General features: G+C 35.0%; 1 protein-coding gene and 1 pseudogene across 2 annotated transcripts; one reads left to right on the forward strand and one right to left on the reverse strand.

The window, feature by feature from the left end:
- Positions 1 to 27,204: 27,204 nt before the first annotated feature.
- On the forward strand, positions 27,205 to 28,159 carry LOC306644726 (uncharacterized protein C3orf26 homolog; annotated as a pseudogene). Its single transcript has one exon. The product of its transcript is annotated as an uncharacterized protein C3orf26 homolog (transcript).
- Positions 28,160 to 31,306: 3,147 nt separating this feature from the next.
- Positions 31,307 to 49,719, reverse strand: ANXA1 (annexin A1). The gene is made up of 13 exons (XM_079113115.1): positions 49,544 to 49,719; positions 43,387 to 43,466; positions 43,193 to 43,301; positions 42,572 to 42,666; positions 41,659 to 41,772; positions 41,114 to 41,204; positions 39,506 to 39,585; positions 38,826 to 38,882; positions 36,938 to 37,031; positions 36,000 to 36,095; positions 34,855 to 34,913; positions 33,265 to 33,387; positions 31,307 to 31,668 (listed from the first exon to the last, which is right to left on the reverse strand). The coding sequence occupies exons 2-13, from the start codon at positions 43,450 to 43,452 to the stop codon at positions 31,612 to 31,614; spliced, it is 1,041 nt and encodes a 346-aa protein (XP_078969241.1). The 5' UTR covers positions 43,453 to 43,466; positions 49,544 to 49,719; the 3' UTR covers positions 31,307 to 31,611.
- Positions 49,720 to 72,089: the final 22,370 nt, after the last annotated feature.

Below are 72,089 nucleotides of genomic sequence, written 5' to 3' on the forward strand. Positions count from 1 at the left end.
CCTCAAATTGCAGCTAGAACCAAAACCTATATATACTATTTTTTTCTCCTATGCTGACCCACCTATGATAGTCTAATTTATAAATTAAGCACAATAAGAAATTAACAACAATAACTAATAACATAGAATAATTAAACAATATGCTGTAATAAAACTGCCAGGAATACTTCTCCTTCACCTTGGGGGGCTATTTTTAAAGTGAGACCATTAAAGGAGAGGAGGGAATCCGAGGCAGGGAGAAGAGGGTATGGGCCAATATGGGAGGGGGGTGAAATCGATCAAATTATGTTATATGCCTGTACAAATAGGCTACAAGGAGATCTACATTTTTTTATAGTTAATAGGCACCAATAAAAAAAGTTCAGATTTTTTTTTAAAAAATTACTTGAACATGGGCATTATGATACTGTCAATCTGATAACAGATACAGGTCATACAGGTGACTAATGGGTCATATACAGCATTGACCTGCTTGGCAAAGGGATGATTCATATCCAGGTAGGACAGAGCAGGACAGTGTGAAATTTCTTCATGTTACTGAATAACATGTGCAATTTAAAACTTGTACATTTTTTTATGTCTGAAATTTTTAATTTTTGGAACATAGTTGACCTTGGATAACTGAAACTGTGGAAACCACAGCTTCTGAAAAGGAGGCCCTTGTCACAGAACAGTTAACAGAAAAATTGATTAGATCCAGATAGAGGATATTAGGCTACTCATTATATGATAAGTTGGAATGTTATCCCAGGAAACACCAGTGAAGGGGAATAAGTATCAAGTTACTTTAATCCTCCTATACTTCCAGACTGCTATGATAAGGGTCCAAATCTGGACCCAGCTACTAGAAAGCCACTTAGCATAGAGAAGCAGAATTTGACAGCTAGATATTGTTATATGGCAAGAGCCTAGGGAATATTGCTGGAAACCAACATTTTCTGCTACAGGATAAGTACAAGCCAAATAGGATCATAACAGAAACTACATCATCAAAGTGCTTTGGAATGAAATAAACACATATAGATAGATAGATAGATAGATAGATAGATAGATAGATAGATAGATAGATCGATCGATCATATAGGGTCTGATGTGTGCTAAGTTTTCAATGGGTTTATTATGTTATGCCTATGAGTATTATGATTATGATCATGCTAATATGAGTTTTATTGGCTTGTCATATATTCATTTTTATTCAGTTAAGAATCATCTCTGTGGTTTTATTTTATTTTATTTTTGGTGTATTCCTTTCCTATTTCAGAAGTTTTTTAATAATTTACAATAACATATAAAATATATAAAAAATTAAAAGTGTAGGAAACGGAGACACACAAGAGACACACAATGGAGTCATAGCATGGTGCAATGACTAATGCTAAATATGAATTTCTCAACAATCTACACATTTGCCTTGACTCTGCAAATAGTAAGATTTCAACCAAGAATAGTTTCTAGCTTAATCTGACCAAAAAAAACACAATCAGAATTGGGAAGGTTTTCTGAAACCAAAGGGTTTAGATCACTTGAGGGCCAAAGATGATATAAAAACAACTTTGACCACATTTTTTTCATAAAAAGTGATAATCAATCACCAAAAAATATGAAGTACAGCAACCTATTGTAAGTGATCATCCTTTAAACAAAAATTCAGTTTGTGCATAGTCATGTGGGCTCCTGATTCTGAAACTTCAAATAACTTTAATCAGCAGACTATTAAATAGAGGTTTGTTCTTACAGATTCATACAATCCACAGACATTACTCATGGAGAGATAAATCTTATAAGTACATGCACAAAACTTAAAAGAAGTAAGTTAGAATTTCTCAAACCTTCTTGGTTCATTGCACTTTTAATGTTCAAGGATGTTTCGAGGTCACCTACAACAAAGTTAATACTTTACTTTTCCATTCATTAAGTAGTTAAGTCCAAACACTGAAAAAAGTATTTATGTTCTAACAATGTAGTAATCATTGAAAAAAAAAAAAATAGAACATAAATTTAAGAAAAAGATAATATTTTATTTATTTCTTAGATAATACTCATAACGGGAAGTGCTTGCTGTGGGATGCGACCCACTAATTCTATTGCCAACATTCAACACTTGCATTCCTTTGATTGAGATCTGTCTCTGGCTCTTGAACAAAATGTGTCAGGGAATTAACATCCCCAGGAATACTTCCATGTAACCGCTAATAAAGGTTGTGTATACTGTAGTCTAAATATGTCTGTTCTTCCAGAACTCTTAAGTTGAGAACCTAACAATCAAGGTGGTGGTATTTTAGAAGGCAGGACCTTATGGAGGTGATTAGCTCATGAGGGAAGAGCTCTCTTGAATGACATTAATGTCTTACAAAAGAGACCAAAAAGAGAATTCTAGGCCCTTCTACAAAGTGAGCTTACAGTGAAGGGCCATCTGTGAACAAGGAAGTCGGCCCTCCACCAGACACCAAATTTGCTAGTGAACTTCCCAGTCTCCAGAACTGTAAGAAATAAATTTCTGTGGTTGATAAGCTATCCAGTTTATGATCTTTTCTTATAGCATCCTAAATAGACTAAATTGATGTCTAAAGGCTCCTCCTACTCCCTTATCCATGAGGTGCCAGAACTTTGATATTTGTTCTAGTCTGTCTCTTAGAATTCCCCACTGAAATTAAGCTCCACTTGCCACTTATGGACTCTTGCTTGATAACATAGCCTTCTATTAGATGCCTTGCCTTTTCTGCTTAGCTTTTCCTACTCCCCTTCTAGTGTTCTGGAATCATGTCCTAAACAATATACCAATACAATGGAACCCTGTCCCAGGAGGAGATCAAACTAAGACAAAAGAATTAGTGACTCATTTGCCATACATGATGTCTTACCAATCTTTCTTTTTCACGCTTCTCTGCCTTGTTTTTAATCTCCAATACTAATTGAGAATGCATGCATCAAGCCTCCATTTTTAATTACATACACATATATATATATATATATATATAGAGAGAGAGAGAGAGAGAGCAAGAGCGCTTTATTTTATTTTTAATTGACATAATTTGTACACATTTATGGGATACATATTTTGATACATGTACACATTGTGTAATGATCCAATCATGTTATTTAACATATTCTTCACCTCATTTATCATTTCTGGAAGGTGAGAACTTTCAAGTCCCTTTCTTAGTTATTTTGAAATATGTAATACAATATCATCAATTATAGTCTGTCTACATGCAATAGAATACCAGAACTTATTATTCCTATCTAACTATAATTTTGTACCCATTGATCAATCTCTCTCTGTCTCCCTCCCCTTACCCACCCCATCCTCTAGTAACCACTGTTCTCTATACTTCCATGAGGTCAACTATTTTAGATTCCACAAATGAGAGTGAGTATGCTGAAGTTCTGATGCTTTATATGTACCATGCTAAAAATACCTAAATGAAGCACTTAATCTCTATTTTCAAAAACTCATGTCATAGTCTTCAAAGTGGAAAGACTTACAAACCAGTGACTGATGTTATATAATACATGCTTGAAAACCTGAAAATGCTTGATAAATAGTTCTGAAATACTCAAATAAATTGATATCCTGCTTGTCCCCATAACCATCTTTCCTTTTCCCTGCGTCCTTCTGTACCTCTTTACAGAGACTTGTTAGAACACGACAAATGTATTGGGTATAGGTCACAAAGTCGCATGTTGAAGAAATTCCCCTTTGTGATCTCTGCAGTGAGATTAGGGCTGTTCTGTCCATTATGAGACCGAGAATACACGTCTTCCCTTCAGCAGACATAAGAAAAGAAGCATGACAGAATTAGCACAAACCCATTACCCCTGCTCAGCAAACATCTGAAAATCGGTGCCGCACTCTTGGTGAAAGAATAGCATCACATTACCAGTAAAGGTGGTTGATTTATGAAAGGAACTATATGGGCCCATTCCCTTTTTACCTATTAATAATAAAGTCCCAAGGGAAAGTTCTCTTCAAAAATCAAAAATCAGAAAAATTCCATCTAATCTGTGAGCATTAAGGTAAATTGTCCCTTGTTAGATTAGCCAGGGTTGCTCTTGTGAACTTCAGTTAAATAACTAGATAGATTGATAGAAATACAGAGTGTGGGATATAGAATGAATTCATAGTCCCTTATCCACCATCGACAACAACAAAAAAATTAGAATTACTTTAAATTAATTAGGATTTATTTCCAGTTTAAATATACATGCACCAAGTTCTATGATTGCAATTGTCAAGAAAGTAGGAGGAAAATAATTCTATTGATACATATTATAAGGCTATTAATAATGTGACCATGATCACAGCTAGTGATAACAATTAGAGACATCAAATACCAAAAGATCCATGCCAAAGGGGCAGGCAAAGAGGCTGCTGCTCTGTTCGCTCAAAAGAAAAGTCAAATTCCCTGGAACAGTTTAGTAGTGAACTCTGTTGGTCAGATACAGCCTATAATTTGTGCCCCTGAGGTTGAGAGTAGGATGGGAGGAAATTTAGAACTCAAGTAGGGGTTGCCTCGAATGAGACATTGAGAAGGAAATCGTGTGTTTATATGGTTATGGTTACTGTGTTGCTATGGCAACTCTCTGTAAATAGTGACATGGATAACACCTAACTCATCCTTGTCTCAATTTGCCTTCAGACAGCAAGAAAATTGAGTTATCTGTACTCATGTACACATTGATGCAAGCACGCACACAAACAAGTGCACAGACACATATGAAACCAGGAAGTAACATTTTAAACACCTGCACGAAGTCAAATGCTCTACCTAATTTTCAAAGCAAGTCACTGGTTAAATATGGGGAATTGATGAATAGAGATGTGACATCACAATGCATTTTACCTCTACATACCATTGCCAAAGCAAATGGACAGGAATTACTTTGGAAAAGTATGTTTTAATACACTTTCATTATTTATAATAACCTTTTAGAAAGCAAAATAAAATAACCATCACATTCACCCATTTTTCAGATTCAATATACCAAATTAATAAACACTACATTTTTTTTTTTCATTTTGTAGAATTTTCTGGTAGTATTTCCAAAAGGAAAGAAATTCACAGTTTTGTTTGTATAATTTTGGGGACTTAGTTGTATGTGCTGAAGCAGAGGAAAATAAATAAGAGATTTAGAAACTCCCTTGTTTTGCACTAAGTAAAAGAGAAGTAGCCTGAATTAATGACTATGTTGAAGTCAATGCTATCTTTCTCCCTCCTGAGCGTGCTCAGTACCCCACACTAGGCTAATAAAATGTTGCCTAGAAGCAGTCATTAGAGAAACTACTTTACTAAATAAGAATGTAAATAAGAATGAATCACAATTTGTAGTGTATCGATTGTTTTAAGGGAATATTTCAAAGTAAAATTTACATAAACTAATTAAAGACAACCCCAACAAACTTGTTTACGTGATAAAATCAAGCCATGGGCTCCTATAACTAGCAAACTAATAGTCCAAAAGTTTGTAGATGTTTACATAGGAAGCTTAACACAAACGTTTCATCACAATAAACACTACACATGCACAATTCTGATACTCTGTCCATTTTACTATATCAGCCAGATAAGAAAGCACTTGGAATTCTCTACACACAGATAAACATATACAGTTAACCTTCATTAATATTTAGCACAGAAGAAATAATTTTGTTCCTGCTTTCTAGGGGCTGTAAGAATATTTTAAAGGGGCCTGGGTCTGTAGCTCTGTGGCAGAGTGCTTGCCTAGCATGTGTGAGATGCTGGGTTCGATCCTTAACACCACATAATAACAAGCAAATAAAGTAAAGGTATTCTGTACAACCATTAAAAAAATTTTTTTAAAAGAATATTATAAAGGATGAAAAATAGAACTTTAAAAAAACAACATGCTGATTACTAATAAATAACACTTCTGGATACAAAACGGAAAAAAAATAGTCTTGTAAATTTCAGGGAATAATTTTAAAACCTTTTTTTTGGGGGGGGGGTTGCTGGGGATCGAACCCAGGGCCTTGTGCTTGCAAGGCAAGAATTCTACCAACTGAGCTATCTCCCCAGCCCCTTTTTTGTTTTTAATATGCAAAAATCATGGCATCAGAGTCCAAAATAAATAAATGATAGGTCTCAATTATAGTTATGGTCAAATGCTGATGAACTGATTCAAGGAAGGGTAGAGATGAGAACAGAATTAAGACAGCATCTTTGAAGACACGATTCTACTAATGAAACTAGGAGACCAGACAGCAGGCAAATGCCAAGAAATAAGGGTACGATGTCTGCCCTTTCCAGGACATTTGTGTTAAAGAGCAAGATAATTTTTAAAATTTGGGAAACAACAGTGTCTACTCAAAGAAAACATTAAGGTATGTAATGAAGAGCTTTCCTTGACAGACAGGAACAGTAAGCATTGTTCTCAGACTGATATAGAATAAATTCTAATTCTATAAAAGTAATTTTTAAAAATCATACCAAAAAAAAAAAAAACCCTAGTTCTTTATTTCAGTTTTAGTCAACTTCAACTTATCAGTTTTTAGTTAGGGAAACCTACAAATGATTTTTTGTTATATGCTTTCAAAAAACATTTTAAAAATTCTCACTTTGATTCCTTTATCATTTTAATTTGACTTTCACAGCATGTGGGCCAATACCAAAGACAACGAAGTGAAATAAGCAGTTCAAATTCATAAGTATTTGGAAAATGGACCTCCAATAGAATGACTGTTTCTCTCAGAGAAGTTAGTCAAGTGGCTGTTTTTCTGGCACAGGAAACAAGAGCTGACAAACCCAGTAGCTCACATTTCTTTTTTCTCAGTGATGTTACAGAATCATCTACAATTAAATGTTCTGGTACAAACTATATTGCAATGAACAGCAATAAAGTGAAGAAAGTCTGCAGAGAGTGTATTTTGAGCCTGTAAGTGTCATTAGTCTTTGGCTTTGGCTTCTCTGCTAGGATGGTAAGGAGAGAGTCAGGCTACGTTAATGTCAACTCTGGTAAAATTGCCAGTGACACGGTCACTTCAATTGTTGAGAAGTGCACCCTGTCTACCAATTCTTTTAAACCAATATTTAATGAAGCTTTCTGAAAATATTACATATGGCATGTATCAACCTATGACATGTGGCCAAAAACAACAGATTTAAATTTAACTTGCAAAATTAGATATGAAGGGCATACTAAACCATTAGTAATTAGTGTCCTTTAACTCCAGCAAAAATACACAAAGAAGTCGGCATAGTACAGTTGGTGGACAATTTTGATCGTCACCACTGTCCTGGGCAGGGGTTCAGGGCCGGAATTTACAGTGGATGAGGTGGAGGTAAGCTTCTTGGAATTGTTGGGAAAGTGTTGAAGAGGGGCTTTAAAGGGACCTGATGTTGGAAAGAAGCCCTAGTACAAATGGGGTTACACAGGAATGAAGATGGGAGGGGAAATGGAAATCTCATGCTGCATTACTGATGTGAGATGTATTTTCACTAGAAAAGCACCACAGGGACTGGATGACATTGTTGAGGGACTGATGATGTCATCAACTACCAGAACTGGTTATCATGAGTAGGCAAGAGCCTAGCAGGGATAATATGAGAATGCACAGACATAGCAATTACAGGTCTGTCATCAAGAAAACCCCTACCCCACTTGAAACAACCACAGAAAAAAACAAAGAATGCACAGCAGAACACATAGACATAAGTTACAAAAATTGTGCTGCTGGTAATTATAATTTTTGTTTAGAAACTGAACTTAACTTTAGTAAGAGAAGAATCACAATAGTTGAACAATTGAACTGCAGAATGGAAAGCTTAAAGAGTTCACCCAAGTTGAGAGGTAAAAGTAGTTACAGGTAGGAATGATCTCAAACTATCAGAGGGATTTTGAGTCATTAGGTTGAATCAGACCGTGGTGCTGCCCAGTGGGATTTCTATAATGAAGTAAATGCTTCATATTCGTACTGCCCAATATTGTAGACACATGTGGCTACGGAGCATATGAAATGTGACTAGTGCAACAGAGAAAGTGAATTTTAATTTTACTTAATTTTAATTAATTAAAATTTAAATTTAAGTGGCCACATGAGGCTGGTGGTATCAGTATTAAATAGCATAGCTCTGGAGAGTAGGGAATCGTTATGAGTTTTAAGCAGGAAATGACAAGATAAAAACAGAATTTTAGGTAGATTAATTTGGCAGCAGTGTTAACAATAGTTTTGTGGGGCACTGGAAGTTCTCTTGAGATTGCACTGGATTTATAAATTGATCTGGGGGAACTGACCTCTTTAAAATAATACTCTCCCAAACATGAACATGATGGTTTGTTCTGTTTAATTAGATTTTTCAGTTTTTAAATATGTCTCAAAAGATACAATGAATCTATAGCCACATAGTTCATAAAAGTAAAAACATGGAAACAACTCAATGTTCATCAGAATGTGATGTGTATGGAAAATTCTATTGTAAGAAAAGTCAAAGAACCATTGCTATATGCAGCATTATGAATAATATTAAAGAAATGAAGTACACATAGTATGTTTTCATTCAAAAAAAGATATCATTGTAGACCCCCAAAAAAATGCTATTACTTGTTTCCATAGTAAAAATATACAGAAAAGCAGCAAAGAGATGCTTTACTATGGAAGTCAGGATGATAGTCTTTCCTGCTTCAAGGAATGAGGATGAAACATGAGGAAGTTCTAGGACTTTTATTAACCTATTTACTTCTTAGTGTGGGTGGTGGTACCAATCACATTACAATATTTATTAAACTTCAAGTATTCATTTTATGTACTTCCCAGAATTTGCATCACAATAAGTAAAGAAAGCAATTAAACAAAATATAAGGCAAAGTAAAAACGAAATTGAAATCATCAAAGTAGAGCAGAGGCCAGGTTGCAAAAGCATGGCCACAAATCCCATTCAAGAGGTAGAGCCAGTTTCCTTCCCCATTCATTGAATCTGGGCTGGATCTGTGGCTGACTTTGTCCATGCGGACGTTCGCAAACACGGTACAAGCAGAGGCTTGAAAAGTACTTGCACATTGGGGCCCTATTTTGCTACTTTGGGAACCCAGCTGCCATCTGAAGAGGCTCAAGCTGGTCTGCTAAATGCTGGAGACACATGGTTTGGTATTGCTCAGCTCAGCCAACCATCAGACTCTTGAGTGAAGCCATCTGGGACCAACCAACTCCAGGTGTCCCACTAGCTGACTGTCCTAGAGAGGGAAGAGGGAGCCAACATTTAAGACAAGAAACTTCCTGGCTAAACACAGCCCAAATGACCAAACCACAAAATCATGAGCTAAAAACAAGTCTTGTGAGCCAGAAAGTTTGGGATTATTTGTTTTCAGTAAAAGCTACTTATAAGTGCAATATTTAGACATTGCCAGTTACCAAAGCAGAGCATCTTAGTACCATCAGTAAGTGATTCTGAATCCAAGTGTTTTCACAGTAAAGAGAAAAGTGAAAGCACAATGAAGTGCATAGTTTTACTTTCTGATCAACAATAAAAGGGAAAGGATAACATGCTGCCGCTGACTAACCTCAAGCATAAATTTATCATATAAGATTTCTTTAAAAGGATATTTGGGTGAAAAATGGACAGTTTGATTAGTTTCAATTATGCAAGTCACAGAAAAGTTATCCAAGTCAACCACTTTTGAATTACTCCTCCATTAGGACAAAAAGATATCAGATAAATAAATACTCAGAGACCAATTTGGGAGAGGGACAGAGAAAACATGACCCAGATAATTTTCTTTCTATTGACATATCCATCATGAGGATATTACTTGCAAATATCCTAAGTCAGTCTTTTGAAGTAGCTGTGTTGTAGACTTGCAAGTAAATCTACAAAGAACCAGTATTTTGTATGGGATGACACTGTTCAATAAACTGAGAGGTATTTCCTTTAGGTACAAGAGTTGAGACAAATTCTTTCAATGAAATATCCTCAATGTTCTGTGCCTACTTTTCTTTATGTTTTTTTTCTGTTAGGGAATCTTTCTGTCCCTGCATTTTATTTTTACTTGTATGAAAATAAGTTTCGTATCAACTCTCGATCAAATCGACTTGCAGCTATCATTTTAGCGGCACTGCTAGCATACCCCATTAATATCTTAACCTAAATAATAAACTGAAAACAGAAAGACCCCTCAACATACATATCCACTAACCCAACAAGCAACTATTTATGTATTTGTGACATTTCTACATATGGACTGCATTCTTTCTCTTAGTTCTGGTTATTTTGCCTCTGGAAATATTTCCAATATTTCAAGACCCATCTTAAATAACAATACCTCCTTGAAGACGTACCTGCATGTGGTTCTTGCTCTGTTTTGCACAATTAATTGGTTGTGATATTTTCCTTTGCTCCAATTGAGCCATTTTTATTCCCCTTTGTTCATCCGAAGTACCCCAAAAGCAAAGATTATGACTTATTGTTTGGGTTCTCCACAATGTTATCACAATGCTTTACTTACACGAAGAAGTCCAATAGATATTTATTAATTTTGAAGTTTAAAACCCAAACTTACATTTTCACTCAGTCAGAAGATCAACTTATTCCAGCATAGGTAGGTAGGTAGAAGTGAAATCAACTGGCTAAAATGTTCAAAAGATTGTGGGCAATATGGGTTGCAAACTTTTCACTCAGACAGAAGATCAACTTATCCCAGCATAGGTAGGTAGGTAGAAGTGAAATCAACTGGCTAAAATGTTCTAAAGACTGTGGGCAATATGGGTTGCAAACTTTGAAAGGCATCTATGCTGGTGGTATTGTTCTCACATGGAATCTCTATGGAGCTTCAGTAAACTGATCTAAGCCAGCCGCGAAAGGCTTGATCTTGGGGAAGAACATGAGTTAAGGGGAAAGAAAAGAAAATGAGCAAACAATATTTGAAAGTGAAGAAGAAAAAAATAATTTAAAAATGAAGACTGTTTAAACAACTGAGATTCAATCTATATTCCCTAATCTTATAGAGAAAGCACAAAACTCAAGGACTGAAGAAAGACACACATGATAGCATTTGTAGTGCTCTTAAATATTAACAAGTATCCTACCAGTATTCTTTCACTTACAAAATGTTAAGTAACTATAAAATTTGTTGGGTTGAACACTTCATACTTGTGCATTTTATTTATATAAAACATAAGATTTGTTGTGTATGGTTGCTCAGCTAATATTCTTTAACTTGATTTTCTCTAATTTCTATACTTCTATATTTCTAATTTAATTTAACACCTGTTTGGACAAAAAAAAATGCATGTAATTCAAAACAAATGAAGCAAAAAAACTGAGTTTAAAGTTTAATATATCTGTGGAAAACAATTTTCAATTATTCAAGAAACAAAAAGGAAAGGAGGAAAGAACACATATGAAGTAGCTATTCCTAAGCAATAGCAACAAAATTTTTCATGCTTGTTGACACTAACAACAGTAATATATAAAATACTAAATATCTTTTAGAGATGAACCAGAAAACTCTATTCCACTGGATCGTATAAAAGAGAATGTTATACGAAATTAATTGCCTAGTTGCAGAGACAAATACCAATAAATATCTATTTTTATAATGAATTCAGAAGCTGCTTGCTTTATGTTATAGGGCTGTTTCATTGAATATATTTAGGGATGAGTAAGGTTTAATAACCATACAGATAATTTCATTATTTACAAGAAAACACAGCTCAAATGCTTCACTGTTATTATCCATAAACTTTTTTCTGTTGTACAGCACATCAGTTTTCATTAACATTATTATTCACAATGGTGTCAAAGGCTATTTGTATCTTGCTATGTTGAAAATTATAGGGTTCAAAAAAGTTTGCAACAGATTGGCTATAATTTGTCCTGTTTGACAGTCTCTTATTATCATTACAGAAGTATAATATTGATACTACTCTTATTGGCTATTATCAAAATGCCCAGTATTGATAAGATTCTGAAATGAGGTAAGTTTGTTAAAACAAAAGCAATGGTAATCTCAGAATATTCAATTCTTGATTAATAAAAAGAACCTATCAGTTCCCATAAAATATGACTTGAAAATAGATGCACATATCTTATACAATGCCAACTTGAGATCCTGTTCAGAATTTCTTGTGTCTTATAAATTTTGAAGAATATTATCCTTTGGAAAATTAATATCAGCATATGTCACCTACATGACTCAGGACATAATATGGCAGTTAAAAGAGAGATCAAAATATGTGTGTATTCATGTCAGAATTTTTAAAATAAAAAATCCATGTGTCTAACAGATAATGGTAATTTTTTGGTCTACTTGTTAAAATTTCTCAAATTATTAATTTTAGGTGAGATAAATAAAAATCAAATAAAATATTTGGCAAATACACCTGAATAAATGTGATTAACTTTAAAACATTTAAATTGTAATTTTGGCTTTCATCGAAGCTATCACTATTATAACTTGAAAAATTGGCAGTATTTTAGGTATCTGTGACTTAAGCATTAAGTATGTAACAAAAACATTCTAGAATAATTACTAAATTTTTTTAACCAGTTATTCTCTTTTTCTCCTTTTAAATTAAGGTTTTTAAATGTTCTTGAATTTGCATTCAATAATCTCAGGGAGAGACAGAGGATTTAGAAGGGAGATCTGGGCAGCCGTGCTTGAATGTTCCCATATATGTTCACTCCCTGCTTCCTAGAACAGCTTTCCAGTGAACAGCTTTAAAGGGAAGACTGTAGTATTGTTATGGGGGACCAGAATGAGGGGGCGGGAAACAAGCATCTTGGGGGAGTGTAAGGGTGGTCCTAAGGAACTGGGGAGACAGTGACTAGCACCAGGCATGGATGGAGAACAGAAGCATTCTGAATATCTGAAGACTGAGTTAAGGGAGCTTTTCTGAATCCCAAAAGGGAATGTGAAGCCACAATGTAAAAGATCTGTGTGTAGTTTCCTGACGTGTTAAATAACCACAGCACAAGCCATCAAAATTATGAATCCTAAATGTAGAGAAATATGGTGTGTTTTCTCTTACATAGGCAATCCTAGCCTTGCTGTATTTTAAAATCTGAATCCGAGTTCTTGGTTGATAGTCAACACCAGTATCTTTCTCTCTGGTCAGTAACAGTGCACATCCAAAATATTAAACTACTTTCTGTTTACACACCTATGAATGTGTGCCATGCACTTTGCACAGTTAAACAGAAAATCTTACCTTCATCTATTTCAAACAATATTTTTTAAAATTCCAAATTATCCCCTGGTGAATTTCTGAACAACCATTAATCAAATAAAATGGTACCTATAAGGACTCCACAGTGTAAAATGTGGGCATCAGAATGCACTGTCTGAGGGTCTCCTTTGAAGTCTTTTCCCCGACCCCCACTAATGGATTTAAGATGACTACATTGGAAGAGGCGGGACATAAAGGTGATGTTGTGACAAAATGAGCTTGGTTGTTTGGAAGCAGCCCTGAAGCAGCAGCTCTGAATTGGGGGCCTTATGAGTTTCTCTATGATGCAGATAGAACTTCATGATATATTTAAATCCTTTTCCGCAAACATTTCCCTGATTTGTTGCCAAGCAGTCACTGAATTTAGTAATCCAGACAGATTACCAGAGGGGGACTATTTTTAGGGTCCTTCTGTTGCTGTGGCAGTTGCCGCTGATCGGATTATGGCTCTATCCTACCCATGTAAAACGCACTGATGCTTCAAGAGAAACCTGCGCTCCACTCCTGTAATTACAATGTCAGACTCATAGCTGGATATTTCTCTCTGAATTCATTTTGCAGCTCCGCTGTGGCCAATCCATTATTAACTCATGAGATGGTGTGTTGTCTTTTAGTTTTGCTTTGTGGCTATCAAACTAGCGCACCATTGTGTGTATGTGTGTGTTGGGGGGAGGGGGGTGATAGTAAATGTGTGCTGCGGGTCACAGAGAACATACATAATTTCTCTGATTTTGAGGGTAAAAAATAAAAATGTAACGTGGACATTTCTCTCTTCTATAAATGACAACAGCTCCATCTAGTGGCGAATCTGATCTCAATCGTTGTATTATGTTTTTACCACCAGAAGAGGAAAAATGGTAGTTAAAAATTTGTCTCAGAATGCACTTTGAGTTTTACCTTTAAAATATAAATATTGCCCTAAAAAGAATAAATATTCCCTTAACTATATTGGACCCTATCGTGTAGTCTTTGTAAAGAAAAAAAAATGCCATTTAATTCAGAGGAAGTTTATCCTCTACTGTGGCCTGATACCTAGACGCAAAGTTTGTCTTTCAAAATAAGCTTTTTAATTTTAGTGTTTGCTGTGCTTTTTGTTTTGTTGTGTTTTAATAAGGCATTGAGAAGGAAGTAGTTAGAAACTAATAAAAATAACAAATTGAATTATTTACAGAAGAATTATTTACAAAAGGAATCTTTTTCCTAGTCTAAGAAGTAAATTACCCAATACATTGCTCATTCCCATAAGACAATCTTTCATCAATTTCATAGCTTTTACACCCAAGGAAACTACCATTTATTATACACAGAGAAGAAAACACATACTTTTCCTTGAAGAAGTGAAGGCTAATGTAGAATGCTGACTTTTTTCTTCTTCCTAACTTATTTGGAACCTCAATCAAAAAACTCTCGCAGTAGGAAACCAGGAATTGAAGAATATCTTTTGCAAATGTTCTTGATTTTATTTTTGTTATTTGTTAATGCAAGTGAGATATTATTTTACCTAATGTTCCAACTCATATCCAATTATTTAACTTGTAATAACAAATTTGTTTATGTAGTGTAAATACATACTCATCAGAGAGAACCCAGATGAAGCTGTTCACTAGCACCAGCAGAGCCACCAGCACTGTGTGACTCAGTCTATTGCAGATCCTTGTTCCTGCATTTTGAGTATCTGAAGTCCAGCTTTGTTGGTATGCCATGGAAATCTGGTCTCTTGAAAGGGACTCCAGAATGCCAATTGATCAATGCAAAATTGAAAGCATGTATGAAGTGTTTTCTGAGACTGTAATTCTGGAATGCGCTGGCCAAAGAACTTGCCATCTGGTTCCAGTGAATTTTCTATCATTTTCTTCCCTCCCTGCTTCTCTTTCTCCTCTTCTTATTTCCTTTTCCTTTCTTTTTTTCTCTTTTCTTTTCTTTCTTCTTTTTTTCCTTCTTTCTCTCCTTCTCTCTTTTCTTTTTTCCTTCCATCCTCCCTCCAAGTACCCTTCCTTGGCTTTCTTCTCTTAATAATAATAACACAGATAATATCGATTGAAAAAACAAGAGTAACAGCAACAAATAGCAAAACAATAATATTTGTATATCTTTACCTTACTGAGATTATCTCTTTAATCCCTTTAACCTCATTATTATTACCTATTTATACAAATACGTAAACAAGGACATTATGATCGATTAAACTTTTCCACATGTTAATTCAGACGACATTGGGCGCATTCAGGGTGGTGTGGCCATATACCCACATATTAATTCAGTACATATTTTTGAACACATAGTATGAAATCAGGATGTAAGAGGGATCATATCAGATATATATTCTTGTGGAATTTGCATTCTAGAAAGAAATACGGCATGATGGGTTAACAAAATAATTACAATTCATGAAATAAAAGGTAGTCTCTAATTAGCCAGAAAATAGAACTTTTAAATAAGGTAGAAATATGAATTGAATTGTTCATACATAGTCATGTGGTCCTTCTTGGTGGGATATATTCTGAGAAATGTGCTGTTAAGTGATTTTGTTGTTGAGTGGGTAGTTGAGTGCCTGCTGACCAAAATGTTGTCTCATGTTTGAGCACACATGATGAAGCAACCGTGTCCTTGAAATCTGGGGACCTGCTTATCTGAGCTGGTTTTGACCCCACATTTTTTAGTTTTCTTGCCTATTATTCTTACACTTTATGGTCTCTCTGGTTACATTACCCTTAGTCTTTTTATATTCTGAAGAGATTATGCTTTCACTTCCTTAAATGAAATCAGAGCTAATATCTTACCTACTTGCTTAGATGGTCTCTCTCATTCATCATGCATCCTTACCTAAATTTTAAGTTATGGGGATTTTTCTACATCTCTCTGTACCTAATAATGATGTGTGTATACACACATTTAAAGAAATGTTTGTGGGTTTTTAACAATGTATTTTTAGTCACTTTAGAAAATTTCAAATATAACCATTTTTCTAATTTTAAGTAATCTAAAATACTGGAAATATATTCCCTTTGCAAAATTTTAATTCTTTGATGCTCAAATTTCACTATCCCCTACTGATATAATACTTATGAAACAAACTTTAAACTTTATAAATGTGGGGATATTTCAAACAAGGTGATTAAAGGAAATGGATTGAATCCTGATTGAAAACAACATTTAACCTGAATGATAAAATTTCATTTATTTTCTTGTAGTATTGTTAAAGCTTTAAACATGGTCTTTAAAAACAGGGATTCATAGTTTTTAATACAGTCAATACTTTCACTTATTTTCTGCATGTCTCATGTTTGCAAATTAAATAAAATGTTAAAATGAATATTTTAGTGTCATGCCATACTAAAATTCCTCAATAACTAAAAACAGTATTTCTCATTACACTACTTAGGTTTTATTAAGGACAGTCATGTTGTTTAATGCAAATGTCCATGTTTGTCTTACAATATAGAAAAACCATGAAGACAGTACTACTTAAAAAATATAGATTTTCTAACACCCAAACCACAGTGTCTATTATATAATATCTGTTAAATAAATATTTTTCAATGTGTTAATAAGTGAAAAATCAATATTTCTTATATTGACAAAGCTCTATGGCTTCAGGACAAGGAATATGGATGTTTAGTGTATTCATTCAACAATGTTTAAGAAGCTTTTCTGTCTTTTAGCAACTCCATAATATTTTGGGGATTTCATTTTTAGAAATAGCATCTGTATTTTAATAGAGAAGACATATTAATATATCATTGCCGAATAAAAATTGAATTTCAATTACCATAAGCTTGAAGAATTTCAAGAAACTGGAATATAATAACAGTGATTCACTGTTGAGAGCCACTGGTCTAAAGTAATAAGAAGCTAATGAGTTATCAAAGGTCTAAAGTGCTTTTAACAGAGCTCTAAGAATCCACTTACGCTCAAGCAAAGCTTGAATGTTTAGAGTATGTTTATTCATGCCTTATATTTCTATAAAAGCAAAAAGCAAAGCTCAAACTGAACAACTACTCTTAATCAAGCCATAGCAACTTAAAAGACACTGCACTTCCTCGTTGCCTGGATAGTACCAGAAACATTTAAGACTCTACTATGAAATAGGCCTTTATATTAGATAGAAGTATTGTGCCAAGGTTAATTTCCTGATTTTGATTATTTTACTATGATTTGGTCAGAAAATGTCCTTGTTTCAGGAAACACTTGTAAGGCATTGAGTGATAAAAGAAATCATGTTTAAAGATGCTTTCCAAAGGTTCAAAACAAATTTGTGTGTGTGAGAAGAAAGAGAGAGTGGACAGAAAAGATGGAAAAGAGGTAAAATTCTAAAATTTAATTCAGCATGGTGGTGCACACCTATAATCACAACATTTTAGGAGACTGGGGCAGGAGGATCACAAGTTCAGGGCCAGCCTTAGCAACATAGTGAAGCTCTAAGCAGCTTAGTCAGAAACTGTTTCAAAACAGAAAATAAAAAGAGTTAGGGATGTAGCTCATTGGTAAATCACCCTTGAGTTTGATCCCAATACCAAAAATAATTAAACAAAAGTTAAAATTAAGGGATCCGAAACAAAGGTAGAAATTTTGTTCTATTCTAAAACTTTTCTGTATGTCTAAAAGTCTTTAAAATTTAAAAAAAATTACAAATGCATGTCTGGAAAATATTACTAGACAATTCCTGGCACTACAGTTTTCATGTCAAGCCTAAAATTGAAGATTTTCAACAAACAACATGAGTCAATCACTTGATATGACAAACGAAATAAAAAAGTACTTCCCTTCAACTTTTTAGTCACAAGGTTAACTTTTAATTCACAAAGCAAAAAGTAAAATATCTGTGTGTTATGTTTAGGATCAAGGAGACAAGTTTGAAAAGTTGCTTACAAACTTTTAGTTTAAAAAACTGAACCAAGTGCAGAAATTTTTCTTCTTTCCTTCCTACAATCTCCATGAAATTACAATAGACATACTCGAGTAAACTACTTATGGTGGAAAAAAATATATAGCATCCATAAGTCACATGAATGTTAAATTTCCATAATATATAAAATCTATAAGTTTCTATTGATGTATAAGTGGCATATAGAAAACAACTCAAAACCTGTGCATAAGAAGGCTGAGAAGAAGATGGCAACAGGTTCTTTCCATGGAAAGTGGTCATGAGTCCCAATGTGGCCATGCTCAAAGTAGACACACAGAGTTCAGGAAGAGCAGGGTTACCAGCAGAGTAATAATTAGTGAAAGGTTAAATACGGAGTGGCCAAGCCTGCATATTGGCAGCTGGTTGCAATATACACCCCAAGTAACGGCACCAAAGGAATGATAATCCATAGTGTCTATTGTGTCTATTCAGCCATAAAGGAGGAGACGAAGAAACCAGAGTTGTCAAGAGTCCATGCTGTTATTAAGCTTTGGCCAACCCAACAATTATACCCTCTAGATTTGTTGTTACGAGCAGGAAATAAATTCTTACTAGTTTAAGTCATGATAACAATAATCAGGTTTTCTTTCATTGGGAGCCAAAAAACATACCAGAACTGAGCCAATATTTAAATATGTAAATAAAATAATTTGAAAAACTCAAAATAATGATATAATTAACAACAGTTGTAACAGTTGTAAAAGTAGGTAGGACCAGGGAGATTGAGTAGGAAAGATATTAACTTCATCTTTTACAATAGGGATATATTCTCTAAAGTTAATAAACCAAGAAATAGATGTATATATTTCTACTAAGAAATATTGAGTTAAGCTACCTAAAGAAGAGAATTAAATTTTTCAAATGTACTAAGCTGTGGAGCATTGTAATTTCTTGGGCAATAAAAAATAAAAAATAGACCAAATTAGGAAAAGTGACTTAAGGAGATTAAGTGAATTCCAAATGAGTAATACAAAATGATATATGTTGAAAATATGAGACGAAGGAAGATATCATACAAAATGATATCACATCACTTTGTTAACATCATGTCCATATTTACCTATACAAATAAAACACATATAAAGAAGTTAATATGATTATTCAGTATATTTCCCAGGTGTCTCTTTTGTAATTTTTTGTCCTAAAGAATAGAACAAAGAAAGTAAAATATTTTCTTTTTCCTTCACACAGAATTTTCACAATGTAAATGTTCACAACGTAAAAAAAAAAAAAAAAAAATACTTAGAATTTAAGGTAGATTTTAATTTTAAAGCTCCCTGGAAAGAGGTGACTGAGTAATTATTGGATTTCATGTGCCTTCGATGAATGCTTTTTTCCACTTACATTTTTATTTTCAAGGATCTTTTTTAACTTCTCTTGCTGTGTCAGATACACACCCTCAATCAATGCTAATGGTCTCAAGTACTTGAAAATTTCTCATTTGTGTGTGAACTGGCTTTCAACAATCTGTCATAAATCCAAGAGTCTATTGGCATAGCACCAGGAGATAAGAAGTAAGACTTTAAAAGCAAGACTCATTCATCCTAGATCTGGGATGTTTTCTACTAAATTTTCTGTTTTCATAATACTAAATTCTAAATGGAGTTATTGGTTCTTATTGATACTTTTGGCTGATAAAATCCAAAGGAATGCTTCTGCTAGTAAACATTCCAGTAAATACCCTTTTGTTTTGTTTTGTTTTTTCTCCCCATCCTTAGTAGTAATCACTGATAGTGATTGGAATCCCTGCATTTCTGTTTGCTACCAGTGCAGAGATCCTAGCCAACTCTCACAGACTTATTCTCTTCCTCAGCAGGCCTGAAATTCATTTTCAGATAGAAAGGGTAGACATGGAGAATTTTAGTTGGACACATCATCCAAGGTTTTGAGAGAACACTGGATGTGCAAAGTGGAAGTCGTGGGCTATGGAAAACCAGAGTTCACACCTTAGATTCGAAGGGCATCAAAATGTAATGGAAGATAAAACTAAGCATGTAGATAATGACATGTGACCATCAGTTAGCCAAGTAGACCACCTTGGGTCATAGCAAAAACATTTTAAAAAGTAGTCAGAGGACACAGAACCCATGGGAAAAAAAGAGAGAAAGGGGAAAGAGTCTGGAAAGAATTGGAGGAATGAACTCATGGAAGAAGAAGATATAAGACAGTTGTTGAATATAGCAAAAATAAATAGGAACAAAAAGTGGTCATTTTGATTGATAAAGTCACAGATGGTTTCCAAGTTCATTTTAGCAGTGAGGAGTAATTATTAAATTAGTGTAAATGGTCACCAAGGTGTACTTCAGGAGCTATGGATGAGAAGGGGTACAAAAACAATGTGTGTGACTTCTAAAAATCTATGCTCCATTAGTCTTAAACAGTGTAAAACTGAATTATGGACAGCAGATGTTTGCTTTATAAAGCTTTATTACAAATAAAATAATACATGTATAAAATCTGTTCCGTAGTTCCTTTTTATTCTGTTTCCTTAGTATATATATATAGTTTTCCCATTGTTGAGAAGTTTTGTTCTTTTATATTCTCTTATAATATTTTTTCATACTTTTAAGTGTGTACAGTTAATTTGTCCTTGGCTAGATTGTAAATACCATACAGATACAGAACATATTTTCTAGATTTTTTTAACATTTTACTATATGACTCTTTATACTATATGCATGGAAGAGAAAGTTCAAAATGTTGCCACTAGATGGTGGAAAAGATCAAAAGTTGGATGAAATCAGGGGCAAAATCTTCAACCGTAACAGATCATTTTGAAAGAAATTATGAAATTGTACTATGAAAGCTATGTTTCCAAATTCTATAGCAAATACATATCTGAAAAAAAATATTCCAACTCATTACTAGTGTTTAAAAAGTAGATTCTCCTGGGGAAAACCTTGGAAATACTGAAGTCAAAAGCTTAACAATTAAAATCTAATAATGGTATTACTGTTTCCATGACAGGTGGACCCTTCACCACTCAGCACAACTTAAGAAGCTTGCCTAAAATGTCCCAGTTCAATTCTGCACTTTCTGTCAAAAAACATGAAGTTCCTCCAACAAGTACAAGTAGGGGGATTTCTTCATTTATGATTTGAGCATTCATTTTAGCCCTTTCCTTATTTTTGTGGAACTGACTAACATAAAACAATATTAGAATGGTACACAATGATTCTCACATAACACATATACTAAATGCATTTAAGAGAAGAGTTTATAAAAAAAAAAACAGTTCCTCATTTTTACCTGCATTTTATTGTGGAAGGAATAGAGTATTCTCTGCCACTAAATGTGAGAGTTTTGGCAAGACATTTACATTATTGTCTTTGCATTCTAAACAATGCAAAGACAGTACACATGTGCACTGTGGTCAGAACTCACGTGGACAAATTCACCTCCCAGCAGGAATGGCAGAAATAGGATAACTTAGTGAATTCCTCAGTGGATCAGAATTTCCTCCTCACAGCTTTGTATTGGTGTCATTTTTCATTAACCAGCCCCTGATGATTCACCCATTACCTAATTGAAGTAGGAAATGCTATCCTCAGTTTCGATGGCCAGAAGCCATGGCCAGATAGTTTATTTTTGTTTTTATTATTTTATGATGGAAAATTCTTGCATCTTTTAAAGAAGATGAGAAAGAAGTAATGAAAATAAAGATTTTGAATACAAATAAACAATAATGGGTCCCATTAGTGTCATTTTCCACTGAAAACATCATAACAAAACAGAGAAATAAGAAGAAACAATGGACAAAATGTACCCACTTTAAACAAAAACTTCATTTAATAAATGGACTTACTATAGAATTTCATTAGTAAGAAGGCAAATTAATAAGTTTGATTTTTTTTTTTTTTGTCTCAGATTTTTTCACAAAACTCACCCAAAACATGACTTATTTGTAAGAATAAGAAAATCTTGGAAAAACTACCATATACGACAAGGTCATAAATGTTCCTCAAATCGCAGTTTATTTTTAGAGCATTTATATACCCCCTTTTCTTTTGGACTGTGGTTAATATGGTCTTTATCCAAAGTTTCCACATGTTAGAAGGAAAATTAACTTTGTGATCTATCTTGTTTAAAATCCACTAACGATAGTCCTTTCAAGAACTGGCAAAGATTCACCACCCAAGTGTACTAGCTATAGACTTTGGCCTCTAATGTTAAGTAATCCCCAGAGGATAAGATAAGGAACCAAAAACAGAAGGACAGAGGACACTCAGCCTCCATCTTCATATTCTTCAATGACTCCCTTCCCCAGTACACTCACTCCTAAATTCTTAGACTAAAGCCAGCAATGGAAGAGGTGGAAGAGAAAATGAGAAACCGCACTGTTTTTCCTAGACAAATAAAGGAGTATATAAAAGTAAATCCAATGAAGAGTCACAGCAGATGCTGAAAAGTTAACTTCTCCCCTCCTTAAGCTGAGTGCATGGGTTCTCGAAAAGTAAATTATTTTCAGACAAAATAAAGAAACTACATTCAGGGCTGGCTTCCAAAGCATATGGCCTATGCAGATGTACAGGGCTCCATGACCAAAAGAGCCCAATTTGGGTTATTGATGGGCTCTCACCATTTTGAAATTCTTTAGAATTTCTGAATAAGAAGCTTCTCCGGTTCACTTCACACTGGCCCTACAAGTTGGATAGCTATGCTTAACTTTATTCTCTTGTCCTTTCAAAATATGTGAGGTCACTACAGAAAAGTCAATAATTTGTATCTCCCTCCCTCCCTCTCTCTTACCCTCTATCTTTCTCTCCTTCCTTTAAAAAATACACATATATATATTAAAAAATACACATATATATATTATATATAGTTATTTTCTATAACTATGAAGATATGTTTTTTGGGTACTTTGATATTTTTCTTCCTTAGTATTAGACTTAGAAAGACTTAGGTAGGAAGTTAACTGTGGAAACTAGAAGGAAGACATGCAGATGCTAAAACCAGGATAAAGATATTTAAAATATAAGAACTGAAATTGAAATCAGTATCTTGAAGAAACATCTGTGCTTGTTGTTCATTAAAGCAACTTTTAATTCTGGATAAAATAAATAAAATATAAAAGTTAAGGCATCTGAAATTAATAGTTGGTTTGTATTCTGCCAACACAAACTTTCCAGTGGTCACAGTCTCCATGAAAATAGGACCACAATAATTGTTTCCAGTTAGAAGAAGAGCCTAAACATTTATTTCCGTATTTCCAGTGGACTGGCCAAAATCAGTATTCTTTCCAGATGAGTTGTTTGATTGGTTGATGACTCAACTTGGGACTAAGCCTGAGTTTCTGTGAACTTCTCTGCTTGGGCCTAAAGAAAAAAAAAATGTGCAAATTTTAATTTTTTCAGATCACAGTTCTTTATTAAGCTGGAATCACTGTTAATTATATAAAATCTCCTTTCCCTAAGCTAAAATCCATGAGGTTCACATGAGCTTATAGTTACACAAATTAGAAACAAGTGGTTATTCACAAAATCATAAGGGAATGTGCTGGCATCCAGGTCATAAAGGCTAAGGAGAATGAGTCTGACCACTTATTTGAGTTGTTAAAAAAGTTATGGACACACTGGTCCCTTGCATGCAGGAAGTCAAAAAGCTCCTCCATGACCTGCTCTTCTGTCTGTTATGGGGAAGATACCGGCTCATCACAGAGCTCTGGCTGCTCCCAAGTCTTACATTTCTCCAGTTGCCCACATTGCTACACTGTTATTAGTGGATCTGCCAGTTCTTCTCTTCTGCCTCCTTGGGATTTCCAGGCCTAGTCGGCATCTTTCACTGGTTTACCTGTCTCACCTGTGGCAATGGTTTGGTATTCAGCAGGAGCAGTAAGAGTAACACCTCTGTTCTTTTTGATATACAGATATACTCAAGGCATTTTCATTTCCATTCTTTTCTCCCATATCTAATATTCTGAACTTGAATCCTGCTCCTTTTCATTTTCCTGCTCTTGCATTGAATGCATTGTTTTATATTAATATAGAAAAGAACAGTCTATGAACAAGCTATCCACTACTTAAATGACTGACACTATTTAATAATCTTCAGAGAGATAAAAATATAAAAAATACAACTCACAGTCTAGTTTACTACATGTGATAAATCTCACTGCATTTATCTTTGTAGCAACTTGAAACGGTTTAAGGTTTCCAATATTATAGGGCATATCATAATGAATTATCATATTAAGGGACGGTTTCTCCATTAGAAATGCATCATGAGACCCTCCTAGTGGTAGTAGCTGCTATGTATTAATATTTATTGAGTATTTTCTTTGTGCTGAATATTGATGATCATGTTCAGTTTCTATCCTGACATTAATATCCTCATTTCACTGATGAGCAAACCCAGGCTCAGAGAGGGTGAGAAACTTGGTTAAGCCCCACTGCCAGTGAGTGGTGGGTCTGGGATTTGAATCAAGCAGCCTAATTCTGAGTTATGGCTGTGAAGACACTGGCCCCCTCTGAGCCCATTTTCAGAGTCAGAAAGTAAACAGTGAGAATAATTGCGAGAAGGAGCATTTTCACATGTCAAAGGCACAAAAGGGACTTGGAAGGTGGGTCCTTTTGGCTATTGAGTCAGCATCTCCAAGCATGTCAGTTGAAACTAAGGAAAAAGAATCATTTCCACATGACTGCTTTTTGGTTTTCTGGATACTAACAGATCTTTTTGTTCCTGTATTTCTGGTTCAGCTACAGCAGGTGCATAAATTCATTACAAGAACTTCTTATATGATGTTGGGGCAGGCACAAAATAGCTATAGTTAGGCTCCCTTGCTTAGGTTTCTGGTGGGCTGTGTGATGTTTTGCTATGTTTTTAGCTAAGGCCTTAAATTGGCTATATTATGGTTAGTGTGTAGTCAAGACCAGGAACACTCTGATTCAGTGTCCGTATTTGAGGTCATAAAATATGCTTGTGAGCATGCTCCCCACTAATGTAATAACCTGTTGGCAGTGTGTGACTTCTTTGTTTGGTCTACATATAAAAAGGGCCTATGAAAAAGACTCAGGGGCTCAGTGGAACTGACTGGGGTTTGAAGCTGTTGCCACCTCTAAATGAAGCATTTCTATTGAATCGGAACCTAAATCTATTTTCTGGGTCTGAGTCCCTACACAACATATGATCATTCAATTATTCAAAGTCACTGCAGTTTGGAGCTGAAAATTAGCTTGATCCAAATCTAATCACCACAAGGTCTCTACCATCTATATCAGCAAAGGTGTATGAAAAAATAAAAATTGATTCAATTATTCTGTTTGGCCTATCATTAACAATTATGCTAGTATTTGTATTTTTTCACTTTCTCTTAATTGTCATGATATTAGTTATTCCTCCATTTTTTTCTTATTAAGTTTCAATTGCTTTAACTCCATTGTATATAATCCTTGTAGCAACTCTGAAGAGCAAGTGGGGACAGCAGTATTTTACTAATGAAAACCAGCAACTTAGAAAAGGCAATTATTACCTTTGGGGCCCCTTAACAAATAAGAGGTGGAAGCTTGATTAGAAGTCAGATCTCTTTGGTTCCCAGGTCACTATCCTCTGTATCATAAAAAGATACTGTATCTGCTCCTGTATCATAAAAAGTCTCTTTAAAAATATTCACAAATGTCTTTTCTTTTTCTTCTTCTTGGCTAGTAATGTTTCATGAAGATTGAAAAAAAATCATGATTATTCTTAAGCCTTGTTCACAGAATACAATCTTCTGAGCTAAGAAGTAATTATGCTGAGGAAATGTTAACATAAAATTACAACTCTGTCATGTGCTGTAATACAGAGGTTTAAGTGCTAAAACTGTCTATTGAGGTCCTTGACCTGAAAGTTCTAGAATTAGTGAGTTTAACAAGAGTGAGAGGACATCAGATAATGTGTAGGGGGACAAAGTAGAAAACGTGAGCTTTTGAAGAAGTAGAGATTATAGAATGCCCATGTAGGTGAAGTACCAAAAATGCCTGAGAACACGCTGCCCCAACAAGATGGGGAGCTGAATAAGAACCAGGTTGTGTCACACCTTATTTGCCTCCATAAAAAGGCTGTCTTTTTCCTAAAAGGAATTGGAAGCCATCAAAGCAGTGTTCAATCTGTGTGTGTGTGTGTGGTGGTGGTAGTAGTAATGATGATCAGACTTACTTTTTGATAAGGTATCATTTTATACTTACAGTTTTGCAATTGTGGTTATTATTTAATGGAAAGAAATGTGAAGTGTAAAAAAATCAAAATGTATATTCTGAAGGTAAGGACACAGATCTCCTAAATTTATCCATTAAAAATAGGAATATTTGCCAGGCTCTGTGGCACATACTTGTAATCCCAGTGGATAGGGATGCTGAGGCAGGAGGATTGGAAGTTCGAGGCCAGTCTCAGCAACTTAGGGAGGCCCGAAGTAACTCAGTAATACTGTCTTAAAATAAAAAATAAGAAGGGCTGGGGTTGTAACTCAGTGGTAAAGTGCCTCTGGTTTCAATCCCCCATGCCCACCCCCCCCCCACACACATGCAAAGTAAATGACCAAAGTAGCATCTTGAAATTCAACCTCATTCTCGTTGATCTAAAGGCAATTTACTATGAATTCAATTTTGATGAAAAACATAAAATTAAAGAATGTATACAAAAATCTAATTAGAGATAAACATTAAATGCATGCCAATGGTTCATTGCCTATGAGAGTAGAGAAAAAAAGGGAGCAAGGTTTGGGGATAAGTCAATAAAAATAAATAAATAATATCCTGTAATTGACATGAACAATAACTGGGAAGATTTTGTAAAATCTCTCCTAAAGACAGTAACTAATACTTTGCTTGATTTTTGCCTGGTTGAAGAATCCATAATGAAATGGACAAGAATGTTATATGCCTTAATTTTAAATAAGAATTCCATGAAACTCTTAAAATCTTTGGTTTTCCTTTTATCATTGTAGAGACATGTCTCAGAGACTGATGGCATGGGGGTGGGGGGACACAGCTATAGGAATAGTAATGAGTCTTGAAAGAAGTCAATGATTCACATTAGAAAGAACCCTTGTGGGAGCTCCGCGTGCGTGCGGTGACGCCGGTCGCCGGCTCCCCAATGCCAGTTCCTACCGCTGGCCGCCTTCGCGTGGTCTCTTCGCCTTGAGTCCTGGGAGGAGATGGCAGACGACCTTGGAGATGAGTGGTGGGAGCAGCAGCCGGCAGGAGCAGCCAGCAGCCCAGCCTAAAGAATGTTTCTTGATAAAACCAAAGGACATAAACGAAGACTCCAAAAAGACCAGGAAGAGGAGAAAGAAGAAAATTACTGATGTTCTTGCAAAATCAGAGCCCAAACCAGGGACACCAGAAGACCTACAAAAGCTAATGAAGGACTACTACAGCAGCCATCGCTCAGTGATTGAACTAGAACTTAAGCTACCAGACTCCTGCTTCCTGAAAGCTAATGATTTGACTCACAGTCTTTCATCATACCTAAAAGAAATCTGTCCTAAGTGGGTAAAACTTCGGAAAAACCATAGTGAGAAGAAATCTGTACTGATGCCGTCCGAGCCCTGGAGCTCATCAGGTCGATGACAGCATTCCGAGGAGACAGCAAAGTTATGAAATTATTTGCAAAACATATAAAGGTTCAGGAGCAGGTAAAATTGCTGGAGAAGCGTGTGATGCACCTGGGTGTGGGAACACCAGGAAGAATTAAAGAGCTCATTAAACAAGGTGGCCTTAATTTGAACCCCTTAAAGTTTCTGGTTTTTGACTGGAACTGGAGAGATCAGAAGTTGAGGAGAATGATGGACATTCCTGAGATAAAAAAGGAGGTTTTTGAACTTCTAGAAATGGGAGTACTCAGCCTGTGCAAGTCAGAATCCTTGAAACTGGGACTTTTCTAACCTGGTCCTAATGAAGATTTCGCAGTGAAGTTTGCATCATATTTAAAGGTGCTGTACATTGTAAGCACTCAGTAGATATTAGCTATTTTTATTATGTTAGTTGTATCATCAATTAGATCACTGGGAATGTTTGCCCGAGATTCTGTGACAGAAATGAATTTCTCCTTTGCTATCTCTCTTGTATAATAAAGAATCATGAGCTTTTGTGTGATCTTTGTTGAACAGACTGAGTTTTTCTCTCACCCACTGTACTTTGCTGTGCTATGCAAAAGAAAAGGAAGAGAAGCTGGGCAACCTGAGGCAAGCCCCTTCCCTCTCTGAGCCTCAGTCTCATCAGCTGTGAAATATTCACAGAATTTTCACAAGATTTCTATGAAATGGTACATGAGGAGCATATTTGTAAACTGTGAAGTGTGTTCCCATCATGAAGGGTAGCAGTGGCAGCTAGGAAGACCCACAAATGTATGTAGCACTTTGTAAACATACAAAACACAATATAACTATGCCAGTCTTATCCATTTATTTTTTAAAAATTTTTTTAAATAATTTCAGACATACAGAATAGTTGCAAAATTTAATGGAGTTAATTCCTATGTTCCTCCTCCTACAGCTTCTCCCAGTGTTAATATCTTATATAACTATGATACAGTTGCCAAAACTAAGACATCAACATCAGTACTGTACATTTAACTACAGACTTTGTTCAGTGTCACCAATTTTTTTCACTGATGTCCTTTTTCAAGTCCAGGAGCCAAGCCCAGATTCCATATTGTGTTTAGTCTTTATGTCTCCTGATGGTGACAGTTCCTCATTCTTTCCTTCTCCTTCATGACTTTCACACTTTTGATGCGTACTTGTCATGCATTTTGCAGAATATCCCTCAGTTTGAATTTCTCTATTATTTCCTTATGATTTTATTGAACTTATGCATTTTTTTGGCCAGAACCACAGTAGCAGTATGTGCTTCTCAATGTATTGTGTCAGGGAATGTGTAATGTTATTGTGGTTTTTACCAATGATGTCATGTCAGCCTTGGTCTCCTGGTTAGGCAGTATCTGCCAATTTTCTCCACAACAAAGTTGCTGTTTTTTCCTTTGTAAACAATATCTATCTATCTTGGGGAAGATACTTCAAGGCTACGCACATACCTCTTTTTCCTCAAACTTTGCTCACTAATTCTTAGCAATAATTGGTAGTTCTTTTCTGCAACAATTATTACTGCGAAGATTTTTTGTTTCCCTTATTCTCTTTTTTTTTTATTGTAAATAAATGGGATGCATGTTGTTTCTCTGTTTGTACATGGCGTAAAGGCATACCATTTGTGTAATCATAAATTTAAAAAAGAAAAAAAAAGAAAGAACCCTTGTGTTTTTAATTAATCTAAACATAATCCTAGTGTTTATTCCATGATTATGTAAAATGAAATATTAGTTCCCTTTACAATGAAGTCTAGTGTGGTTGAAGTGACTAGGCTATATAGTTACAAGAATCCACTTCAGATTTTTCATTTTTTCCTAATTGAAAAAATATCAACCAACTGAAAATCAAGGTTAGAACATTTTCTAACATTCTGCCTGGCGTAGACTCTTAGCATGTGCAATGTCTTGAATACTGGGGAGACTCTCTAGATGTAGGAAGGTAAACATCACTAGTTAACCACTGATCTGCCCATAATTTTGTTCACATTGTGCCCAGCATCCAGAATTAGTTGAGGTTTCACAACTTTATTGACAATTTGGACAAGATAATTTTTGTTGGGGGTGGGGCTGTCCTGCAGGCTGTAGGACATTCACAGGCATCCTTTGCTTCTACCCATTAATTGCCGGTAACAACATTCCCCATTTATAGTAGCTTCACAGTGTTTCCTGACATCGTCCTGTCTTCTGGGGGCCAAAGTTGGCCCTGATTGAAGGCTTAGACCACTTATTCCATCCTTCCTCCAATCTGATCAGTAATTCTTAAAACACAGTCTGCTGGGGTGGGAATGGAAGAAAGTTTTCTGTGGAATGAAAAGAATAAAAGAGGAAATATGCAATTCACTCTGCCTTTCCTTACTTTCCTTTTTTCTCTTTTTTCTTGCTGGACCTCTGGCTGCCACTTTGAAACAATGAGATAATCACCAAAAAGGAAATGCCAAAAGAACAGAGCATTCCTGCTGCCACTCAATCCTGACCTAAAGCAAGCAGCCGTCTTTCCCTATATTTGAGGGGGGAGGGCGAGGGGGAATAAAAATAGAATTAATTTTACCTTTATTAGACATCTTTTCTGTTATCTATGAAGGACCACAATCTTTTTGATATGTTTCTAGAAACCATCACTGTTCATTCCCTACCAAGTATCAAGAAACAGTGAAATAAAGGAAGAAAGGAGTCAAAAAAAAGAAAAAAAGAAGAACTGACCTGGGAACTTCAGTGGCAGAGGGATTAACTGAAGTATCACAGGTTATAAAGAACAAAAGTGCGCCATTTTATGGGTATTTGCTTTACTATTTAATAATAAGAGAATCTAATGAGGATAGATAAAATTAATATATAAGCCCAGAAGCAAGTAGCTTGTGGGTCCATTTTAGACACAGAAGACATAAAGCAAGTGTATCCTGAGAATAAAATGGGATGAAGGATCAATAATTAGTAAAATCTATCAAAAGAATAATTAATAAATTGGATTTCATTAAAATGTTAAGCTTTTGCTCCAAAAGGCCATGTTTTGAAAAATATATCAAAATTGACTCTAAAAAGAAAATGTTTTTTAAAACTTTCTAAAAAAGAAAAAGAAAAAGAAAATGAAAAGGAAGGTACTCACTGAGACAAAATATTACAAACAGAAAATCTGACAAAGGACTATTATCTAGAATATGCAAAGAATTCTCAAAAGTCATTGGTAAAAAAATAAGTAAAGATACAAGTAGAAAATAAACAAGGATAGTGACAACAAATTCTAGCAAGGATGTGGAAAAACTGAACCACTGTTTCATTTATGATGGCAAAGTAAAGTGGCATTACCACTCTGGAAAAGTTTGGCAATTTTTTAAGAAAACTCAACTCGCAATTGCCAAAAAACAAATGTCAGGTATTTTTATTGGTGTTTCCATTTCATTTTTATACTGCTCTGTGGAATATTGCAGATATCATATTATAATGTTAGTGCAATAGAAATCCAGACACCTTCTTGGCAATCTGTACTCATATGAAAAAATGTTAAGGAGTCCATTTTTAAATAGTTTCTTCAATTTAGCACATAAAATGGATTCATTAAATAATTAGAAATTAGCATTCAGGCTCCTGTCCCTTGGTACTAAATTAAATCTCTGGATTACACATAAAAGAAAATCAGAATAGAAGATTCAATGATACACCAATTGTCTTGTAACATTTTATTTTATTTTCAACTACTTATACCTTTCTCAGGTATAATTTGTTTACCAGAACAATTTGTTTATGGGTTTTTAGGGTTTAGGGTAAACATATTTTTTTTAAAAAAAGTTCATTTCTACTATACAGAGTTGTGATATAAAAATGACTTATAGGCTATATATTTCAGAAAGTAGGTAGCTAGACTGAAATCCTACTAAACAAATCTTCCTAGTTAACCCTAGGTTACAGAATGAAAAGCTACAATTAAGCAGTCTTCTGATGAGATTGCTCCAGAATGTCAATGGAATGTTTAGTTTCCTCCACAAAGGGCCACCAGGATTTTTTCATAATCTCCCTTGGTTTCATCCTGTCGATTCAAAAATAGTATACAGTTAGTCCTATGCAATATATTTTAAACAACATATTGTTAATGAAGAAAAATCTCATATTTATAGACTTAGCTATATTATCCATTGCAGTACATCAGTTATCTGGGATCTAAAATCAAAATACTGTTCATATAATTAAATAATATATACAGTCGAAAACCGATAAGTATGAATTGTTATACAAAAAGCAAGAGTTTTCAAGATTCAGACTATAAACTTCCCTGAATTATGTTTTATGTTACAGTCATTATTATCTAAAAGTAAAATACATCATACAGAATTGAACAAAGTACTACAATTATAATCTCATATATATGAGAGAAATAATCTGATTTGCTCACCAGAAAAAAGTCACATGCCTGAAATTTTCTTTTTATTGGTAGATTTTAGTTATCGAATACAAATAATGATGTGACTCTAAATAGTTATTGTTACGGTTCGGATGTGAGTTATTCCCCAAAGCTCGTCTGTGAGACAATGCAAGAAGGTTCGGAGGTGAAGACTGGATTGTGACAGTCTTAATCCAACCAGTGAATTAATCCCCTGATAGGGATTAACTGAGTGGTAATTGAAGAGATAGGGCATGGCTGGAGGAGGTGGGCATTGGAGGTGTGGCTTTGAGATAGATATTTGTATCTGGCAATGGAGACTCTCTCTTGCCTAATCATCATGTGAACTGATTCCCTCCACTATACTCTTCCATCATGATGTTCTGCCTCACCTTGAGCCCTTAGGATTGGAGCCTGTTATCTGTGGATTGAGAAAAATGCATTTGGGGGCTCATTTTTCTCCTCTAAAGTTATTCTCGTTGGGTCTTTTAGTCACAGCAGCAAAAAAAAAAAAAAATGACTAAAACATAAATCTATCTATCAATATGTTCAAAATCCTTGATTTTTCTTTCTGTCTTATATTTCAATATCCAAATGAGGTAACTTTAACATAACTTAAACATTTTACACATGATAAAAATTTATAAAATATTTTTAATAATAAGCCTTATATCTTTCGACAGATCTCAGCTGCAAAATAAATCATGATTTCTATGCTGGCAAAAATTCTGAAATATTTTAGAATATTTATGCAAGAGCAACTAAACATTTGTGTGCCTTAGGTTGAAAAATGTACTTTTTCTTCATGACTAATGAGTAGATTTTGAAAGTGAAAGTTTATTGATGAAGTATTCACCTTGATATACAGAATTAATCTTACATAAGAAATTTATAGATACAATGAGTCATCTCTTCTTTGCTTTTTTTATAATTTAAAAAATAAGTTATTACAATGATATTTGAAGACTTCTATTTGAAGATGTGTGGAAATTTGCTCCAGCCACACTACGAACCTGGAAATGCTAGATGAAATGTTAATGTAAATGTAGAGCTAATACAAGAAAGAAATGTGGAAAACCAGGAAGTAAATATTTAAATAATAGGTAAAACTATTTCCTGTTCCTCAGAAAAGCGAATTTCAAGTTTGGTATAGACCTAATTATGTATTTAGACAGTTCTTCTTTGGAAGATGTTCTGAAAAGAAATTTCATTTGTGCAGGTGACATTACAAAAAGTACCACATACCAGAATGGCTTGGCACAGAGAGATTCCATACATCTTCTGGTAGTAAGCTTTGATATCATTCATGTCGATTTCAGAACGGGAGACCATAACTCTGATCAAGGTCTTATGACGGGTTCCAGCGCCCTGTTCAAAACAAATTGCGGCATTTCTTGTATTCAGAAGAAAATCTCATTAACCTGGATTTTAAAGTGAATCCCTTTTCATCTTCCTATATAATCTCTATGGAGAAACTACCTCCCTATTCTTACACACACACACACACACACACACAGGGGGGCGGGGGCACCTAGAGACAAGACAAGAAACCAGCTGCCTGATTAGCAGTGGGTACAAAGAGCTTTTTCAACCTCCTAACTGGTCTTCCACCAGTTTTTCCTATGTCTGAACCATTCAACAATTGCAAATACAATAAATGTTTCCAAATTTGTAAATCTGATCCTCTAACTTGTCTAGTTAAAACACTTCAGTGGCCTCCTGTTGCTCTCAGGATGAAAACTAATCATTTAATCAACCTTACAATGTCCTGCTTGAATGCACAACTTCTTCCACTGAGAAATGTCACTCTGATGCTATTTGCCATCTAGAAAGGGTTGTGCTACTGTCTGCTTTCAAGTCTTAGTATGTGTTGTTTGCTCTTCTTGAACCACCCTTGCTTTATCCCCCTTTTCTTCCACCCTATCCTTACCTGGCTCATTTCCATTCAGGTTGAGGTCTTAGGTTAACTGATAGAAAGCCTATGTGGTTTCTGAAATCTGGTGCACATGTCCTTTTTGCTCTCCCATAATGCCAAATAGTCATCATTACTCATCTAAATTCCACACTGAACAGTGGCAGGCATGGTGGCAGTAACTGTGCTAAGTACCCTATGCCAGTACCTATCATGTCAGTCATTTCGTGATAGGCGTGCCTAACATGTCTATCATCTCACATGGGCTTCTTAGTATTATTTGTATGCTTAGACACCCCCATCACACCCCACCATATTTCTCTGAAGATCTCATTTTGGAGTACAAAAGAAAAACAGAGATAACTTCATAACTACTCGTTTGAGAATTCAAAATAAAAATATAGAGGTGGTATCCTGTATAATACTGTGCGTGCTAGAGAGTAAAGTTGAAGTGATAGAGTTTAAGTATCTCAAATACATCTTAGTAACACCTTCTACTTCTGTAATCATGGAATGACATTTTAAAAGATTCACTTATTAATTCATGGCATGAAAGATGGCATAATAAAAAAGATAAATGAAAAGAAAGTGGAAGATTATAAAACTCACAACTTTAGTGGAAGTAGGCTACTAAAATCACACATTAAAAGGAAAGTATATCACCCTTCCCTTGGTGTCTCAAGTTTTGCAAGTCACCAGTCAGCCATAAATCAGAAGCTGACTTTACAACCACATCTATGTATTTTTTAAAATGCACCAACTCTAACACATTTATGTAATAGAGTAGATGATTATCTCTTGAATTGAATAGAACAATGATTCTCTTTAATGAGAAGATATTAACTCTGATTTTCAAACAATATTGTTTTTTATTCTACCTGCAAATATTTTATTCTCTAAGCAAAAATATGAATGGATGGTACCTTCATGGCCAGATGAAGCTTCTCAGCAAAGAAAGCTGGTTTGCTTGTGGCACATTTCACTGCAAGAGAGGTGAATTTTAGTTGATATATTCATCACAGAAAAAAGATGCATAGGAAAGAAACAGGAATAGAGTGTTTTGCCAATAGGTTTCTATCTCTCACCACTAGCCCTTTCTTCATCACCACTAGCCTTTTCTTCATATAAGACATTTGTCTTATAGAAAAATATTGTAACTCTCCAGATGGTGGTTCTGAGTATTCTTTCCCCCGCAAATATCAACTATTTCCTAATTATGTCAAATTCACCCCAATGGCAACTTCAAGAGTTACTTCTATCCCAAATATACACTCAGTGGACACAGGGAATGCAGCACATGTTTAAGGTCATACAAGTAAGTATCATTTGTAATAAGAACATTTTTTAAAACCCTGCAATGGGACAAGCTTTAAATATAAGAAAGTTGCTCAAACAAAATACTAGCACAAGTCTATTTGTAGAGTTTTCTTTATCTACTATTCCAAGTGAAATCCATGGATCTACAGCATTGGTATCTACCAGAGGGTTGTTAGAAATTCAGAAACCAGACCTACTAAATCAGGATCTGCATGCTAATAAGATTCCCAGGGGATTCAACAATAAGCAAGGTAATATTTGAACAGCACCACTTGAGAACATAGATTCCTTAATTCTGATGGGTCATCTCAATAATCTAGGAGATCTTTTAAAATTTCAGATTTTCAGAAGCTAACTCTGAACTGCTAAATCAGATTCTCTTAGGCTTACCCAAGAACATATAACAAGTGGTAGAACAGGATTTGAATATACATTTATCTACTTCCAAATCCCACACCCTTGATAATCATTCTGAACTTCCCCAGTGGTGTGTCCATTTGGTGCACTGGTTGGCATAAGTAGGTTTTCAATAAGTACATTTTACTTCTCCATACTTTTGAAAAGAGAAATAATATCTGTTGCTAGTAAGAAGGCTATCATGCTTCTTTGCCAATCTTACATGTAGCCTCTATCTGAAACATGGATGTATCATCTCTGAAGGTTGGTGTTTTGTTTGCTTGTTTTAAGTATAAGGCAACATTTAAAATACAGTTTCTAGTTAGAAAATTCTTCTAATTTCAGGACTACATACCAATGGCGGTAAGGCATTTCTCAATGTCACCCTTCAACTCCAGGTCCAGAACTTTGTTCATGTCATGTTGACTGTACTTGGTGTATTTCTGAAACACTGAACATTAAATTTAAATTAAAGTATATAAAAATCATCTAATTCTTTAAAAAAACTTCAGAAAAATCAGGGTAACTGACTTGAGGAACTTCTAGGGATAGCTAAACTCGAGTCACACTTTTGAAACTATTTATGCAAATCATTATCCGATGAATACTTCATCTCCTTCTAGGAATGTAATTCATGTGGCCTTTTTGGTGTTCCTGTATATTATGTAGAAGAGTTTTCAAGTGTTAATGGTTATTAGAAATGGCATGAGACAGCAACCATAACACTTACTATAGCAGTATTATGTGCCAAAGCAAATGTATCTTTCCCTATATAAAGATCTTCATGGTGATCTTCTGTTGTTCAGCATTAGAAATCAGTCTGTAATGAACTTTAGGTAGACATCATGGCATTACCCTTGCCTTGGTTTCCAGAGGGGCTCAGAGCTAAATCTAGTGCTCACAGGCCAGAACTCTTTTTGACCTTTGTTTGGTTTTGTTTTAACCATCGTTATCTGGGATACTTATGTAATCTTTTCTTCATTTACCCTGAATATTTTGTTTTGTGTTGCTGTTCCATTATATGGGTATTTTTCATCATATCTAATCTAAATCTTTTGGGAGAATAGAAATAGCAAAAATAAATAATGTTCCACATGCCAAAGATACACAATATATTTCCAATACTATGAAATGTTGGCTGTAAAAATGGGAAAATAGCAATAATGGGTCAGGAGCACTGTACCCATATGACATAGGAAGCCACTGAATAAGACCTCTCTCTTTCCCTTTGTCCTCAGTAAAGAAAATTCCATCTTCCATAAACAGGTCCCAGAAAAATATTTTTCTTGTTACCTCTGCGAAGATGGGGATAACTTCTTGTGGTAAGAATGGTATTGAACACATTCACATCTGTCCCCTTTCTCCTTTCTCCTGCTTCATATAAGGCCTGTCAAGGAACACAAAAATTAAACACTTACACTTGACTATCTGCCGAAATGTATGCATCAGAATGGTGGACTTCCCAAAAACTTTTCTAGACAGTTGCTCTCAGCTCAATACAGTCAGAGGAAACAACATGAAGACTGCATATTCCTTAATGACAGGGACCTATTTTATGTCATGACTTCCACATTGTCTCTCAAGGTGCTGTGTAAACCCTAGAGACTGAATATGTTTGCAGAACACGTGTTTGCAGAATTTCATTGCTTTAAGATTATGCTGCATATCATGACCTCTCCAAGTAACTCTCTTTAAAAGATTTTTACTCTATTATTCAAAATAATTATCAGTAAATGGTACTTGTCAATCAATAATTCAACCATAAGCTAGATCAGGTGTTTTGATATTACAATTTCTAAGATTCAAATGCTGACTCTGAAATTTAAAGGCTCTATAATCTTAGACAAATAATTTAACCTTCCTAAACCACAAATTTTCATCTTTTGTAAATGAAATAGATAATCCCCTGCCCTATTGTCATAAGCATGTTCTGTTAACTTTGAAATGTTAATTACTATCATCCTCTTGGGTCACACTAATCCATGTAGCCTCTATAAATATATATCTAAGAGCCCTTCTTAAAATGGAAAACATATTCAGAAATGTCACAAGCAAACCAGAATCATTTTTATCATGGGCAATTATTCAAATGCTAGCTCTTGTTCTTTTATATGCTTGTACAATTACTATTTAAACAATCAAACTTTCAATGAATATAAAAAGTTATTTTGAACTTTTCAAACAAATTGATCTGCTATGTATGCATTTAACTAAACAAAAAGTTAATTAGTGCCTATTATTTGCAAAATGATATACTGGTACAGTTTGTTGATGTGGGTGGACAAATAAGTTTCTTTCCTTAATGACTCATTGTGTTGGGAAAGCATAATGCAAATAATTATTCTTTTTAAATGGAAATTCCAGATTCCAAATGTTCTGTTTTTTCTAACATTGCCAATGGGTTATTGCATAAATAATGGTAACCTCACTGAACTGTATGCATAGTATATTTTAAATGATGTTTGATATTATAATTTAAATTTTTATATCACTGCAAAATTTTTACAATATAAATTTGCATCTGTAAACCATTCCATAATCACTGTTAAAAGAATGTCAGATGTGCTTACTGTTTCTATTTTTTTCTGGGGGGATGGGGGACAATGGGGACTGAACTCAGGGGCACTCAACCATTGAGCCACATCCCAGCCCTTGTTTTTTGTATTTTATTTAGAGACAGGGTCTCACTGAGTTGCTTAGAGCCTCAGTAAGTTGCTGAGACTGGCTTTGAACTCGCAATCCTCTTGCCTCAGCCTCCTGAACTAATCCCAGGATTAGAGGCAAGAGCCACAGGCCCAGCTATTGTTTCTATTTTGATTTTTAAAATTTCCCTTTCCTTCCTTTCCCTTTCCTTCCTTTCTCTTTCCTTCCTTCCCTTTCCTTCCTTATGCTTGGTAAAATGAAAATTTAGAGTTGTTCTCAATAAAACAATTCTTGGAAAAGAACAGATCAAATATTCATTGTTCTCTTTCAATTCTCTCTGACTTTGAGGTCCATTGAAAAATTAAAGACTACTTTTTCACTCTTAAACCAGGAAGCTGTATCTTATTCAGGGAAGGAATGTTAAGGAACCACTGACTTCTCAGCAGATCTGAACTTTGATGTCACACAGAGGCATAAGTGGTGACCCATGCAAGGTAGGACGACTGACTGGAGCAATGTTTTCTGAGTCCTTGCTTACCCTGGCATCTGTATCAGCCAAGTCTTCATTCACGCCCAAATCCTCACATCGGTCACCCTAAAAAAAAAAAAAAAATTCTATCATAAGCTTTAAATAATCAAATGACTTACTTAATTCCCTTGAACTCAGACACATTATTTGAGAAAAGAGAGTCAAAGGGAATGTTGTGTTTTGTGACAACATGGAGGAACCTGAGGGACACTACATAAAGTGAAATAAACCAGTCACAGAAAGACAAATGACACATGACCTCACATAGATGTGGGATTTTAAAAAGCTGAACTCATATAAGTGCAGAGTAGATGGTTACCAGAGTCGGGGGGTGGGAAGATATTGGCCAAGGAGTACCAGGTTGAAACTGGAAGCATAAGCTATTGCACAGCAAGATGGACACAGTCAATAATATATTTCTAAGTAACTAAGAGAGTAAATTTTAAATGTTTCATCATAAAAAACAGATAGGCAAACAAGGTAATGGGTATACTATTTAGTTTGATTTCATAATGCCACACTGTATATATAAAACATCATAATGCACCCATAAATACGATTATGATTTATCAATTAAAATAGTATTAAATTAAAAGAAAAACAGTGAATTACTCATTTCTAGAGAGGGTTCAAATATAAGATTTTCCTCTTCACAAGAGCAGAGACATTTCCTGAAGTATTTGTTATACCTTAGCAAGAGAAAGCAAAGCATTCCGAAAATCTCCAGATGTGTCTGAGGTGATATCCTTGGCTAGATCTCTTTTCAGTTCTAAGAAATAAGAAAAATAGGTTTTTGAGTAAGCTATTGAAAATAATGATGCTAATAACAGAATAACCATATCTCACATGTCTGTATTGGCTTACAACTTACAATTGCCACAATGTCCATTGACTTATGGAACATATTTCAAATTTTTATCATTTTTGGATAAATTTTGAGGAATTAGAGCAGGTGAAACTTTAGATTATCAAATTTATTTCCTATATAGGGCATTGGAAGCAATCTGAATGACACTGTGAATGAAAACCCACAGTCAAAAAGTTTTGCTAACAAGACTAATTCGCTTAGGTACACATTATCAAATAATTCTGAAATAAAAGTATGCCAAAATTAAGCAATATAGTGAACAGAGCAGGTATTTAAAAGAGTAAAACAGAGGTACCCACTTCAACATAAATTATTTATTTACTTTAAAAATTGTAACTATCTTAGTATGTAATACAGCTTAATGATATGTGTATGTATATAGAGATATTTAAAACTGATATTTAAAACACCTACTTAACTGTAAAAAATCATGCTGTAAAAGAAAAATTTTCTGAATTTCTAGAAACAGAGCAATTTAATAAGTATCACTGGACTAAATCTTCAGCATAACAGAGATATATGGATATTTACCTTTATAAAATATGCTTTATCAAACAAAAATTAACAGTGCCCCTTTTGAATATTATCACTGCTAGATAGATGTAAGGTAAACACCCAGTAATGGTATAAAAGTTGCAAAAAAAGGAAGTTAAAATCTTCCTTGCTTTGATTCTTTTACTATATTTTTCTAAAAACAGTGTGTAGGAACTTTTGGGCTCTCAGACCTTGGTGTGAGGATCAGGGAGGAAGATATCTTATGGAGTCACATACTGGTTTGGAGAAACTAAAAAAGGAAAATGGTAACTGACTTGTGACTGGCCTCCTTTTGGTAGTGAGCATGTCATTTAAAAGACATGTTTCACTGAATAGGTAAAATGAGTCATGGTTGGTCTTTCATTTCATGAATCTACCTGAAGATAAAGTATATGTGAATCATTTATGTTCAAAATGGTAAAGTTAAGGTTTCCAACATAGAATTAGAAGTACCTAATTCTTTACCTTGTCAGGGACAGATGAATATCATTTTTGAAAATATGTTTTAATTACATACTCTTCAAAATAAAAAAAAAGTGAACCATTTTCATGAAATAACTCATAACTCTCAGTGTTTTCAGAAAATTCTTTAAATTCAGTGCTCTGAATTGAGGTTTCCATCCTAATAATATGCACCCATAAGTTCTGGATGGACATTTTCTATTAAAATGCAGGACCCAAGTGACCTGGGACATAGGATATCAGCATCCTAGCAAATTGAATGCTGCCTAATAACAATGTATGCTTTCAGTAGACACATGACAAACAGTAAAAACATATTTCAATAAGTAGGCTTTCCAAAGCCTGTACAACTAACATCTGCATTCAATTTTAAGATAGTGCAGCAGAATTTTTTCCCAGGAGTACACTTGGACTGTTGGACACCAAAATTTACCATCTCTGTAGACTCTGTTAATTTCTCTTATTTCTCTATTATTTCTTGATGCCAAAATTTCAATCAGAGTGTCTTCATCAGTTCCAAGTCCCTGAATTGAAAAAAGAGAGGAAAAACAAATATACAAATCTGCACTCAAGAGGATCAACTAGATTTTTTTAATTTAATTTGAAATTAAATTTTGAATTTAAATTATTTGAATTTAATCATATGTCAATTTCACCTGCAATATTTAATAATTATGACAATCTCTATTTACCATACTGCTCTAAAACAAATTGGGTTTAAAACAAATATTTGAGGTGAAGATATAAAAATGCAGATATTTGACTCATATAATGACATTACAAGGATATTAGTACCAACATTTATTTTTATCATGTCTCTATTAATTCACATGTATTGAATTATTTATTTACTCATTCATTGAGTTCCCACTGATTGACAGACACTGTACTAGATATTGAAGATGCAATATTAGGAATAAGCAGACTTGCTCTGCATGTTATCCTGAGAAAGGGGTTTTGCCTAATCAGGAGAGTTACCTTCATGGCAGCACGGAGTTCATCAGCATCAAACTGGGCTGGAGTTTTTAGCAGAGCTAAAACAACTTCTTCCAGATGACCTGTAAGGGCTTTCTTCAGAATTTCATCCAGGGGCTATAAAAAAGTTTAGAATAAATTAGGTGCTAGCTTATATAGCAATGTGGTAATACTTGATCTCAGGTCATCTTCCTAGAAATCCCTAAACACAGCCATCTTTTAGAGCTCCTTCCCTTCACTTTGACAAGCATAACAGATATTTAGGAATGTCATCTTAATTTTTTAGACCTAGAGGGATTAGATGAAATTTACAGAATCCATTTGTAATTTCTTAGAGGATAGGGTTCTCAATCTTTATACAGGGAAGGAATCAAAGAGTTCAAAGCACAAGAACCTGTGTGTCAACAGAAAACAGTACTAATAATACTTTAAAAATACAGTATGAAGTTTTCCAAGCATTGAGCTTTGCACTGCTCATGTAAGTACTATAATTGAACATTCATGTTTTACAGTTTTCTAATTGCACCAATTTTCACAAAATCCATATTTTCTGTAGAATATATAAAGCTTATTCTAAAATAGAAATATACACAAACTTGAGATTTCAGCTCATTTTAAATTTAGCAGAAGATGCATTTCAATCAAAACATATTCCTTGTTGCCTATAGTAATTTTGATGTTTGTTATGTTCAGATTGAAGGCATCACTAATACAGAACATCACATCTTCAAAAAACTTACACCAAGATGACTGGTGTATGAAACGAGCAAATTTGCTAAAATTGATTCAATTGTAATTGATAAATACTGCAATACCAGTCTCAGATGTAATGAGAGAAACTTGGAGAAGTAGATAAACTGTGTTTCAGAATCTATTATTTCCCAGAAATGCTACCCAAATCAAACTTCTAACCTACCTTTCCCTTTGCTTGGAGGTATGCAGCTTTGATTTGTTGACGCTGAGCGTTGTTTCTCTTAGTCAGAATGTCAATGATGGTTGCTTCATCCACACCTGGAAATAAAGAGACTCCAGGTTTTAAAATCAATTTTCCTCATCATCAACAATTAACATAAAATGATTAATTTTTCAAGATGTTCCAAGCGAGTTTCTTAGCAAAACAAGAACTATAAATGATATCATCACAGGAAGTAAATGTTCCACTACTATTCATCTAAAGCACTTAGGATGGCATTTCATTCATTTGAATGAGAAATGAAAAGCCAATAAATTGTCCCTGGATCTCAGGGTCTCAGGGTTTGGACCCAGTTTAAACCCTAAATTTGATCAGAATGTTGATTTCGGTATTGAGTATCTGCTTGAAATGGACTTAGTGGATATCTGTTATAGCAGTAGAGATTCCATTGATTACACCAAATTTTTCAAAGTACCAAGAAAGGAAATACATCTTTATTTGACAAAGAGATATTTATCTTCAAAATGAAATTCTCTTTCCAGTCCCTCAGTTCTGTTATTCAACAGCCATTGGAAAGCCACTCTGGAATGCTGGGGAATAGCTGTCCTCAGGAGACACACTCACCTTTAGCCATTATGGCTTTGTGCAAAGCTTCAACATCAGAGGAAGGACTGAAGCTGGGATAGGGACTCACAGCTGACCCAGGACCACCTTTGGATGATTTCACAGTTTGCTATGGATGAGAGACAGGCATACATTAACGTCCATTCTCTTGTGCTAATTCCAATTTAATATGGTAACTAGGTCACTGTACTTACAACATATTCCTGCTCTTGGTTGTCAATAAACCAGGCCTGCTTGAGGAACTCTGATACCATTGCCATTTTTAAAGAAGTGTCTGGAAAGAAAATGGGTACATATTTTTATGAAACAAACCCACCACAAACACTGCCCCTTATATACATAAGACACAGCATTCTAAAGTTACCTTGTCCTTACTTGCTGGGATTATATTTAGGGACATAATAAATACAAATTGTAGGTATTTTTAAATGGTCTAACCCTAAAAAAGAAACTCATGGCCTCCACTCAGAAACTGAACTCTTTCTTGGTTTTATTTAACCCTAACCTTCTTAGAGCAAGTGCTGGCTGAGCCAAAACTTTTGTGAATTGTGTCAAGATTAATCTGTCAGAAAGTAGAAGAAAATAAAACAGAGAAAAACTTGTCTCATTTGGAAAGCTGAAAAAATTTTTCTGGAGCAAGAAATGTTGACAGAAGCTGAAACTAAGAAGTTCAAATGTATGTCCAAAGCTTTAGGGAAATAATAGGTTTGTAAAAAGAAAGTGGCATGATTTCATTTATATTTCAGAAAGATAATTCATTGCATGTCATGAAGAATGACTAAAGATGAACCAGTTGGAAGATTAGATAAGGTTTAGTAGGCCATTACAGAACCTGTGTGAGATGAATTAGGGTCTGTACCACTGGGATGCTTAGAGAAAGAGCATAATGTTTACATTTGTAAGGTCAAATATTCTGTAACAATCTGCAGGTATGGATTTCCTCAAAACTCAGTCCATGTATTTCTTCCCAAATAATCCACTTTTTTCTTCCATTTCTTGGTGTAATATGATTTCAGTACTTACAATAATTGCTATCTTCACATTTCCTTCTATTTGAACTAAGTACTAGACTTACATGTTTTTCTCCCCAATGCACATATGCATGTGCACGTGTACGCATGCACACACACACACACACACACACACACACACAAAGTTAGACAAGGATTATTTTGTACAGATTTTTTTTTCTAACAAGAAGCATTGGAGTGAAATTGTAACATACATGTCCTGATGAAAACATTATCTTACAGGAAATTTCTTAAATTTTTCTGTTGTGGTAATATTTTTACTTAATGGATCATATATATTTTTAAAACTTGAAGTAAGTTAAAATTAATGTATATTCTTTTATCTACATGCACACACACAAAAATGCCATCAATGACCCTTTTTCTCTAGGGCTGTGTTTTTAGAAGATCATGCTGAAGGTCTACCCTGATCTCTCTCTCCACACTCTTTTGTTATATCCCTTTGGAGACTACTATTATGGATACTTGTGAGGGAGGTTGGAAAGATAATCTGCAGTTTTAAATTTGTGATATGAAGCGAAATGACTCATGAGGAGTAAAACTCATAACCTGATTCCTTAACAGCATGTTCAGACAAAGTATTTCAACTCACACCTGCTGAAAAATGACTGCACTTCCAAGTAATGAGATTAAATACCTGAGGGAAATAATATCCAAAGCAGAAACAACCACCACTTAATTATCATGGGATTGTTCAAATTACTATTTTGTCATCTGTGTGAAAAACCAATATATTGTGCATTCAGTTAATGCATTTTCTTCTCTCCAGCAACCTATAAATTTAGCTGTTTTCCTGCAGTAAAGTAATGATGTGCACTTTTGCAAAAGATTTTACTTCCCATTATAGTCTAATCTGATGCAATTGCTGTTGCCACATGGAATTTCAAATGCAAACTGTCTAATTGGCACACCCCACATTTCATAGCAATTCTAGTAGTTTCAAATATTCAGAACTTCCATTTTCATCATCTTATCTAAACCTTTAATAAAGTAGAATCCTCAAAAGGAGAAATATGATTGGTTTCTTGGCAAAGTACTTTTCTATCTCTTATAAAAACATGTTCAATAATTCTGTTCTTTTCAACTAGAGAAGAAAAACTCCCAAACAGAGCAAAGCAGAGACTAAGAGCATTTTCAAGTGTAATATTAAAAAGTGAGTCTGGTAACCCCCCAAAATTTTTTGAAAACCACTGAGGTTTCACTTCTAAAAACCAATTTTATAATGCATCAGATAAAAATACTGAAAAAGCCTAGGAAAATAATAATATTGTTATATTAATTACAAAACACAAAATAAAGAAATAAAGGAGTTGATTAATTTATTTGACATGAGAGTGATCATAGAAAAGACAGCTTTGTGACTTGTAACTTCTAAGTTCCTACATTTTATTCTGAAGTCTTGGACTAGAAAGAAACATATTCTGAAAGATATAAGCATCAGAATAGAACCATCCTCAGGACAGTCTAGGAAGGGAAATGAAAGCTGAGGTCAGGAAATAATATCTTCTCATTCTTAGTAAAGATTAAACACAAGATCATGGCTGGATGTAAGAAATTCCTCTTAAGGAAACAGATTGTACCATGGTCTTCTAGTTTAGTGCTCAAATCAAATTCCACATATTAACAGAATTTCTGCATAACCATAACACACATTACAAATACCATAGCAAAACAAAGTTTAGCCTAATTTTATTACTAAACTCCTTTGCCTATTAAGTACTTAGCAGTATGCATGGAAGTCACCTTAAACTTAGGAGTTCCCAAAAGGTTTTCCTTTTTATTAATGTTTAAAACTTGTATTAGGATTTTAAGACCCTATTCCACTAACTATTTTAGGTGAACATATATTTCAATTAACTATTCAGTGAGTTCCAGATCAAGTTTATCTCCATGATGGGCATCAGCTATTCTGGGGTGAAATTAGCCATTTGTACAGAGGTTGACCTAAAGGAAGTAAATAATGTTCCACATTTCTTCCAATTGATGAGCAGCACTCTCTATCGATCTCAGTGTATCTGTTGACTGAATATGTAGCTTTTTAAAGATTAGATGTTTTTGTATATTTATGTGTCCTAAGACAGTCCCCATCACTTTTCTATCCTTGTCAGTCTTATGAAAGGCTACTTCTAGAATTTGTGACAGAGGAAGCTTAGTTCTGTGGTTTACCATGACTTCCTGGTTACAATGGTGATATTACTATGTTAACTACATAACAGGGTTGAGCAATTTATTTGACACAAGAGAGGGGATGGCTTTGTGATTTGTCTTGGTTACATGCAAGAACTATTAGAGTTCTATGATGATAGTAGCATAGACTGTCTTGCTTGGAACAACGACTTTATCATCACAATTCCATTTTCCATCTTAGAAAACAGAGTGTGATTTTCAGGCAGTATCCCAACTAGTAGTGGCCAGAATTGTGACATAAATCCATGCCTTCTGATTCCTACATGTTCCGTGCTCTTTTAAATTAGTGACCAAGAAGACAATATGAAGGTCAATATTATTTTTTAATAAGTCGTACTTGAGAATCAAATTCATTAACAATCAACCCATGAAGACTATAGCAGATTTCATAGCAGCTCTATGGAGTTTATTTTTAAATGCTTTGGCCTAGTGCATGGTTTTTCCTTGATTATGTATTGCACAAGTCCTTCCCATACCTACTCTTGAGAAGAAAACAATTAGACTACGCAATGGTATGATTCTGAAGAACCAATTTATAGAATGAAAGCTCATGGATGTTTTGCTTCTAGCATTTTGGATAGGGAGTTTCCATTGCCTGAAATGCTCTTTCTCCTACACACCCAATTCCTTTGGCCTAAGGAACTGCTACCTCTAAGTGAGAACTTAGCATAGAAGACTCATCATATCCTGCACAAAGCCTTACTAAGTCCTTAGCACTAGATTGACCTTCTGTGCGCTCCCAAAGCATACTGCCTTCATCTCCACAGCAGATCAACTATTCTCTTCTTACCCCTTTCTGCTAACTCATTTATATTCTCCAGCAGCATTCCATGAGAACAGAGCAAATATACCATTCATTATGTACATCCAAACCCTGGCAAAAATGCCTGGTACTTAGCATGTCTATAACTATTATTGAATTAATAAATAATGCATCATTGCTAGTATTTTAGAAAAGATATACATCAGGTTAACAAACATCTCTCCGTACCTATAGAATAGCAACATAAGAACTGAAGTACTCCTGGTCTTACTTGAATCATCTTCATTTTCAGTTATTTATTATTGATGCATTTTAATTATACATAAAAACGGAATTCATTACATCATATCCTTACTTGTATACAACATAAGTTGCTCAGTCTTCCCTCTCTCCTCCCTCCCTCCCTCGATCCATTTGCTTTATTAATCTGATTTCCCTTCTGTTATTAGAATCATCATCATCATCATTATTTTAATGAGTACATTATTATATACACATACATATATATGTAAGCAGAATTCATTCTGATATATTCATACATGGACATGGACATAGTGTAACTTGGTAGATTTATTTCCCTAGTACTTCCTCCTGCCCCCACTCCTCCCTCCCTCTAGATTCCCTTCCCCCACTCTATTATTCTCCCATCTATTAGCAATTTGACCTCAGGAAAACATCCAACTTGTCCAAATGGTTTTCATTTATACAATAAAAGTGTTGGAATGAATAGTATCTAAGATCCATTATGGCTCTGAAGTGCCAATCTTAAATTTCACCTTAAGTGAATAAGAGGTAAAGAAAGTTACTCTCATGGAGGAAAGCTAATATTGGATCTCTTCTGATCTTCATGAAAAATATCTGTCAAAATTCAAAGGAAAAGGAAGTAGTTTACTTCAAAAACCATTTGTAGCTTATCACTAAAAAGTAATAGGCCTATTCACTCCGCTTTGATGTTAAAAATGTCATAAATTAATGGTTCTGAGAGAATTAGGAACAATCAGTTTAGATAGCTAAGATCATATACAGAAATGAACTTTGCAGATGTTTTGATTGAAAAAGTACTTAATAAGCTTGAAACTCTAGCTGGTTCCCTAATAGTTTGCCAACATTAATCATATGTTGGATGCCTGCCAGATGTGGGTGAGCCTAGGGCTAGGGTGGTAACATAACTTCTGGGTAAGAGAACATTTCAGAATTATGAAACCAGTATTTTTCCACATTTGAATCATTTGTAACATGCCTCTTACAGCTACCAAAATACTTTTCTGCACACACAGTAAAACAGTGCTTTTTCAAAGTGTATTCATAATTTTAGGCATAACCAAAGCAAGAAAAAGCATATCTTTCTTCATCAGCTAACATTAAAAATTAGAAATCAAGGCATTTAATTAACATTTAAAATGGCTAAAAGAAAAATCCTTGAAGGAACATTTGTAAGGTTATGATTCATAATGTCTCACGTAGCAAAACTCTCAAGATGTGCTTTCTGTTTTTCTAAGGAGTTCTGTGACCATTAGCTCATTCAACAGTCAAGATACAGCTGAGCTAGAAGAGCTTTGAGAAGGCCTCTGGAGCATTCCTGTGGGATGACTTATCTGACACCACCCAGGAAACGTTTCCTTTCCCCGTAGGTTTTCAAACCAGCACTGGAAAAGCCTGTAGATGACACAGAGACTACAGGAAAAAAAAAAAAAAAAAAAATGTGGCCACACCCTGTTTAAATGAAATGAGTAATAAGTGGACCTTCTTAAACGATATGAGTAAACATAACATTAATTTCAAAACGTTAATTGCAAAGGGCACAATTACCGTTCTGAGGTCTACATCTCTTTAGTTTTCCTTACAAAAGAGAAAAATAAATTATGAAAATCTGCTCTTTTGAAATAGTTCCTTGCAACCTACCACTAACACCTCTGTTTTACTGACACCCCTGCACACCCACCCCAAACACACACAATCACCTCTCCAGTATGATTTCCATATAAAACACACAGCTCCTGGAGACATGGGATTCAAGGAGGAGAGAGGAAAAGCACATTCCTTCCAGGTTACTCAGAACAGGCACATTTTTTCCTTCTTTTCCATGGTAACTCAGTTACAGTACAGGAAGTAAACTTAACATATTTTTGAAAATGTTTCTTAAATTGAAAAAAAATTACAATTTGCATTTCTTAAAATATGAATAGCCAATATAATTTTACAGATTTATCAAAGCAGATTAATGCAACTAACCATAAATCCTATAGAAGCAATAACATTCACGTTCATCAAACTCCTTAGAAAAACACAAAGAAAATCTAAAGAGTTTTTACTAGTGTTGAAAAGTTTTCAAAACAACTCAAACTATCTAAAGACAAAACTAAGGCTTACCTTTTTTCTACCTTCTTCCAAAGAACGAAAGAGAGCCTCTTCTCTGAAGGTTCCAGTCTAGAAGTGGAGCCTTGGACTTCTGATTTTATAGGATTTGAACAGAGGCCACACCTAGCAACAGAAGTTAGTAATTGGCTTCCTTTTGTTTGAAGTACAGGCTCAGCTTTGTCCAAAAACAAAGTGAAACGACTCTTGCAAAACTACTCACTGAACCAACTCAGCTGACAGTATGAAGAAGCGGAAAGACAGATTTTTTTTTTTCTCCCCTCTTCCTTTTGCACTTTTTCCCCCCCAGATGGGAAAGAATGCAATACAGTTTCAAGTATGCAGTGCTCTCTGCTCTGAATCCAATGCCAAATACTGGCACACATTTTAAAATAAATACATTGTACATTGACTTCAAAACTAATAAATCAAAGAAAGAAACAGGTTTGAATTCCAGCTCCACTACCTATTACTATGTGACCCTTATGAAATATTTAATTCCCCTGAACTTGTTACTACTTTTGTATATAGGAGTAATATTACCAATGCTGCCTACCCATAAGAATTCTTGTGACAACTTAGGAAAAAAATACATTTATAAATTTTAACATTATGCAGTGATGAGTAATTTTCTATTCATATTCCACCATCATTTTTTCTGCCTTCAAAATAAAATTCTTTTCATACTTATAAGTAAGAAATATGAAAAAATAAAATTCCAGAGGGGTTCCAAATTTTGAACAAAGTTAATGCTAAAAATTTGATCATTATAGCATTCAATGAAAACACTAGCATTAAAGTAAGACCTATGTATATTAATTCTTTTGAAGAAAATCAGTTATCTATAAACTTTGACATGAATAGATCCTTGACATTGTAAACTAATTGAACAACAAAACAAGAAACTAAAGCTATACATCATAAGGACTAATGGAGTAGCGACTATCACTTAGCAGGTAGCACATGAAATTTCCCACCTGATATAAGGAAGGAAAATTTGTTCCGGTAACTTCAAGAGTGATTTATTTTCATTCTTTATGAAACCTTACAAAATAATGTATGATGTTTCCATTAAACTATGCACAAATGTAAGCTATCTCATGCATGGTTCTGTTTATTTTGCATTAAGTGGTTTGTTCTTTTTCCTCATATATATCTCAGGTAATTATATAGATCAGGCAAGAAAAATCAATGAGAATACTTTCTTAAGACATGGCAATATTTATAACACACTAAATGCCAATTTCAATGAAACCAATACAGCCTGGAGTCAGATGGTAATATAATTTGAATATTTGAAAAAATATCTATCTGTATTTTGGTACCTATCACATTGTTATGTGCTAGATATAAAAATTAATTAATTAGATACTAATTAATTTGATGAATAACATTGCAAATTGACCTTGACAGAGGTAAACTAGCTTTCTAATAGCATATTTATGTTGTCAGCAAGCAGGGAAAAGATAACTATATAAAATCCGGTTTGTTTTCTTTCCTTTTTTCTATTTGTGTTTGTATTCCTAACTTTGGTTTTGGAAATGTTGGAATATACTTGCCCAGTGACACTCTTGTGAAATGAATAAAAAAGTGCATATATTTTAAAATAAAATATAGCAATCTAAAAGACATAGTTTCATTTTGTTTTGTTTTTGTTGATACCAGCAGCATAAAGCAAAAGGAATTGCTTTGTGTGTTCAGATTTGCTGTGTATGTTCAGATGTGTTGTCAAACCCAGAATAGCAACAATAAACATGGTATTGTGGTAGAATTTGGAAGAAGAAAGTTGAAGGAACATTTTTCCAAAATTAACTTCCAGCTGTGACTCTGAAGGCAAGGGAAACTCCCAAACATAAAGGAAAAGAAAGTCATTAATCGTGGAGGAATATTGCTGTGAATGGTCTGTTGAAATCTTTTTTTCCCCATACAATAATAACGCCAAGTAGAATTTTGGAAATAAAAGAAGATATAAAATATGTTACCATTGAAAAAGAATCATTTTTTAAATGCACAGAACTACAACCCCAGAGAAATGACTCACCACTCTTGCTGTTTCTAGAAGATGATTCATCAGCTCCACTTGCTTTGTAAATTTGCAAGAGAACATTAAGGAAGAGAAGGATAAAAAAGCAGACAGTTAAAAGCACCCAGTATATATTACATTTTCACAGCATACTTATTTCTACTTCTTCTATGTAAAATCTGATAACAAAGAGGAAACAAAACAATGAGACAGAACAGGGATTCTCCTGAGTACCTCTCATACCACATCACAGCAAGAGCGGCAGAATGTCTGACTTTGGTGAGGTGTCTCCTCATCCTTTTTATTAAGCTCTATCTAAACACTATTGCTCACATGGAAGAAGCAATTCAGAATCTTGAAGAACAACCGGGTGTGGTGGCACATGCCTGTAGTCCCAGTGGCTCAGGAGGCTGAGGCAAGAGGATCACAAAGTACAAAACCTGCCTCAGAAACTTAATGAGAACCTGTCTCAAAATACAAAATAAAAAGGACTGGAGATGTGACTCAGTGGTTGAGTGCCCCTGGGTTCAATTCCTGGAACCAAAAAAGAAAAAAGGAAAAAAAAAGTATCATGAAGAACAATGTTTCGCTGAAATCCCCGGAAGTCCCCACAGCTTCCTTACACTCAACTGTTTTACAGCCAATGAAATCATTTAGTTTCTAAGATGTTCTCAGGTGCAAGCACTTTGAGAACTAGCGTTCTAAATGGGTTTTCTGTTACCTGTAGATATGTCTAGGTAGATATGTTTAGATATGTTACCTTATTTGTTGGACCTCATTTAAGAAAACAAAAAACAAAGTTATCTGTGTGCAAATAGGACCAAAAAAAAAAAAAAAAAAAAAAAGGAAAAGAAGCTTCATTTTCTTAATCACATCTGGCATAGGGAGATGATTGGTTAAAGAGTAACAGATTAACCCTTTGATAAATGATGTTGCTTTTCCTGATACAGATTTAGCAAAAAAGAATGAAGCTGAACCCAACAAAACAAGCCCTGATCTGAAATCCCTAAAAATAACTCTATTATGCACCAATAGGGGAATGGATAAAAGCAGTTACAATATGAATAAATGAGATGCATCAACATAAATAAATACTGAAATAACAATTTGGACTAAAAAGGGGCAAAAGGCAAGCATATTAAGAATATTTTAAAACAGCAGTATGTATTTCAGCAATGTTTACAATATAAAATGGTATTATAGAAGCTGGATTGGGAAAGATGCTTTCCAACTCTGAGTAGAGGTGAACCCTGAAGAGTAAGAAAGGGAATGGCACAGAGTTTAGGATTTTCAACAATCTATATCTTTTTAATCTGTTTTTTTAAAAAGCATTCAGAAATTAAAAAAAAAACATCTGTAAACATAAGTGTTGAAGAAAAGAGGGTTTCCTGTGTCCTCTGTATCTTTTCTGTATATTTAAAAATTCAAAATTGTATTGGATAAGGGAACCAAGACATTATGTCTAAATTGTTATCCAGTATTATGTTTATAAGAACATGACAATGTACGTACAATTATTGTGGAATTATTATGTCTTCATATTTCTCATTGCCCTGTTATTATGTTGAATAAATATATCACAATTATTTACCCACTTTTCCCTAGTCAACTGTTGGAATGATTCTAATATCTGGTTGTCATAAAAATATTGATACAAACATTCTTATCTACATCTTTTGTTCTTTTGCTAGATTATAGGTTATGAATACATTCAACTTTAGTAGATACTACCACGTACTTTTCCAAAGCAATGCTGCTGTACCAAGGTACACTCCCAAATAGGAGAAATTGGACTCTTCCTTGGTCTTGTCAATATTTTGTTTGTCTTTTTCATTCTGAAGTTGTGAGGTAGCAACATATTGTAGTTTTAATTTGCCCTTCTTTGATGACTAATAATGTTGAGCACCTTTTTTACAGATATATTGATCATTGCATATGTTATTTCTTAAATTGCTAGTTCAAGATTTTGGTCCATTTTTCTCATGGGTCAAAAACTTGATTTATAAAGGTTAATTATATATTTTAGATTTTTGATTTGTAAAGGTTATTTATATGTTCTAGATTCTTTATGCAGTGTTTACAAACAGGCAACTTATTTATGGCATTAGAAGGAAAGGTGCTAATTACTTCTTTTGGCAAAAAGGTAATTCTATGATTCTGATGGCATCTGATTTGTAATATAAGTTCCTTTTATGTGGGCATGTTCATTTTGTGAAAATTCACTAATCTGTATGGTTATGATTTGTACACCCTACTTTGTGTATTCTATCTTTTAGTACTATCAATGTTTAAAAGAAAAAGAAAAAATGTCATGTCTCAGAGTACAAAAAAATTATCTAACAAATTTGTTGCCAATGTTTATTTTTAGTACCTTCTATGTACAGCAAGTGATGTTGACTTTCCATTTATGATAATAACATGATTTCCTTTTAAAATAAATTTACTTGCTCACACACATACATGCACACATATCCCTCCCCACTCACATACGCCCTAAAAATTCAAAATAATTAGCTGAATCTGAAGGGACAATTGCAGTCTTGGACCCAGATGGAGGGACAGCACTGTGGATTCTCAAGAGTATGAGGTACTTAAATCTGCTCTGATGCCTTCAGGTTCACATGGTCCCAGAGGGTCTGACTTTACCGGGCATGAGAGAGGTGCACACAATTGCCATAGCATCAAGTCTTAAAACTGCTGAGCTGATCATCACCACCTGAGATCACCTGAACCAAGAATAAGAGGGTGTTCTTCCCTATTTCATCTGCTTTTCTGAAACCTTTATTTGACCCAACATTAGAGAGAAAGTGCTGAAAACTCACTGGTATTGAATTTAATGCTTAACTCAGTATGGGAATTTTGAAGTGAATTTTAATTTGTTATACAATTTTAAGAAATGTTAGTTTTCTTTCATCTTTTTTTTTATAATCTCATTTAAAGTCCATTTTGTATTATTATTATTATTATTTTTATTTTATTGTAAACAAATGGGATACATGTTGCCTCTCTGTTTGTACATGACGCAAAGGCATACCATTTGTGTAATCATAAATCCACGTACAGTAATGTTGTTTGATTCATTCTGTTATTTTTTCCCTTCCCCCCACCCCTCCCACCCCTCTTTACCCTCTATACAGTACTTCCTTCCTCCATACTTGCCCCCCTCCCTAACCTTAACTCTAACTCTAACATTAACCCTTCCCTCCCCCCCTTTATGTGTCATCCTCCACTTATTAGCAATATCATTCGTCCCTTGGCTTTTTGAGATTGGCTTATCTCACTTAGCATGATATTCTCCAATTTCATCCATTTGCCTGCAAATGCCATAATTTTATCATTCTTTATGGCTGAGTAATATTCCATTGTGTATATATACCACAGTTTCTTTATCCACTCATCAATTGAAGGGCATCTAGGTTGGTTCCATAGTCTGGCTATTGTGAATTGAGCAGCTATGAACATTGATGTGGCTGTATCTCTGTAGTATGCTGATTTTAGATCCTTTGTGTATAGGCCAAGGAGTGGGATAGCTGGGTCAAATGGAGGGTCCATTCCAAGTTTTCTGAGGAATCTCCACACTGCTTTCCAGAGTGGCTGCACTAATTTACAGCCCCACCAGCAATGTATGAGTGTACCTTTCTCCCCACATCCTCGCCAACACCTGTTGCTTGTATTTTTGATAATCGCCATTTTAATTGGGGTGAGATGGAATCTTAGGGTGGTTTTGACTTGCATTTCTCTTATTACTAGAGATGTTGAACATTTTTTCATATGTTTATTGATTGCTTGTACACCTTCTTCTGTGAAGTGTCTGTTCATTTCCTTAGCCCATTTGTCGATTGGATTATTTGTATTGTTGGTGTAGAGTTTTTTGAGTTCTTTATAGATTCTGGAGATTAGTGCTCTATCTGAAGTATGATTAGCAAAGATATTCTCCCACTCTGTAGGCTCTTTCTTCACATTACTGATAGTTTCCTTTGCTGAGAGAAAGCTTTTTAGTTTGAATCTATCCCAGTTATTGATTCTTGCTTTTATTTCTTGTGCTATGGGAGTCCTGTTGAGGAAGTCTGGTCATAGGCCGACATGTTGAAGATCGGGACCTACTTTTTCTTCTATAATCTGCAGAGTCTCTGGTCTGATTCCAAGGTCCTTAATCCATTTTGAGTTGAGTTTTGTGCAGGGTGAGAGATATGGGTTAAGTTTCATTCTGTTGCATATGGATTTCCAATTCTCCCAGCACCATTTGTTGAAGAGGCTATCTTTTCTCCATTGCATATTTTTGGCGCCTTTGTCTAGTATTAGAAAGTTGTATTTATTTGGGTTTGTGTCCGTGTCCTCTATTCTGTACCATTGATCTACCTGTCTATTTTGGTACCAGTACCATGCCGTCTTTGTTACTATTGCTTTGTAATAAAGTTGAAGTTCGGGTATTGCGATACCCCCTGCTTCATTTTTCCTGCGAAGGATTGCTTTAGCTATTCTGGGTTTCTTATTCTTCCAGATGAATTTTATGATTGCTTGCTCTATTTCTGTAAGGTACGTCATTGGGATTTTAATTGGGATTGCATTGAATCTGTATAGCACTTTTGGTAGTATGGCCATTTTGACAATATTAATTTGGCCTATCCAAGAACATGGGAGATCTTTCCATCTTCTAAGGTTTTCTTTAATTTCTTTCTTTAGTGTTCTGTAGTTCTCATTGTAGAGGTCTTTTACCTCTTTTGTGAGATTGATTCCCAAGTATTTTATTTTTTTCGATGCTATGGTGAATGGGGTAGTTTTCATAATTTCTCTTTCTGAGGATTCCTCACTTATGTATAAAAATGCATTGGATTTATGAGCATTGATCTTGTAACCTGCCACTTTACTGAATTCACTTATGAGTTCTAACAGTTTTCTGGTGGAATTTCCTGGTTCCTCTAAGTATATAATCATATCATCCGCAAATAGGGATAGTTTGAGTTCTTCTTTTCCTATTCGTATTCCTTTAATTTCCTTGGTCTGTCTAATTGCTCTGGCTAGAGTCTCAAGAACAATATTGAATAGGAGTGGTGAAAGAGGGCATCCCTGTCTTGTTCCAGTTTTTAGGGGGAATGCTTTCAGTTTTTCACCGTTTAGAATGATATTAGCCATGGGCTTAGCATAGATGGCCTTTACAATGTTAAGGAATGTTCCCACTATCCCTATTTTTTCTAGTGTTTTGAGCATGAAGGGGTGTTGTATTTTATCAAATGCTTTTTCTGCATCTATTGAAATAATCATGTGGTTCTTGACTTTAAGTCTATTGATATGGTGAATTACATTTATTGATATCCGGATGTTGAACCAACCTTGCATCCCTGGGATAAAACCCACTTGATCGTGGTGCACTATCTTTTTAATATATTTTTGTATGCGATTTGCTAAAATTTTATTGAGAATTTTTGCGTCAATGTTCATTAATGATATCGGTCTGAAATTTTCTTTCCTCTATTTATCTCTGTCTGGCTTGGGTATCAGGGTAATATTGGTTTCATAGAATGAGTTTGGGAGGGTACCCTCCTCTTCTATATCATGGAATACTTTGAGAAGTATTGGAATGAGCTCTTCTTTAAAGATTTTGTAGAACTCGGCTGAGAACCCATCTGGTCCTGGACTTTTCTTTGTTGGTAGGCTTTTGATGACCTCTTCTACTTCATTACTTGAAATTGTTCTATTTAAATTGTGTATGTCCTCCTCGTTCAATTTAGGCAATTCATATGTCTCTAGAAACCTGTTGATGTCTTCGAAATTTTCTATTTGGTTAGAATATAGATTTTCAAAATAGCTTCTAATTATGTTTTGTATTTCAATCGTGTCTGTTGTGATATTTCCTTGTTCATTCCGAATTTTGGTGATTTGGGTTTTCTCTCGTCTTCTCTTTGTTAGTGTGGCTAAGGGTTTATCAATTTTGTTTATTTTTTCAAAGAACCAACTATTTATTTTGTCAATTTTTTGTATTGTTTCTTTTGTTTCAATTTCGTTGATTTCAGCTCTGAGTTTAACTATTTTCTGTCTTCTACTACTTTTGGTGTTGGTCTGTTCTTCTTTTTCTAGGGCTTTGAGCTGAAGTGTTAGGTTGTTTATTTGTTGATTTTTACTTCTTTTATTGAATGTGCTCCATGAAATAAATTTTCCTCTAAGTACTGCTTTCATAGTGTCCCAAAGATTTTGATATGATGTTTCTTTGTTCTCATTTACCTCTAAGAATTTTTTAATTTCCTTCCTAATATCTTCTGTTATCCATTCATCATGTAATAGCATATTGTTTAATCTCCAGGTGTTGGAGTAGCTTCTGTTTTTTACTCTTTCATTTATTTCTAACTTCAATCCATTATGATCTGATAGAATACAAGGTAGTGTCTCTATCTTCTTGTATTTGCTTACATTAGCTTTGTGGCATAATATATGGTCTATTTTAGAGAAGGATCCATGTGCTGCTGAGAAGAAAGTGTATTCGCTCTTGGTTGGATGGTATATTCTATATATGTCCGTTAAGTCTAAATTATTGATTGTGTTATTGAGATCTATGGTTTCTTTGTTCAATTTTTGTTTGGAAGATCTGTCCAGTGGTGAGAGAGGCGTGTTAAAATCACCTAGTATTATTGTGTTATGGTCTATTTGGTTTCTGAAATTGAGAAGGATTTGTTTGACATACATGGATGAGCCACTGTTTGGGGCATAGATGTTTATGATTGTTATGTCTTGCTGATTTATGGTTCCCTTAAGCAGTATGTAATGTCCTTCTTTATCCCTTCTGACTAGTTTTGACTTGAAGTCCACATTATCTGAAATGAGGATGGATACCCCAGCTTTTTTGCTGAGTCCATGTGCATGATATGTTTTCCCCCATCCTTTCACCTTTAGTCTATGGGTATCTCTTTCTACGAGGTGAGTCTCTTGCAGGCAACATATTGTTGGATCTTTCTTTTTGATCCAATCTGCCAGTCTATGTCTTTTGATTGATGAGTTCAGGCCATTAATATTCAGGGTTATTATTGAGATATGATTAGTATTCCCGGTCATTTGGTTCATTTTATTTATTTATTTATTTATTTATTTATTTATTTATTTATTTTGAGACGACTTGGTTCTTCCTTTATTTGACAATTCCTTTAGGATAGTTCCTCCCATTGCTGATTTGTTTCTTTGTTTTTCATCTCTTCCTCATGGAATATTTTGCTGAGAATGTTCTGTAATGCTGGCTTTCTTTTTGTAAATTCTTTTAGCTTTTGTTTATCATGGAAGGATTTTATTTCATCATCAAATTTGAAGGTAAGTTTTGCTGGGTATAAGATTCTTGGTTGGCATCCATTTTCTTTCAGGGCTTGAAAAATGTTGTTCCAGGCCCTTCTAGCTTTTAGGGTCTGGATGGAAAAATCTGCTGATATCCGTATTGGTTCCCCCCGAATGTAATTTGATTCCTCTCTCTTGTGGCCTTTAAAATTCTGTCTTTATTTTGTATGTTGGGCATTTTCATTATAATGTGCCTTGGTGTGGGTCTGTTGTAATTTTGTATATTTGGAGTCCTATAAGCCTCTTGTACTTGATCTTCCATTTCATTCTTCAGATTTGGGAAATTTTCTGATAGTATTTCATTGAATAGATTGTTCATTCCTTTGGTCTGTTTCTCTAAGCCTTCCTCAATCCCAATAATTTTTAAATTTGGCCTCTTCATGATATCCCATAGTTCTTGGAGATTCTGTTCATGATTTCTTACCATCTTCTCTGTTTGTTCAACTTTGTTTTCAAGGTTAAATATTTTGTCTTCAATGTCTGAGGTTCTGTCTTCCAGGTGTTCTATCCTATTGGATATGCTTTCTATGGAGTTCTTAATTTGGTTTATTGTTTCCTTCATGTCAAGGATTTCTGTTTGGTTTTTTTTTTTTCAATATCTCTAACTCTTTATTGAAATGATCTTTTGCTTCCTGTATTTGCTCTTTTAACTGTCGATTGGTGAGATCATTCAGTGCCTGCATTTGCTCTTGCATCTCGTCATTTGCTTCCCTGAGCATTTTAATTACGTACATTCTGAACTCCCTTTCTGTCATTTCTTCTGCCATGCTGTCGTTGGGTTTCATTAATGTAACATCTAGATTTGTTTGCAGCATTTTCTTTCCTTGTTTTCTCATATTGTTCAGGTATCAGTTGACCGCTGTGATATTGCAGATTTCCTCTATTGTCTTATAATATCCCTGAAGATTTCTATTATATCCCCTCTTAGTCTTCAGTAGCCTGAAATCTTGGAGGAAGTTGATAATGCAGTGCTCCACAAGGGAGCTGACTCCCTAGGGGTGGTGGCCTTCCGGTGGGGTATATTCCCTGCTAGTGGGCAGAGGTACCTTCATTTGCTGATGAATGGTCATTCAGAAGGGAAGTAGGATGTGGGCTGATGCAAGACCAGTTTGGGCCTGTGTCTCTGATTTTACAGTCCTTTTGGGAGAACCTCACCCAACAGGGAGGAGTCATCCGGTGGGGAGGTCTCGCTGGTCGGTTTTCCTCCCAGAGGTTCCGTTCAATTCACAACTACCGCCTGGGCTGGGCAGCCTTCTTCTGCAATGTTCCCAGGGACCCGGACCTACCTCCTGGGCCTGGAAGCCTCACCCTTCGCAAACGAATCTCCTTAGGCTGCCTCTCCTCAGAGAAGCTGCCTGCAGTCCTGGAGCCTTCGCTCCGCCCCTCAGTTTGTCTGTGGGGCCCTTCCACCAAGAAGCCGTCTAGGACCCTGCTCTGCACTTTTTGCCTGGCTATGCGGTCCCTCCTCTGAGCAGCCACCTGGAGCCCCTTACAATCGCTCCGAGTCCCAGTGACCCGCCACACACCTTTTCCTCTGGCAGTCACCTGTTGTTCCGTGCGGTCGCTCTAAGACCAAGTGACCCACCACGCACCTCTTTCTCCACCAGGCAGTCACCCAGAGATCTGGTGCGTCACGAGTCCCAAGAACTCACTGTGCACCTTCTTGTCCCGACTGCCTCCCGTAGCCCTGGTGCAATCACTTCGAGCCCAAGCACCCCACTGCGCTCCTCCTCCTTCTCCAGACAACCCCCCTGTGTTCAGGAGCGGATGCTCTGGGACCAAACCACTCACCACGCTGTTCCACCGGAGAGCCACCCAGAGCCCTGGCGCAGCTGCTCCAAGTCCAAGCGACGTACCGAGCCCGTATTTCTCCTTCTCCTCTGGGCAGCCCCCTGTGTTCAGGGGTGGTCACTTTCAGTCCAAACAGCTCACTAAGCACTTACTCCTTTGGGCAGCCTCCCAGAGCCCGGGTGGGTTGCGCCAAGTCCAAGCGCTGTGGTGAACAGCCGCCTCTCCAATGCTCCCAGCTGTCTGCGATCACTGCTCCGGCAGGGAGAGGGGCGTCTCGCCGGCAGCTCTACTTAGCAAAGATCCCTGCTTTCGGGGCTACCGCCCCGTCCGGGATGCCTGCCCAGTGGGAGACTCTCACCCGGCTGCTTTGAGTTGGTCCCAAGGCTCTCTATATCTCCTCTTCTTGAATCCTGAGTCCTGGAGCAACACGAAACGCAGCCACCCTCTAGTCCGCCATCTTGAATCCCCCCGTTTTCTTTCATCTTAATGTCATAATTCAAATAGCTACCAAACTGCCCCCCCCAAAAAAAAAAAACTGACAGACTCATACTAAGATCTTATCTCTGTGCTTCTATGTACGGTGAAAGTTTTAATTTAAAAAAAAATACTCAGATCCAGGGACAGCTCAGCATCTATTACCGGGTGACTTAGGAGAAATCAGTAAATGATTTGGAAATTTATTATTGTATTTACAAGCAGGATCATGCTAGAGTTAAAAAGTATCTGTTTTTCACAAGTCTATTTGTCATTCTTTAATATGTTATCTCTATTATTCTACATATTATCTAAAAAAAGAAAATAAGACTTTGCAACATTTACTATTATGACAAATTTTATTACAATAAATTTTCAAGAAGGTTTGGGGAAGGAAAATTAAGATGTGTCTTAAGGTCAACAGGTGTTATTGAAACAAAGTTGTGAAATTTCAAGTTTCTTAAGGACAGCTTTAGTGCCACACATTTGGTATGCACATTCTTTTATAATCTTTAGTACTTTGTGCTTTCAAAGTGAGATTTTTCTTCCAGCATTTCAAACTATCTGTAGTAGAATATGTTGATGTGAAAGAAAACAAGTAAATAGATTCACAAAATGGCAATATCTGTTCAATTAACAGACATTACTTAATTGGAAGCCCAGCTGGCAGGAGTTCTCATTCATAGGAGACAGGAATGCAAAAGGGCACAGCCCTTTCAAAGACAGTCTGACAATTTCTTCCAAAGTTACACATAGTTTTACCATGCAATCCAGCAATTGTAATTCCTAGAGTTTACCTGAATGAGTTCAAAACTTAAGCCCACACAAACACTCATGCATTAATCCCAGCAGTTCAAAAGACTGAGTTAGGAGTATTTCAAGTTCAGAGCCAGTCTCCGCAACTTAGAGATAGGTTAAGTAACTCAACAAGACCTGTTTCTAAATAAAAAATATATTTAAAAGGGGGAACTGGGGATGTGGTTCAGTGGTTGAGTGCCCCTGGGTTCAATCCTGGTACAAAAAAAAAAAAAAAAAAAAAAAATCAGAAGCAACCAAGATGTTCTTAAAGAGGTAGATGATTAAACAAACTGATAGTCTACTATACGTAGAATATCATTCAAAGATGAAGAAATATCATCAAACTAGGACAGGACATGGAAAAATATTAATTGCATAGTGCTAAGTGAAGGAAGCCAGTGTGAAAAAACTACATATGTGTGAAATGTGTGATTTCAACAACATGCATTCTAGAAAAGGCAAACTATAGAGAACAATTTTTAAAAAATGGTTTCTAGGGGTCAGGGATGGAAGGATAAGTGTAGATGAAGAACGGGATTATTAGGGAAGTAATACTGTCCAGCTAGTGCATACATCACACATTTGGCAAAATCCAGAGCACAATACAACATGAAGAGTGAGCACTAATGTAAACTGTGGCTATTAAACAATAATCAATATTGGCTTACAAATATAACAAAAGGCACCACACCTGTACAAGATATTGACAGTAGGAAAAACAGGGAAGACGGAATTGGACTACATAAGAACTCTCTGTATTTGTTGCACAATTTTTGTACACACCTAAAATTTCTCTAAAAATCAGTCTGTTAATTAAAAAAGAAAGTTCATTTGATAAGATAATTCTAAAGATATATTAGAACTTATTAGAACTATATGATTCCTAATATAATTACTCAAAGTCATTTTAAAAGCTGAAGGAAAAATTCATATGCATTATAAATTTACAATATAGCAAGCCTTCAAATAATCCTCATTGAGCCTGTGGATTCATGACATGAGCAAGGGATTCACATCCTTAAATTTAGAAATGATGTCTGCTTTGATTTCTATTTTAATCAAATAGGTTAAAAAGTAATTTAAAAGAATTATTTTTTGAATTTATTTTTATTGGTGTACTATAATTACATATAATAGCAGGATTCATCATGCCACATTTGTACATGCACATAACCTAATTTAGTAGAATAATTATTTTAACCCAAAAGAGTTTTAAAAACTAGGTGGGTATCCATCTTGTACCGTATGAAAAAAAATATGGATCTAGATAGATCCAACATTAAAATGAGTGTATACATATTTAGGAAATGTAGACATATATATATATACATACATACATTTATATAAATGCATACACACACATCAAGTTTCTGTTAGTATAAAGTTTATACTGTGTATGTGTATGGGTTTGGAGACTGTAATCCATGACTGAAAAGCTAGTATAAAAGAAGTGAAAGATGTTTTTAACATAGAAAAATAAAAATTCTCATGTGCAAGAATATAAATAAACTCACTAAAGTCTGCCTATAATGTCAACAATTATTTTTATATATGAACAAAGATCTAATATCTACCATATACCAGGAGCTCTTATGAACCCTTGAGGTGAATAAGCAACTTGGTCGAGTACAAAACATGAATGTTCAGAGACGTAAATCCAATTGACCAAACAGAAAAAGTTGTTAAAATGTACAGCAATGAGGTAAATACTGTTTAAAGAAACAATGAACTGAGGATAAAAATCCATCAGACAGATGATGATCTAGAACTTTCTATTCCACCTTCACTAGCAAGACTGTTAGAAAGGATGCTCTGTTCATTGCTGCTTGTTTAAGAGTAAGTTACCAACAGCTATTTAAAATAAAATACACACAGAACAGGACAATTAGAAGAGCAGAGAGCAAGTTGAGAGAGAAAGTAATCTTGTGGAAACACTGGCAAGACAGTGTCAGGAAGGAAGATGTGAAAACCATTGTGAAAGAACTGGTATTTAGAAAGAGGCTTTAAAAGGGGCCTGTATTTGGAAATCAAAAGGAAGATGATGGCCTTAAGGATTAGTTTCAGAAGCATAGTGGAGAGAAAGTGGTTTGAGAAAGGGCATGAAAGGCTGAGGTATGGAGTTGAGGTATGCCTCAACTCTCACCTCACTAAATGCATACACTTTCACTAAATGGTGATAAAATGAAAGCAACAAGGCATTTACTATGATGTGAGAGTGGGAGCTCTGTGTATATTTCCAGGTGGAAGGTTAGAAGCTATTAAGGTAAGAGAGTAAAGATAAGGAATGAACAATATAGTTTATGGCCCATGTTTCTAGAAGATTCGAGAAGATGGAAAAATCGATCCAGAGAAATGGTACTATCCTCAGAGATGAAGGAAACCCCTTCCACCAGGAATCTCCTTATATTCTTTCTTGTTGAAGACCTGATGGGAGAAAGGAGAAAACCCAATTCTTTAGGGTGACAGACAAATGTAGTTATGTGGAGGGGCAGAGACAGAGCTGTAGCACTGTCAAGAATGTTCAAAGGGAAGGTTATAGAAAGAAACAGGGAGAAGATAGCTGTCCTCAGGCCAAGGAGAGGTACCAGGGACAGATCCTTCTCTCACAGCCCTCAGAAGGAACCTTCCCTTTGGCCCTTGATCTTGGACTTGGAACCTCCAGAACTTTAGGCAATACATTTCTGTTGGTTAAGCTGCCAGGCCAGAGTAGAGTTGAAACTGATGCTCCCACAGTCTTAGGGGAGGCAATGGATGAGTCAGAATGACTGACCCATGAAGCGGTTGCCTTGTCATGCCTGCAGCACTGAAGCTAAAGACGATGAACAAGTTCCTTGGGGTGCACCCCCAGGAAAGCGCAGGCACAGAATGGCAGTTGAAGAAGAAATGTCTCTCATTCATAGAAAACATACATTTTTGCATTGTTTCAAATAAAGAATAAATAGAAGACTAACCCTTTGACTAATTTTGTTCTCCATGTTTTGGAAAACTGTCTAGTGTATGTGTTATCTCTGATCTTGACAATGTCTTTGAGCAACATTTTATTTTCATGTTGCAAGACAGATGTAACAGTAGTTTAAAGGAATCAGATAATGCTTTGGTTTTTCAACAATATACCACAATTTTTTTTCAGAGGAATAATGAGGGCAGGGGACATAGTATCAATTTTAATAACCAAATAATTCAAAATGTTTTGCAGTGTCAAAATACTTGTATAGAAATATTGGAAGTAACTGTTGTATAACTAGCTAGCATATACAAATCATTGACTTAGCTTTTCAGATATTTATATTTTTATATACCCATAAAAATATGGAAGCTCATGAAACTACCATAAAATGAGCATCAAAATATAACATACAGAGGGTGGAGACCTGCACACTTTTTATAACTATGATCATCTTTAAGCTCAAAGTCAAACATGCAAATTCTAACATTTTCCCTAAATCTGATACATAACCAGAAGTCTTTTGGAGAGACTAAAAATAAGCACAATGTGAAAAAGAAACAATTCTAAATTCCACATGTGATAGTCAGGTGGAAAAGAGCCCTAAGAAATTCAAATTCAGCTAATGGGCTTATGGTAGGCAATCCAGAGAATTAAAGATCCTTAGGCTTCATCAGAAGCTCCTCTGCCTGTTTGAAACTGTATCCCGTTGCCTGGTTAAGGTTTTGCATTTTTAAGAGACTGTGGCAGGTGCTTGCAATATGCACACTGAGGTTTAATTTCCATCTGGGTGAAAAAGAAGTCAGCTGCCTGAGGCTGAGGCTTATTTGCTCTGGACACAGGTAAATTTGCTCAAAGTACTCTAAGTGTAAAGAGAATAAAGGCTTAGTTGGGTAAAGAGGGAGCACAAAAACTCACTGGGATTAGAAATGATGGGTTAGGCAAATATTCTTTATAGCATTTGATATTTGCCATATGGAAATGAAATGCAGATCAGAAAAACTACCTCATGAACTTCTTAAATCGCAGTGTCTTCTAAACTTCCTTTAAACTGAAACATCTAAGTTACATTTCTATGCAGTTTGAATGTACTAAAGTTAACATAACTATGAGGTATTTTTAAAAACTCTATAGATGGGGTTTTCATTGAAAACAAGCACTTTATTGAAGAGAATTATATAGTGAATGTCCTCACCATAAAAAAGACTTTCTGAAAAAAAAAATTAATGAAGAATCCATTTTGTGAACAAACTTGCTTTTGCAAAAGAAGTTGCAAAATTTCTGAATGTCTAACTGTGGTTTGATGAATCATGACTTCAAAATTTGCCCTGAGGTACAGAAGTTGTGGAGGGAGATCTGTGGGAGATTGCATGCTTTCGTCTGTAACTAAATAATGAAAAAAAATAACATTCCTTTTCCTTAAATGCCAGTATATGTCTTTATTTACTTTTTTATTATTTTATTTACTTCTTTTTCATTTAAATGGCAGATATTTAAATATAAAATATAAACTCTTAAAAAAGTTTTTTCAAGTTACTCATTTTACTTTTAGAAGTGTTAGAAAAGTCACATTTCCCCCCAAGGGAAGTCACCAGAATTGCTTAAAGTACTTTTGACTTGAAGAGGTTGCAGTGCTTAATAAATTACAGTAAAGTTATTTCAGCTATTGAGACATAGCATTCTTTCTTTTTGCTAGTTTTACAGAGGCTTAGAAAAGACTTTTATTTCTTGAGAAGGTATTCTCTGACTTGCAGCCCTCTCTGCTGAAAGTTTTTACCATAGTTTGACTCAGCTCAAACCCATTTCTCTCTTGCAAAATTTCAAGTCTCTACAGAAATAAATGTTACTTCTCTTGAAAGTCAATAGCTCATTGGTGGGATCTTGAATGCAGAATCATTTAATTAGAATTTGTAATGTATCTGTTTTATATTGTCTCTCTTCTCCACTAGATTGTTTCTTTAAAATTCATTCTTATTCAGATACAAATTATTTGCAGGGCTTTGAATGTTGTAGGACACACATGAAATACTCAACACTTATTCAACTGTTTAACAAAATGATTCGAATCTATCCAGTACCTATGTGTTAGCCCTTCAAAATTTGTTACCAATTACACATACGAGGTGCTCTGTCAGGCACTAGGGATTCTGTGATAGACAAAAGATCTACCACCCTCACAAACTTACATTCTAAGGACACAGTTATTGCATTATGGCAGAAAGGTAAGTTGACTCTTTTTTGCCCTATGATTTTCTCATAGTCTGCTCACACATAGTGTGGGGCAGACTTTGAAATCAGACTTTCGCCTCAGGAGGCAGGTAATTACAATCAACAGATCATAAATGGAAGATTGTCTCAAGGTTTAATTCATATATTTACAAGCACAGCCAAACACAAAACTACAGTAGGCTCACAATACAAAGGCAATAATAATTAGATCTTTAAGGGAATCTGAATTCAATTATCTGCTCTTTGTGGCCATGCTGCAAAGATAGCACATCCATCTATCCATCCCCAGTGTGGGACTTAAAAGGAGACTTGGAAAAGCCAGTATCAGCATTGTGTCCAAGAGAGAGAAGGATTAACTCATCCTATGGGGCCAACAGAAGCAGAGGCTTGGAGGAGGGGAATCAGTAGAAAAGTCAACTAAATCCAGGAGTAGTAGCTCTCAATAGCAGAGGGCCAGATGCCCGACTCATCACATTTTGTGTGAATATGAGGAAGAATATTATGTGTGAATATGATGGTATAGGAAACGATGGATGGTAATAATTCATCATTAATATTCATTGAGCTCTCAAAATAGACTAGGTAATAGCAAGTAGACTTGTCTAGGGAGGAAGATAGAGAAATAGATTCAAGAGGATGCTGGAAAATCTTCCAAGTTTTGCAACACCGGGGCCTCAGCAACTGCCCAAGAGGAAAGGGAATTCGTCACAGGCAACATTACAAGGAGTTTGTCACAATTGTAAGGTTAATTAATCACTGTATAATATAAAGAGTATCTCTGGTATTATTGATTTTTATTTTAAAATAAATAAAAGTCCCCTGGATTACTCAGAATTGCTAGTGCAGAAGTTGTATTACAAGCAGCTTAGGGAATGACTGGGTTATCTGTGATAACTGAAGGTTTAAACTAGGCCCTCAGAATACTTTGGGATCAGGAATTTGAATAATGTTAGAAGTTTCATTTTCTTTCTCTTGTCTCTGCCTTTATCGAACTTGTTTTTGTTCTCACAGTAAGGAACATGACAGTCAACATTCCTGTTCTTGCTTCTCAGAGCTTCAGTGACAGAGAACTATCATTTCTTCCCTCATTTGAGGAGATAAAATTAAAATCCTGTGGAAATGTTTTGATTGGCCTAAACTTGGGTTTGTGACCTGTACTTAAAATAATCCACTATGGGACAGAGAGCTATGATTAGAAGACCCTCCTAAAACCAGTTGTTTGGTTTTACCCAAAATAAGACAGGGTTGTTCATGCATACATACATACATACACACATACACTGGAAGAATTAAAAATGTCTTAATGTTGGAGAAGGCTGCTTCTTAGACAAAATAATGAATTCTACATCACCTTATGGAGGTGGAATCCACTGTCTTCCTCAGTGACTGGTATCTGGAAAAATTTCAAAACTACAACCTTCCATCTAAAATTGATCATCTTATTTTCCTCTTGATACAGCTGAAAAAAATTCCTGTGTAATCTATATAGTGACATGGTAAAGATGAAATTTTTAAAATGGATAAAAAATATAGTATGTTGCTCCTATAAGTAATAGCTGACACATAATAAATTCTTCCCATGATCCTGATTTATCTTTTAAAAAAATCCCATTTTCAGAATAAATATCATCCCACAATTATTCCAGCCTTAAAGCTAATTGGTTTAGTGCTTTATGTATTTGATGTTTTTGGCAAAGGTAACAAACCCTGTAACTCCTTTTCAAGAACAACTACAACATGACAAAATTTTTAAATTATATAACCTGAGTCTTGTGTTGTCTTTGTACAATTGTCAGACTGTTTCATTTTGCTTACTCTTCATCTTAGTAAAATATCATGAGGATGGGCCAGTGAAGTCTGTCCCATGCCAGCATACAGCCAACTATGTGGTCTTTTGTGTTTTTTGCTTTTTAATTTCCCTTATTCTGATCATAATCTTTTCCATTCACACTGTACCTTATTAGTTAGATTCCTATTATATAATTACTTTATTTTATCGTGGTTGACTGCCATATACTTTGTCAACCCCAGTTCAATCACAATATGATGTTAAATAGCCATTGGACTAGATTGACTAATGTTGAATAAGGTGTGCTTAGTTGCCTAAGTAGGGCGACTAAGAGAAATAAAATAAAGAACAAAACTTATTTTTATGACCTTCCATAATACGTGCCCTCAATTGGACAGACCCACAAACATAGCACAATTGAGGTAATGCATACTATTAAAAACAGTGTTTGTCAGAATTTCATGATTGGTTTGACCATTCTCCCAATCTCTGTTAACTTGTTGCTTAGCTTAAAGGTCTGTTTAAAATCAGAGGGGATGAGAAGTGTCCAGTGATGCTTTATAATCTATCAAAGTTCTAGAAGCTCCATATTGATGATAGAAACATACTCAAGAATACTTAGGCATGTCCTTTATTTTACATTTAGGAAAGGACCACTCCTCATGTGGAATCTCAGATTTATATTTAGTTGAGTTCTTAGGATACACACTTAATGGCATATTTACCAAATCAGTTTGTGTTTATAACTCTAAACAATATAGGTGTCATTGACACCAAAAGATTTGATCCAAGTCCTAAAGAATAGAAAGCAATTGCCCAAAGCCTTGGAAGATCAATGTGCAGCATTACATTTAAATATTGTATTAAAGGAAAAAATATACAATTCAAAAGCATTTGCTTTCTTCTAAGAAATCAGAAATACATAGTTCCTCTAAAAGGACAATGTATTCTTTCTATGAAATCTAGTACCTTGCTTTCCTTTATTTTCAAGCATTTCTGAGGATATCAGCCAACATCCTTGCATCAAAACTTTCCTTTACTCCTAAGAGTTCATCTTTTATCATCACAATTTTACTACCTGAAGTAGTGATCCTCTTTCCCATACATTCATTGCACTTGAACAAAGGAAATTTGTGGTTTCAGGTAGAACTCTCTGGAATGAAAAAGATGTATTTTTATGTTTCTACGTATGAGCGTATTACATCAATGCTGAGAATTATTGAAAATGTACACAGAGAAACAACATCACTAATTCTTACCAACCTATTTTTAACTGGCCAGCTTTCTTATTCATTAAGAACCTGTTGTCCTGATTCTGGACCTCGCTTCAAATGAAGTCATACTTTGAAGACTCAAAGAGACATTTTTCCCCTCAATTTCATTTCTGAGAAAGAACACAGAACGCTACATTTGTAAAATGAAAGTATGAGTTTCATCTCTTGCTTTAATGTCTAAAAAGTCCTAAAAATGGGAAAATAGACGTCCTTTCTTTTCCTTTCTCTTCTTTTTTTTTCTCTTTCTCAAACTACAGTTAATGGTGATGTCTTGTTCTTTGTCTCCCATTCTATGTTCTGAGCTCCACATGTCTCACATACTGTGAGACCCTTTCTCTACAATTTCCCAAACGCCTTAGATTTCAACTTGTGCTCATTTGGGTGTTCCATGGAAAGAGACTTCCCTCTATTCTCCATAAATCTTTGCATTTTTTCAAGTCCAACAGTAACCCATGCTATACACTCCCTAGCTTTTTGATTCAGTCCTTTGAATAATCTTATTCTTATTCTTATTAGCATTTCATGCTTCCATAGTCTAAGAAATTTCTTTAGAGCACTCACTGTATTTAATGTCTTTTTAATTTAAAACTCAGAATTTTCATGTTTGAAAATATAATTTCCATTTGTCTAATGACAAAAATGAAATGAAACTCACCGAATTTCATGCTTTTTCACCCCTCAAAGTGAATTAAGTGACAATATTTGAACTCAGATCAGATTGTTTTCCACTACCACTGGGTTCACTGTATATTAGATAATTAAATTAATTGTTACACATATCCAGGCAGAATTAGAAAAATAAATATAAATATAAAATTGTGACTTAAGAGAAAGATTGTGTTGAAGTTCAATTTACTAAATTGGTGTGAAGGACTAGTTACCTGTGTAGTTGTCCATGTAATTATGTGTTTGATTTCTGTTTCTAAAAGCACACTGTAAGTTTATTGATTTCTTATTAGCTCTATTTCCTAGCACAGTGTCTGGCACATAATAAGCACTCAATAAACACTAGTTAAATAAGTAATGAATGAGGATATAATATTACAAGGAGCTTATTTGGACTAAGATTTCTTAAATAATAAATAGTCACACAGGAAAATCTGACTTGCCTTTCACCACTGGGAAACTGATATTTCCTGAAAGAAAATCTGCTTGGACAGTATGGAGGGGAGCTGATACTAACCTGTTTCATATTTCAACACAAGTTTCATAACTGAGCAGGAGACATGGAAAATTTATATGTATGAAATCAATTCTAGTTTCAGTTTCTGCATTCTAACATTCTTTTTGTTTTCCATTTCTTCATCTAAAATGAAATCCTTCACTGTTAATGATAGTGATGATAATAATGAAGCATGACTTGATTGTTTAATAACCTGTCGTAGACATGTTATTAACAAACAACATTTGGAACAACGAGATTTAGAATGATCTCGTAAGGATAAATAAGCATTACTTGGATATAATTTTAAAAGGTGATGAGCGGGTGGTAGGGTGGGGTGAGGAATATGTTCAGGGTGAAACTATGTGAGAGGATCAAAGATAAAAGAAGGACTGTTAGTATCTGCCTGCCTTGGAGGAGTTCCTGAATCAGTATTTTATGTGGGGCCTGAGCCCAGCTACTTGAAATCAAATGAGGGAGGAGGGGAGCCAAGCATCCTGGCATAACCAAATGAGTTCTGTTTCTTTAATGCTCTGGATGTGTTTTATTCAGTATCTCCAATCAATCAACAGTCTTTCTGTAGCCATGAAACTCTGAAACATAAAACTTTACAGGGCATTGTGCCCAGGTCGGCAGGTCACAAGGGAATGACACAACAGTGCTTACTTAGAGTTGACCAGATCTTCCTTTGTGGTTTAAGACTGAAACTCTACAGATCCCACCCTCTCGTACACTCATGTTTATTCTGAGATTGTTCAGGAAA

This window comes from Sciurus vulgaris (genome assembly GCF_902686455.1).
Source record: "Sciurus vulgaris genome assembly, chromosome: 15".
NCBI classification, from domain to species: Eukaryota; Metazoa; Chordata; class Mammalia; order Rodentia; family Sciuridae; genus Sciurus; species Sciurus vulgaris.

What these genes read in the sequence shown, in the direction of transcription:
- ANXA1 (XM_079113115.1), bottom strand. Translation starts at nt 43,452, where the DNA reads ATGGCAATGGTATCAGAGTTCCTCAAGCAGGCCTGGTTTATTGACAAC. An exon ending in CAAAGCCATAATGGCTAAAG is followed by an intron (nt 42,667 to 43,192) that starts GTGAGTGTGTCT and finishes CTTTATTTCCAG; the next exon opens with GTGTGGATGAAGCAACCATC. An exon ending in CTTTGCTTTCTCTTGCTAAG is followed by an intron (nt 38,883 to 39,505) that starts GTATAACAAATA and finishes TTTTTTTTTTAG; the next exon opens with GGTGACCGATGTGAGGATTT.